At 31.7% G+C, this 69797-nt stretch overlaps 1 protein-coding gene across 2 annotated transcripts; it reads left to right on the top strand.

Annotated features, from left to right (window-relative positions):
* The first annotated feature begins 25377 nt into the window (after positions 1-25377).
* Positions 25378-69378, top strand: LOC143190105 (uncharacterized). Of its 2 annotated transcripts, XM_076394201.1 has the most exons (7): positions 25378-25683; positions 57258-57492; positions 57545-57710; positions 62817-64305; positions 64693-65277; positions 65372-65536; positions 67939-69378. In XM_076394201.1, the coding sequence occupies exons 4-7, from the start codon at positions 62827-62829 to the stop codon at positions 68779-68781; spliced, it is 3072 nt and encodes a 1023-aa protein (XP_076250316.1). In that variant the 5' UTR covers positions 25378-25683; positions 57258-57492; positions 57545-57710; positions 62817-62826; the 3' UTR covers positions 68782-69378. The 2 variants fall into 2 exon arrangements, with proteins under 2 accessions (XP_076250316.1, XP_076250315.1); XM_076394200.1 differs by lacking the exons at positions 57258-57492; positions 57545-57710 and having other exon boundaries at positions 25421-25683.
* The last annotated feature ends 419 nt before the right edge of the window (positions 69379-69797 follow it).

Raw genomic sequence — 69797 nt, 5'->3', positions numbered from 1 at the left:
AGGGGGGGCACAACGAGCGTTCCGTCAACCTGGAAGGTCCACAATGAGCTGCCCACCAACCTAAAAGGTCCACAAAGAGCTGCCCATCAACCTGTAGTGGGGGGTCCACAATGAGCTGCCCAACAACATGGCGGATCCACAATGAGCTGGCCGTCAACCTGAAGGATCCACAACGAGCTGGCCGTCAACCTGAGGGGGCCACAACGAGCGTTCCATCAACCAGGAAGGTCCATTAAATTAAGTCCATTAAACAGGGGCCACGCAGCCATGGCCGACAGCAGCAGTTAGAACAATCATATTGAGGTCTACAATCAGACCACCATCACAGAGGCATCCGCACCAATACAGATAGTTTATCAAGCCACAACTACAATGAGTATTAACATCTAGGTTAACAAGACGAACATCTACAGAACCGCCAAGCAGACCCTCCAGCGCGAACACGCACAGCCAAGCAAACCAGTTGAATATCTGCAGTCAGGCCACCAACATGGAGGGAGCATCATTCATTACAACCAGATGAATGTCTGCAGTCAGGCTACCAACACGGGGCCAACAGCACGCACGGCAATCAGATAGACATTTGAAATCAGGGCATTATTAGAGCATTATTAGCTTCCAGGCCGACAAGATAGTTGTCTGCAATTAGACCACTAACATCGAGAACAGCCATGCTAACCTAATGGGCGTTTGCAATCAGACTGCCATCATTAGGAGGAAACCAGTAGCTGTCGCCTACTAGACAACTGGCCACAAACAGGTTGCCATGTTGACAAATAAGCGTCTAAAAGGGGTACACCAAAATGTATGTTAACAATCAGGTGGTAATAAGGTTAAGGTAACCAAACCAAACCAAACCAGCTATCAAGATTATGAAGAATAGTAGATAAGCCGCTGCAAGGTGACTGTCAACAAAGGAGCCATCAAGAGAAAGAACGATTAACAAAATTTCAGCAATAAGCAAATATACAGCCAATAAGGTTTATATCAAAGTAGTGATGAAAGTAATAATTAATCAGTATCAAAATTAGTAAACAAAACCTCACCAAATACACATGCTGCCAATATGGTGGATGTCGTCAAACAGTCAAGTACAATAAAAGTAGTAATCATAGAAAATAAAGTAGTGTAGCGAATTGAGGCATGTCGAATTTTACATCGTGGAATAACGGTCTACAAAATACCCAGAAATATAATCCCAGATGTTGAACACGGGCGGGGTGCCAATTGGAACCCGACACCGAATAGCTGGCGGCAACCCCGAGACGTTTATCTGGGATATTACTGAAGGGTATTTCGGTCATTCAGTGCTCAACCCTCGTTCGGTTAAGACGTGCCACCATCGACTGCCCAAGCCTCGTCAACAGGTAACTCCGCTGCCATCCTTTTTATCTTTGTATTTTTCTCATTTTTTATATTGTCAATAAATAACGGTCACATCATGTAAACACCACTGTTTCATTTCGATTTACCTCCATTCACCGAGCCACATCATTTACCCTAAAGTGGTGACCCCGACGTGATCTTTCGGAAAATTGGGTTTGGACTCGTGAATGGAGGGTACGTAGAAAATGGTGTATTTTACGTGACCGTTATATTTTTTTTGTTTCAAAATTTTAAACATTTTTAATTCGATTCCTTTTCAATTTTACCTTCAAGATTCATTTTCATTTTATTCCGATTAATTTCATTATTTCCAATTAACGTTTTAAAATTTTTTTTTGTCAAAATTTTTATTTCACAATCTTTTGGAATATTTTTACATCACTGCTTAATCATCACCGTCTCGGCTAAACATTTCTTTCGGCGCTATGTTTAAATCATAATGTCTTCCTTCGCTCGCCGTCTCCGTCATAATGGCAGATATTTTGATTTAAAAGGCTTTGGGCAGCTTCGGTCGGATACCGTCGTTATTTGTTTTTTTTTTCTGAATTAACCTAACGTATGTGACTACGGATTAGTCACAGAGCAGCTCCAGAAGCTAGGTACCGATTGCAGTCACCGTAGACTCGTTATGTCTTCGCCGAAGTACCAGAATTGCTAACGTCTCGTCGTCGAAGAAAATAAGCTACCACGTCGTCGAACAGTCGATCCTCCCACAGCGTCGATTACGGGAGCCTTGTCTGAAGAATAGCTTGTTTTCAACGTCGTCGATGGACCACATTCAAGTGCCAAAGCGACGATGATGCAACGGTATCTGTAGGACCGGAAGATATCAACAGCCGTACCAGATCACAACCGTACCAACCACCACCGTTTCTAACTATCATATTTTTTCAAAGCCCATTTTACACAGCACATTTTGTTTGGTATATGTTTTTTTTTTGTATTTGATATTTTTTGCAAACATTTTTGTATTTTTGTTGAAGTAATTTTATGTAAAATTCTGGCAGGGGAGTATTGTAGCGAATTGAGGCATGTCGAATTTTACATCGTGGAATAACGGTCTACAAAATACCCAGAAATATAATCCCAGATGTTGAACACGGGCGGGGTGCCAATTGGAACCCGACACCGAATAGCTGGCGGCAACCCCGAGACGTTTATCTGGGATATTACTGAAGGGTATTTCGGTCATTCAGTGCTCAACCCTCGTTCGGTTAAGACGTGCCACCATCGACTGCCCAAGCCTCGTCAACAGGTAACTCCGCTGCCATCCTTTTTATCTTTGTATTTTTCTCATTTTTTATATTGTCAATAAATAACGGTCACATCATGTAAACACCACTGTTTCATTTCGATTTACCTCCATTCACCGAGCCACATCATTTACCCTAAAGTAGTAATCAAACAATAACATAAATAGTAAACCAAACCCCTAAAATTACACATGCGGCCAATATGGCGAATGTCAACACACAGTCTATCAATAAGCAAAAATTCAACAAACGGACCACCACAATATGGACATAAGCAAACAGGCTGTTCAGAAACAAAATCAATCAGTAGTTACAAAGTCAACCATGTAGTCAGTAAAAGACGTCAACAATGGCCAGGTTTTAGAAGCAAGTCAGTAGCAATCACAATCATTAAGTACTACCAGTACATAAAATTGATGTAAGTAAGATAGACATCCAATTAATGTACACAAAATTAGTAAGGTGAGAGAATACTAGAAAACATTGGTTTGGTAGTATAAGTAGTAAATCCACATAAGTTTGGATTAAAGCTAATTAATATTTTGTTTCGAGTACATTATTATAGAAAAGCAGATAGAGATTAGGAAATAACACATCGGCTGATATGCAAAAGTTACATGAACACACGAAAAGAACGAACCAACAGCATTCACACAGAAGCAGACCTATTGGAATAATATTTTTGAGGATCTTCTCACGGAAAACAGCAAATTATTCCACAGTAAACTTTGTAAGGTGCACATAGGGGTAAACTAACCATTGTTATTAAATCAGCCAAAATTAGTATACAATAACGCAAAAATTAGGAATCCAGATATCTTTAACATCCAAGATTACTATTTTAAATTCCATATCAAAATTAGAAAGAATAGACTTTATTAATTTCAAACAAGATTTAAATAATTTGCATTCAACAAACATACCAATTATGACGATTCAACTTAAAAACAAACGTAATTCATTAAAATACATAATTAATAGGATAATCTGATTGGTCGCTAAATAATTTAAGCAAAATTATGTAATAAAGTTATAGGATAAATTATGTTAAATAATAATGTTGCTATATTTCAAATTAAATGTAAATTTCATTTTTGTTTAAATTTAATTAATAGAAGCTCAATTGTAGCATATTGATAATATTTCCTATAAACACTATGTATTTTTGGGTAATATCAATACATTTTAATTAGTATAATACATTCTGAGAATTTTTAACCCTCAGACAAAAGAAATGTTATAAAGTGCAAGATTATAAAATTTTCAGACAAAAGAAATGTTATAAAGTGCAAGATTATAAAATTTTCAGACAACATTGTACTGTTGTAATAACATTCTACACAAAATTTTAAAGTTGACTAATTTTAATTCAAAGTTAGGATTGACAACAGATCATATCAATGTGTGAATAGTTTGAAAAGGCTTCTAATGGATACTTTAGTTCAGAAAATTTAAAATGCTTTGGGAATAAAATCAATATGGTAGTCTAACTTAATAATAATCTTGAATAGGACTATTGATATTGAAAATATAGCAATTGTGTAGTTTATATTTTGTTACAAATATATAAAATAGCAAATGATTAAAATAACATATTTTCTTTAATGGAATATACTCACATTTCATTTGTCAAATTATCTATAAATTAATTAAATAAGTTGAATAATTGAGAATTACCCAAAACAAAAAGTTTTATAACTTGAATTTATTTAATGTAAGCTAATCCAGATTCTTTTAATTTTGGTGATTTCTTGAAATGTAATATTATATAGTTAACATAAAAAAGATAGCAGAACAACCTTCTTAAATCTAATGAATGTGCCAATTGTAGTTGCATGAATTTTGTATTTAGATATGGTTTGAGATTATTATCAATTTAGAGCCTGTATATTTGAAAGATCTGATGCATTATTTTAACCTGAATTAACAACTTTCTGTTCGAGAAATCACCTACTTCATAGGTAAACACTTACACTAGGGACATAAGGTAAAATTGCAATTATAAATTTAAAAATTGTTGTATATACATACATTCAATATATTTCTGATTGACATGAAGGCACCATAACATTAACTTATAAAACTTTTGTTAAAAGTCAGCAACTAATCACAGAGTAAATTAACTTTTAAACCCAAATACAAGAATGTATGTATTTTAATGAATACAAAGAATATAAAATAAATCTATTAAATTTAGTTAGAATTGAAAAATGATCAAAATATAAATGAAGTAATGAAATACATGAACAAGAATAGTATGAAAGTAAAATTCAACAAAAGTTTGCAGAAAAACAATAAGGATATACAGTTTATAGTTGGGCAAAGTAAATAATTAGTATACAAGGCAAACATGTTATAAAATATGGCAGTAAATGTAATTGAAATAATATTTAGTTGGAAAGCAAAAAACAAAACAAGAAATATAGTTTTGGAGATGGAAGTAGAAGTTGAGAATATAAAGGTGCAAAGTTATTAAACAATGTGAAAATTGGCAAAGTAATTATTTCAACTAAATAGTTTAGACTATTGTTGGGCGTAAAGTTCTAAATATCAAATTCAAAAGGATATAAATTTATAAGGTTCGTTAGAAAAATAGCAGAAGAAGCACATAACAGAAGCACCAGGCCATTCAGAGAAGTTAATATGGAGTCTAGCAGTTGAACCTCACCGAAAGCATTGACTGCAGTTCAGCCAAAAAGTATAAAATAGAGTTCACAGAAGGTATAAAACAAACTGCATGGAAGGTATAAAATGAAACAATGAAGAAAGAAATCATCAAGATAAAACATTTTAATAGATCATATAGTAAAGACTATGTTTGCATTATAGAAAGACCAAAACCACCAACTACAATGTTCCAAGAGCAGCCGGAGTGAAGTCTTGCGAGGACGCTGCAAAGTCAGGATGGCCGAATGTTGGATATATAAATAATTGGGTGGGTGCACCTACATCTGACGTCATCATGTATATATGGTTGCATAGTCGATATTAAAGTAGTTTCCTGTAAATTATAATAAACGCTACGGCGCATGCTCGTACTAATGCCATCCCGGACACGACGAATATCCCGCCATCTTGATTCATTCTGTGTTGGGGCTTTTACCGAGATGTTTGTCGAAATAAATAGAGAGTGACTCAGTTCAATCCAGTGTTTTAATTGCCCAAACACCTTCACCAAATCGATTTTACAAAATCGGTTCTAACAATATATTCATCGCACCTTAATGTTATAACTTTAATCAAACATCTCAGCCAAGACACTTGCCTATAGTCAATGTCAAATTATTTTCATTCTTATATCAAATCAGTTAAACACATAAACCCGTTTTTAACCTTTGAAAAATCTTCTTTCACAAATATTTAACCAAATTCAGAAAACAAATCAATTAGAGGAAATGATTTACATTCTATTTCGTTTTTACTCCAACAAATCCAGGTCAGAAACATTTCATTTGTTCTTTCTTTAGCAACGGCAAATAACATATAGTTTCTTCTTCATTCTGAGGACAACAGCTTATCAGTTATTCCCTCTATATATTATTTTTCGATCACAAGTAATCGATATTACTTTTATATACAATCGACCCGTTCGAATTAGGCTGATTTTCATTTTCGTAGCTTCATGTTAAACTTGGTCCACAGAGCACGTTGGTATCTCAGAACACACAGAGAAGTCTTTCACAGCGATGCTTCTCAAAATCGATATTTGCAATGTTTATTTCAACGATATCGTGTTCTCTAATTTCAAAACATTCAAAATCTTAAACACGTACTATATCAATTTTAAATTGTAACGTGTTGGATATATAAATAATTGGGTGGTTGCGCCTACATCTGACGTCCTCTGACGATGTATATATGGTTGCTTAGTCGTTATTAAAGTAGTTTCCTGTAGATTATAATAAACGTTACGGCGCATGCTCGTACAAATGCCATCCGGACAAGATGAAGATCCCGCCATCTTGATTCATTCTGTGTTGGGGCTTTCTGTGAGATGTTTGTCGAAATAAATAGTGAGTGACTCAGTTGAATCCAGTGTTTTAATTGCACAAACACCTTCACCAAATCAATTCTACAAAATCGGTTCTAACAAATCAGAAGTGGGATAAAGAACAACGCGTGCACAATGATTTATAGTGATTGTTTAAAGTAGTGTTTAGTATGTAAACGACACAAACTAGAATCTATGAGGCGAACAAGGTAATACCAAGGAATATTATAAAAATATTATTGTTTTAGATCAATCACCACAAGGGCAGTTTGATTATTAATTAGTAATTAGCCATAAATACGAAAATAACATAATGTAAACAAACATCGGCGCATACCCAAGCCGCAAAATGGCGCCGAAATGGATGAAACGTAAACAAAGGGATGCAGGTATGAATTTAAAACATTTTAATTACACTGCAGCATGAAAAGGGAATTTCATTACATTCTGAAAAAGAAATGTTGAATAAAAATTCGGTGTGGCGAATTAGTTCTAGGTAATAGGTGACACAAATTGATTGTCCGCCCCTGAATACAATGGCACAGGACCGGATCTGGTAAAATAATTTTTTTATTTATTTTTTTTTACAAGCGACAACGTTTTCAAATGCAACAGACGCACTTTCTATTTATTACAGGGAGTAAATAAATTTGAAAATTATATTTTTTCTGATTCATCTGTTTTTTTTTGCCACAAGGGTTCTAGAGCAAATCGATAGACATGACAATGAGGTACACTAGCAAGTCGGCAAGATGTAGAACAGCGAATTAGCTGTCTACATAGGGAGCAATAACCTGTGATACAACAACTCGCAACTAGAAGGCCACAGACATGGTGAATTACACTAGTTCGCTATAGTGAAAAACAACACCAGGTATATCAACAAGATTGACTACACCTAGCAGTCCTGCACGATGAGAGACAGCAAGGGGTATATCAACAGGACGGGCGCCAACTAGGCCTGCCTCATGAGAGACAGTACGAGGTACACCAACGAGAGGAGTGCCACTGGGAGTTCACCACGAGTTCGCAGACTTAGTATCAGGTATGTAAACAAGATCGACGTCAATCTGGAGAGCCACGATAAACGACCCACCAAACTGGGTGTTCCACGACATGAGCCTCGCCAACTTAGCGGCCGCAACAGCGAGCCGCCTGTTTCAAGGTTCCCGTCCCGCCAGCCTGGGGGACCACAACAAGTTTGCCGCCCACTTGGGGAAGCCATGAAAGAGTCCAAACAATTTGGGTAGTTCGCTATATGCGTACCACCAATCCAAGGGTCCATGACATGCATGCCGCCTACCTGACGGGGGTGCAACCAGCGTGCTGCCTACCTGGGGTCCACAATCACCGTGCAGGCTATACAAGGACCCTGCAACCTGCTTGCCGCCTACCTGACACAATGAGCGTCCCGCCAACCTGGGGACCACAACGGGCAGTCCATTAAACAGGGGCCACGCAGCAGAAGTGCAGCCAACCAAGAGGGCCACACGTACGAAGCACCAACCTTGTGGAGCCATCGCAGACCAGCGGCCCATCCAAGTGACTCAGCGAGAAAGCTTGCAGCAGGTACATACCTATGTGGGGTACGGCAACGAGATGAACAACAACTAGAGTCACCAATGTAAGAGACAACAAATTAACCGCCATTATGAAGGGTACTAACCAAACAGGGACAGCCAATCGTCCACCATCATCAGAGACGTTTCTATGAAGGTCTACAAAAAGGCTGCCTGCAAGAGGGGGGTCAACCAACTTGTTGCCACCACGAGTGACGTTCCATGAACATCTACAACCAGGCTGCTAGCAAGAGGGGCCAACTAACGAGTGACCATCACGAGCGACGTTTCTATGAACGTCTACAACCAGACTGCCAGCGCAAGAAGGGCCAACCAACCGGTGGCCATCGCAAACGACGTTTCTATGAGCGTCTACAATCATACTGCTAGCAAATTGGGGCCAACCAACCGGTGGTCACCACGAGAGACGTTGAACTTCTACAGCCAGGTCTCCACTACGGACGACAATAGCAGTCACGACATTGACATGAATGTCGGCAGCCAGTCCTCCATCACAGGGGATGCATGCAGTCAGACGAGCAAGAAGTTTGTCCGCCATCAGTCCAGCGAACACGCACAACCAAGCGAACTAGTTGAATATCTGCACTCAGGCTAGCGACATGGGGGCAGCATCATTCATTACAAACAGATGAATATCTGCAGTCAGGCTAACAACACGGGGCCAACAGCACGCACGGCAATCAGATAGGCATTTGAAATCAGGGCATTATTAGAGTGAGTATTAGCTTCCAGGCCGACAAGATAGTTGTCTGCAATTAGACCTCTAACATCGAGAACAGCAGCAACAGCCATGCCAATCTAATGGGCGTTTGCAATCAGACTGCAACTAGGGGGAAACCAGTAGCTGTCCCCAACTAGACACCTGGCCATAACCAGGTTGCCATGTTGACAAATAAGCGTCAACCAAGTGGTAATATAGTCAAGGTCAACAAACCAGCTATCAAGTTTATGAGGAATAGTAGACAAACAGCTAGCAAAGTCGTTTTCAACAAACGAGCTATCAAGATGAAGAACTATTAACAACATTTCAGTAAATATACAGCCAATAAGGTTTATATCAAAGTAGTGATGAAAGTATTAATTAAGTACAATATCAAAATTAGTAAACAAAACCTCATTAAATACACATGCTACCAATATGGTGGACGTCATCAAACAGCCAAGCACAATAAAAGTCGCAATCATAGAAAATCAAGTAGTAATGAAACAGTAACAAAAATAGTAAATAAAACCTCTAGAATTACACATGTGCCAATATGGGGAACATCAATACACAGGCTGTTAATAAGCAAAAATTCAACAAACGGACCACCACAAGGTGGACATAAACAAACAGGCTGTTCAGAAACAAAATCAAGTAGTTACAAAGTAAATCATGTAGTCAGTAAAAGACGTCAACAATAGCTAGGTTTTAGAAGCAAGTCAGTAGCAAGCACAAGCATTAAGTATTACCAGTACACAAAATTGACGCAAGTAAGATAGACATCCTATTAATGTACACAAAATTAGTTCGGTAAGAGAATACTAGAAAACATTGGTTTGGTAGTATAAGTAGTAAATCCACACGGATTTAAGCTAATTAATATTCTGTTTCGAGTACATTATTATACAAAAGCAGATAGAGGTTATGAAATAACACATCGGCTGTTATGTAAAAGTTGGACATGGACACAAGAAAAGAAGGAACAAACAGCATTCACACAGAAGCAGACCTATGGGAAGAATATTTTTGAAGATCTTCTAACGGAAAACAGCAAATTATTCCACAGTCAGTAAACTTTGTAAGATGCACAAGGGGTAAAATAACTATTGTTATTAAATCAGCCAAAATTAGTATACAATAATGCAAAAATTAGGAATCGAGATATCTTTAACATCCAAGATTACTATTTTAAATTAATTAATAAACTTTATTAATGTCAAACAAGATTTAAATAATTTGGAAACAACAAACATTAAAATTAAAATACATAATTAAAAGGATGATTAGTCGCTAAATAATTTCAGCAAATTAGGTAATCCAGTTATAGGATAAATTATGTTAAATAATAATGTTGCTATATATCAAGTTAAATCTAAATTTAATTTTTGTTTAAATTTAATTAACAGAAGCTCAATTGTAGCATAATGTTAGAACCGATTGTGTAGAATAGATTTGGTGAAGGTGCTGGGCAATTAAAACACTGGATTCAACTTAGTCACTCTCTATTTATTTCGACAAGCATCTCGGTCAAAGCCCCAACACAGAATGAATCAAGATGGCGGGATCTTCATCCTGCAGGGATGGTATTAGTACGAGCATGCGCCGCAGCGTTTATTATAATTTAGAGGAAACTACTTTAATATCGACTATGCAACCATATATACATCATCAGAGTACTTCAGATGTAGGCGCATCGACCATCCTGACTTCCCAGCGTCCTCTCAAGGCTTCACTCCGGCTGCTCTTGAAACATTGTAGTTTGTGGTTTTCGTCTTTCTATAATGGAAACATAGTCTTCCTTCATCGTTTCATTTTGTACCTTCCATGCGGTTTGTTTTATAGCCTCTGTGAAGTTAATTTTACACTTTTTGGCTGAACTGCAGTCAATGCCTTCGGTGAGGTTCAAGTGCTAGACTTTATTTTAACTTCTCTGAATGCCCAGGTGCATTATGTGGTTCTTCTTCTGCGATTTTTCTAACGAACCCTATCATTTATATCCTTTTGCATTTGATATTAAGAATTTTACATCCAACAATAGTCTAAACTATTTACTTGAAATAATTACTTTGCGAATTTTCACATTGTTTAATAACTTTGCACCTTTATATTCTCAAGTTCTACTTCCCCAAAACTGTATTTCTTGTTTCGATTTTTGTTTTCCAACTAAATATTATTTTAATTACATTTACTGCAGTATTTTATAACATTTTGAAACTTTATAACCAATGAAACTATCCAAAAACTACAATATTTTCCTTTTCAATGTTCACCTCAACTGAACAATCAAACTCATGTTTGCTGTATACTTATTATTTACTTTACCCAACGATAAACTGCTTATACTTATTGTTGTTCTGCAAACCTTTGTTGTATTTTACTTTCACACTATTCTTATTCATGTATTTCATTACTTAATTTCTATTTTGATCATTTATTGCCTTTTAACTAAATGTATATATCTGCCTATTTACTGGTCTGATTTCATATGGCTATTGTTCTTCATCACTATGTTCTTAATAGATTTATTTTATATTCCATGTATTCATTAAAACATATACATTCTTGTATTTGCGTTTATATTTAATTTATTCTCTAATTAGTTGCTGACTTTTAACAAAAGTTCTATATGTTATTGATATGCTGCCTTCATTTCGATCATTATATTGAATGTATGTATATACACCAATTTTTAAATTTATAATTCCAATTTTATCTTATGTCCTTAGTGTAAGCGTTTACCTATGATTATATCCATGTCTAGAGAATTATTGACGAAAATAAGTGATTTCTCGAACAGAAAGTTGTTAATTCAGGTTAAAATCATGCATCAGATCTTTCAAAGATTCAACCTATAAATTGATAATAATCTCAAGCCATATCTAAATACAAAATTCATGCAACTACAATTGGCACATTCATTAGATTTAAGAAGGTTGTTCTGCTATCTTTTTTATGTTAATTATATAATATTCCATTTCAGGAAATCACCAAAATTAAAAGAATTCGTATTAGCTTACATTAAATAAATTCAAGTTATAAATCTTTTTGTTCTGTTTATTTCTCAATTATTTAACTTATTTAATTAATTTATAGATAATTTGACAAATGAAATGTGAGTATATTACTTTAAAGAAAATATTTTATTTTAATCATTTGCTATTTTATATATTTGTAACAAACTATACAATTGCTGTAGTTTCAATATCTATCTATAATATCTAGTCCTATTCAAGATTATTATTAAATTAGACTATCATTTTATTCTCAAAATATTTTAAATTTTCAATTTTATGTAGAATGTTATTACAGCAGTACAACGTAGTCTGAAAATTATATAATCTTGCACTTTATAACATTTCTTTCGTCTGAGAGTTAAAAATCTGTTTATTAACGTTTATTTTAAAATTCTCAGAATGTATTATACTAATTAAAATGTATTGATATTACCCAAAAATACATAGTGTTTATAGGAAATATTATCATTATGCTACAACTGAGCTTCTATTAATTAAATTTAAACAAAAATGAAATTTACATTTAATTTGAAATATAGCAATATTATTATTTAACATAATTTATCCTATAACTTTATTACCTAATTTTGCTTAAATTATTTAGCGACCAATCAGATTATCCTATTAATTATGTATTTTAATGAATTATGTTTGTTTTTAAATTGAATCGTCATAATTGGTATGTTTTTTTGATTGCAAATTATTTAAATCTTGTTTGAAATTAATAAAGTCTATTCTTTCTAATTTTGACATGGAATTTAAAATAGTAATCTTGGATGTTAAAGATGTCTCGATTTCTAATTTTTTGTTATTATATACTAATTTTGGCTGAATTATTAACTACAGTTACTTTACCCCTATGTTCATCTTACAAACTTTACTGAATGTGGAATAATTTGCTATTTTCCGATAAAAGATCTTCAAAAATATTTTCCCATAGGTCTGCTTCTGTGTAATGTAAATTGTTAGTTCCTTCTTTTCTTGTGTCCATGTAACTTTTGCATAACAGCCGATGTGTTATTTCCTAACCTCTATGTGCTTTTCTATAATAATGTACTCGAAACAAAATACTAATTAGCTTTAATCCATGTGGATTTACAACTTATACTACCAAACAAATGTTTTCTAGTATTCTCTCACCTTACTAATTTTGTGTACTGTGTACATTAATAGGATGTCTATCTTACTTGCATCAATTTTGTGTACTGGTAATACTTAATGCTTGTGCTTGCTACTGACTTGCTTTTAAAACCTGGCCATGGTTGACGTCTTTTACTGACTACATGATTGACTTTGTAACTACTTGATTTTGTTTCTGAACAGCCTGTTTGTTTATGTCTATATTGTGGTGGCCTGTTTGTTGAATTTTTGCTTATTGATAGCCTGTGAATTTACATTCGCCATATTGGCAATATGTATAATTCTAGAGGTTTTGTTTACTATTTTTGTTACTGTTTGATTACTACTTGATTTTCTATGATTGCGACTTTTATTGTGCTTGACTGTTTGATGACATCCACCATATTGGCAGCATGTATTGAGGTTTTGTTTACTAATTTTGATACTGCTTAATTACTACTTTCATCACTACTTTGATATAAACATTATTGGCTGTATATTTACTTGTTAATAGTTCTTCATCTTGATGGCCCGTTTGTTAACAACCATCTTGCTAGCGGCTTGCCTAGTATTCTTCATAATCTTGATAGTTGGTTTGTTGACCTTTGCCTTATTACCACCTGGTTGTTAACATACATTTTGCTGTACCCCTTTTAGATGCTTATTTGTCAACATGGCAACCTGTTTGTAGCCAGTTCTCTAGTTGGCGACAACTACTGGTTTTCCCCTAATGATTGCAGTCTAATTGCAAACGCCCATTAGGTTGGCATGGCTGTTGCTGCTCTTCTCGATGTTAGTGGTCTAATTGCAAACAACTATTTTGTCGGCCTGGAATCTAATACTCACTCTAATAATGCCCTGATTTCAAGTGTCTATCTGATTGCCGTGCGTGCTGTTAGCCCTGTGTTGGTAGCCTGACTGCAGACATTCATCTGGTTGTAATGAATGATGCTGCCCCCATGTTGGTGGACTGACTGCAGATATTCAACTAGCTCGCTTGGCTGTGCGTGTTCGCGCTGGAGTGTCTGCTTGGCGGTTCTGTAGATGTTCGTTTTGTCAACCTAGATGTTAATACTCATTGTGATTGTGGCTTGATTGACGAAGTTGGTTGACCCCCCTATTGCAGGCAGCCTTGTAGACGTTCATGGAAACTCTGATGATGGTGGCCGATTGGCTGGCCTCTGTTTGGTCAGTACGCTTCATATTGGCGGCTAATTTGTTGTCGCTTACATTGGTGACTCTAGTTGTTATTCTTCTCGTTGGCGTACCCCACATAGATATGCACCTGCTGCAGCATTTCCCGCTGTGTCACCGTGCCTGCTAATTCTGTAGTGGTCTCTTGGATGGGAAGCTCATCTGCCTTGGCTACATAAGGTTGGTGGCTCGTACGTGTGGCCCCCTTGGTTGGCTGCACCTCTGCTGCGTGGCCCCTGTTTAATGGACTGCCCGTTGTGGCCCCCAGGTTGGCGGGACGCTCATTGTGGTCCTTCCTGGTTGATGGAACGCTCGTTGTGGCCCCCGCAGGTTGACTGCCAGCTCGTTGTGGACACCCCAGATTGGTGGGCAGCTCGTTGTGTACCTTCTCGTTAAGAGAAACGCTCGTTGTGGACCTCAGATTGATGGGCGGCTCGTTGTGGACCCCCAGGTTGGGGGGCTGCTCGTTGTGTATTTGTAGGGTTGACGTCACACCTGCTGTGCGACTGTCACGTAGGCGGCAAGCAAGTTACAGAGCCGTTGAATAGCTTGCACGGTGATTGCAGAGCCCAGGTGGACGGCACGCTGGTTGCACGACCGTCAGGCAGGCGGCATGCTTATTGTGGGCCCCTCGAAGAGGCTGTACGCTGATTGTAGACTCCTAAGTAGGCGGCACTCTCCTCTGGTAGGCGTGATGCATGTCGTGGACCCTTGAATTGGCGGTACGCATATAGCGAACTCCCCAAATTGGTTGGACTCTTTCATGGATTTCCCAAGTGGGCGGCAGGCTTGTTGTGGTCCACCAGATTGGCTGGACGGGATCCCTCAAATAGGCGGTTCGCTGTTGCGGCCGTTAAGTTGACGAGGCTCATGCCGTGGAACATCCAGTTTGACGAATCGTTTGTCATGGCTCCCCAGATTGACGTCAATCTTGTTTACATACCTGATACTAAGTCTGCGAACTCGTGGTGAACTTCCAGTGGCATCCCTCTCGTTGGTGTACCCCGTACTGTCTCTCATGATGCAGGCCTAGTTGGCGCCCGTCCTGTTGATGTACCCCTTCCTGTCTCTCATCGTGCAGGACTGCTAGGTGGCGTCAATCTTGTTGATATACCCAGTGCTGTCTTTCACTATAGCGAACTTTTGTAGTTCACCATGTCTGTGGTCTTCCACTTGCGAGTTGTTGTAGACAGCTAATTCGCTGTTCCACATCATACCGACTTGCTGGTGTTTTGTGTGTGTGACATTGTCATGTCTATCGATTTGCATCAGAATCCTTGTGGAAAAAAACAGATGAATCAGAAAAAATATAATTTTCTAATTTATCTACTCCCTGTAATAAATAGAAAGTAATGCTGTTGCATTTAAAACGTTGTCTCTTGAAAAAAAAATAAATAAGAAAAAATATTTTACCAAATCCGATCCTGTGCCATTGTGCTCAGGGGCGGACAATCAATTTGCGTCGCCTATTACCTAGAACTAATTCGCCACGCCGAATTTTTATTCAACATTTCTTCTTCAGAATTTAAGGAAAGTTCCCTTTTCATGCTGCAGTGTAACTAAATATTTTAAATTCATAACTGCATCCTTTGTTTACGTTTCATCTATTTCTGCGCCATTTTGTGGCTTGGATATGCGCCGATGTTTATTTACATTATTTTATTTGTTTCGCGTTTATGGCTAATTACTAATTAATAATCAAACTGTCCTTGTGGCGATTGATCTAAAACAATAGTGTTTTAATAATATTCCTTTGTATTACCTTGTTCGCCTCATGGATTCTAGTTTACGCCCTTTACACACTAAACACTGCTTTAAACAATCACTATAAATCACTGTGCAGGCGTTGTTCCTTACCCCACTTCTGATTTGTTAGAACCGATTGTGTAGAATCGGTATGGTGAAGGTGTTTGGGCAATTAAAACACTGGATTCAACTGAGTCACTCTCTATTTATTTCGACAAACATCTCGGTCAAAGCCCCGAAACAGAATGAATCAAGATGGCGGGATCTTCATCCTGTCCGGATGGCATTAGTACGAGCATGTGCCCTAACGTTTATTATAATTTGTAAGAAACTACTTTAATATCGACTATGCAACCATATATACATGTAGGCGTATCCACCCAATTATTTATATATCCAACGTTAATGATAATATTTCCTATAAAAACTATGTATTTTTGGGTAATATCAATACATTTTAATTAGTATAACACATTCTGAGAATTTTAAATAAACGTTCAAAGAACAGATTTTTAACACTCATACGAAAGAAATGTTATATATTGCAAGATTATAAAATTTTCAGACAACATTGTACTGTTATAATAACATTCTACACAAAATTTTGAAGTTGATTAATTTTAATTCAAAGTTAGGGTTGACAACAGATCACATCAACGTGTGAATAATTTGAATAAATGAATACAAATAAAGGCTTCAAATGGATAGTTTAGTTAAGAAAATTTAAAATATTTTGGGAATAAAATCAAAATGGTAGTCTAATTTAATAATAGTCTTGAATAGGACTATTGATATTAAAAATACAGCAATTGTATAATTTATATTTTGTTACAAATGTATAAAATAGCAAATGATTAAAATAAAATATTTTCTTTAAAGGAATATACTAACATTTCATTTGTCAAATTATCTATAAATTAATTAAATAAGTTAAATAATTGAGAATTAAACAAAACAAAAACTTTTATAACTTGAATTTATCTAATGTAAGCTAATCCGATTTCTTTTAATTTTGGTGATTTCCTGAAATGAAATATTATATAATTAGCATAAAAAAAAGATAGCATAACAACCTTCTTAAATCTAGTGAATGTGCCAATTGTAGTTGCATGAATTTTGTATTTAGATATGACTTGAAATTATTATCAGTTTGTATCTTTGAAAGAATTCATGCAAGATTTTAACCCGGAACAACTTTTCTTTTCGAGAAATTACCTACTTTCGTCAAAAATTCTTTAGACATGATTATGATAGAGATAATTACAGGTAATCGCTTACACTAGAGACATAAGTTAAAATTTTGGAATTGTAAATTCAATATATATACAATTTAGTCAAAAGGCAATAAAGGATCAAAATGGAAATAAAGTAATGAACTACATGAATAAGAATAGTATGAGAGTAAAATACAACAAAGGTTGGGTAAAGTAAATAATAAGTATAGAGCAAACATGAGTTTGATTGTTCAGTTAAGGTGAACATTGAAAAGGATAATATTGTAGTTGTTGGATAGTATTATTGGTTATAAATTTTCAAAATGTTTTAAAATATTGCAGTAAATGTAATTAATATAATATTTAGTTGGAAAACAAAAAACGAAACAAGAAATACAGTTTTGGGGATCGAAGAACTTGAGAATATAAAGATGCAAAGTTATTAAACAATGTGAAAATTGGCAAAGTAATTATTTCAAGTAAATAGTTTAGACTATTGTTGGATGTAAAATTCTAAATATCAAATGCAAAAGGATATAAATTATAAGATTCGTTAGAAAAATAGCAGAATAAGAACCACATAATGCACCAGGCCATTCAGAGAAGTTAAAATGAAGTCTAGCAGTTGAACATCACCGAAGGCATTGACTGCAGTTCAGCCAAAAAATACAAAATTGACATCACAGAAGTTATATAACAAACCGCATGGAAGGTATAAAATGAAACGATGAAGGAAGAAATCACCAAGGTAAGATATTTTAAAAGATCATGTAGTAAAGACTGTGTTTCCATTATAGAAAGACCAAAACCACCAACTACACTGTTCCAAGAGCAGCCGGAGTGAAGCCTTGCGAGGACGCTGCGAAGTCAGGATGGCCGAATGTTGGACATATAAATAATTGGGAGGATGCGCCTACATCTGACGTCCTTTGACGATGTATATATCGTTGTATAGTCGTTATTAAAGTAGTTTCCTGTAAATTATAATAAACGCTACGGCGCATGCTCGTACTAATGCCATCCGGACAGGATGAAGATCCCGCCATCTTGATTCATTCTGTGTTGGGGCTTTGTGTGAGATGTTTGTCGAAATAAACAGTGAGTGACTCAGTTGAATCCAGTGTTTTAATTGCCCAAACACCTTCACCAAATCGATTCTACAAAATCGGTTCTAACAAACGACATAATTAGTTCTTTATTTTTCAGTAACATCACATTTTACAGCCTCATTCGATGACACGATCATCTAGCACGTTGTTGGGTTGACCCAAGTCTTTTTTTTAAACGCAATATGTAAAGAATCACTTAATTTTTCTGTAGAATCCACGTAATGCTGCGATTTTTTTCAACACCATCGTCGTTAATAATTCATTTCGTTTCTCTTCGTAAATATTTACATCGTCTATCGTCAAATCGTTTGCACTGTCACTTCAGTCTGAGTATGAAACTGCCTCTGACATACGACGGAGATTGTCAATTAAAGCATCGAACTTGTACTTTATCGTCTTCATCCAGCTTAATAACTTGTAACAATGGTTCTCTATACATTCTCTTCTTATTTAACCTTCTCCAAGTGCTTCATAAATACCTTACATTACTCTTCATATACATTCAACTTCTCAAAAATGTCTTTTCACCATATGCCAATTCGATCTTCTTGGTATTCACAATTTAACAAACAATCGATCTTCTTTAACATAATTTTCCCTTAGGATAGCATGTAGATCAACCGCAATACAACAAATCTCAATATCATTACATATTTCTCTTGAAATATCAACTCGAACAATGATCGCAAACTCCACAAATATAAAATATTTCGCTCCTTCTCCAGCTTTTCGTAAAACATCAAACTAGTAGGTCAGCGCAGGGTTGGAATCGATATATATCTTAACATCTTTCTTTAGAAACTCAATCCAGACAATCACAAATTAAACGAACAAGAATATCACATGTTGTTCCATTTCCAAATTTTCATTCTTCTTAATTCCTTCATTCTCGAACCCCATCACCAACATCACCACGTCTTGGCTGTTATTCTCCACGCCCAATGTATCGTGCTTTTCCAGCAGACATTATGGATACTAAAAATAAGACAGTATCGGTCTCAATCATTGCCCTCCAAGTTTTCATATGCAAAACCTCAGTAACCAAAATCACACGTCTCGGCTCAAACAACAAGGATACACTGTCGGTTTCGGTTGTTATTTTTCCTAGCTTAAACGCCTTGAAACCCTAGTCAACATCTCCATGACTTCGGGATATCCAACATCTTCGACCTTGATTCTAATTCAATTTTGGTTTGTGCACTATCATACGTTCATATTAACTATAACATATTTCATCTTGATTTTCCAGTTCATCTCCGTCACTAAACCTTACTTTCATTCAGCTTTCTGAATTCTCCTTCAGATTTCTGCATTAATTTTCACTTGCCTCTGTAGCTTCTTCATTTTTTTCATATTTTTGTCATTTCATATAATTTTATATTGAAATTCCGTTTGAAGTCGTGCATCGTTTCAGTGCAAAATATTCACTATTTTGTCATCATCGAACACTAACATAATTAAATAATTCTGGTTTCACTGCTTGCAAAATTCACTGTATTCGCTGCTTTACGAAGGTAAAGCTTTGCGGTAAAGGCAGTTCCATAATCGTCAGTTATTAACTAAAACTATCAGCACCATCTTTCTTGAACAGCTTCTTCTTTCAGCGCTTAATGTAAAATCGCACAACCATCCTGACCGTATTTTGAATATAATCCCACTTGACAGATTTGTAAGAAATACTGTAATATTCAACAAAATATTATAATGGTGACAATCTTCATCATATTATCAACTACATCAACAAGTACTCTTTGAGAAACTCCAACAAACTATATTCCATAGAAAAAATAGAAATTTTACGATCTAGGCGACCTTGGGGAAATGTTTTGTTTAGTTCAATCAACGGTAGCGCTGCGATCGCAAATTTTGATTGGCGTGGTTAAATTTTAAAATTTAAACTAATTCCTGGAGCCGCCACTAACATGGAACGTGATTGGTCGATCAAATTGTGTGGAGTCAGCATTTTCTATGGGTGTCCATTTTTAAGTTATTATTATAGGTCCATTATTATAGAGTAATAATATAAAAATTGATGACAATGTATCCGTGTAGTAAAAGATGTAGTGTACCTAGGTGAAAATCTACTACCAAAATTAGACACCGTTTCCCAAAGAATGATCTCGCTTTTTTCTAAAAATGGGTTGATCAAGTAAACAGTATAAGTTACCTGGATAAACCACAATGCAAATATATCAACGTCATCGTGTCTGCCACGGACATTTCAGTGAAGAATTTATTACGAATCACTGACAATTCGGGACGGGACGGAATTAATACACCACTTATGGCCTTGGAACAAAAAAGAAACTTTATCCCTGGTAATTTATACCCACTCGATACAAGTCATAGCGCCCTCTACTAACTTTTCTTCCTCCTTTCTATATTGGCTCTTGTATCGAGACAAACCATATATTTAACACTCCCCTTCAATTTAAATGTACTATATAACTTAACCTAATTAAGACTGTAAACAAAGATTACAAAAGTACATTTAAATTGCCAGAACAAAACTATTACATTGTACATACAAATTTTCGAACTTAGAACTACTCTATTTCTACATTGGGAGAATTTTAACTTTAATTAATAATTTAATCAGATGAATCTACACAATTATGTGATAAACAAACGTAACAGTCAGTTTTCTAGTTAAAAACAATTCTCTCTTTGAACAATCATTGAACTAGTCGCCACAATACTGTCCAATTTAATATCGATTTTATAGTTTGTTCTTGGAATGCCCAACATACACATGTATTTCTCTTCGGTTGAATTTCTTCCATGCCTCCGGGATGCTTTTATCAAATAGTATAAATCCATTAAAACTTCCTAGTTGATTACCATACCAGTCCTCATAACTTGCTCCTTCAAGTCCACTTCCGCCTTACATTAGTCCATGACCTTCTGGTATCACTGAGGTATCATGACTAAACGGTCACCACTGCAGTTTTCTTAACTTGTTCCTTCAAGTCCACTTCTGCCTTACATTAGCCCATGGTTTTCTGGTATCACTGAGGTATCATAACTAATTGGTCACCACTATCTCCATATTCTGCTTCTAATATTGTACTCAATTTCGTTTTCTCCAATTTTCTAACTTTATCACTTTCACTTATTACTTTCAACTCAAATCATTCACTATCATTATTCTACTTTATGAGCTTTCTTCTGTTCTTTACCTCTATATTCCAAATTAATTATTAATGGGTGGTCACTTTTGTTTTTTCTTTTAACATTTTTCACAGTTCCTTTTGTTTTATTGTTATTTTCATCTAGACCATATTCATCAGAATCAAATCCTAATATATTTGTTATTTCCATTACTATCAGAATCATTATTACTCCATTTCCAACTCGAAATCAGAATATTTTTAATATAACCCAGAACTGTCTAAGTGCTGTTCGTCTTTATCATGTCTTAAATAATTTTGCTTAGGGCTTTCTTCTTCATCTTCGGATAAAGCTTGAGCTATTGGTGTCTTTTCTGTTGAAATAAGGAGACAATAGGCGACATATATCTCATGGTTGTCTAATTTCCTTTCTCTTGCAAAATTATCTGTATCGGTTTACTCACAGATTCTTCTTTGGAATTTTATCTGCTCACCTTATATTGGTCTCTCTATATATTTTCTAAACTGTATATCTTCAATTATTTCTTCTATTCTATTCTATTATCTATTCTTCTTTCTATTCTATTCTTTCTATTATCCATATTGAAGTTTACTTCCATTGGCTTACCAAATTGGTCTGCTTAGATGTGATTTTGTAACTAACGACACTTATATGCCTTTTAATCTTCTATATAATCCCTAGAATTTTTCAAGCAGTTGAATTATATGTTTTTTATGAATCGTTAATTTCTATTATCTTCGCTCTTTCCATTCCAATAAACTGTTTATCTTAATAAAGACTTTCCATTAAATCCACTATTTATTCTTACTGTCCTTTTAATAATGAGCCATCAATGAATATAACGAGTTGAACATTACCTCATTTCGTGTTCCAACCTTTAGGTGAATTTCTCAATCCATACTCAATTTAATGCTCAATTTAATTTATAGTTTATTGTTTCAGAATTAAATCCTCCGATTTCCTGTTATAAATATCTATATCTATTTTTCCATTTATAATATGATCGATCGTCAATTTGATTTTTCTTTCACTTTGGATCCAGTTGTGTTGAATTGATATTTATATCAAATTCTAATGTTTTCTAAACGCTTCTTCATTTGGGTTCAATAGGTTTTCATTCTACCTGTAATTCTGTTCAACCCCTTTTTCTAGTTTCCAATACTTCTCTGGTACTTGCAACTTACACATGGTTGATTTTCTAAACTCTTCTCCATTAATAATTGGTACATTGATTACAATGTTTTCTTTATCCTACCGATAATTATGTTGGACCCCATGTTACTCGTTTACTAGTGTTTCCCTGACCGTTGTAAATTATACACGTGGTTGATTCTCTAAACGTGGATTACTTCATTACTAATTTCTACATTGACTACAATGTTTCTTTCTATCCTACTGATAATTCTGTTGGATCCTACGTTACTAGTTTACTAGTGCTTCACTGATCCTTGTATATTATACAGGTGGTTGACCTTCCAAACTCTTAACCACTGCACCACTATTTACTACATTGACTACAATGTTTTCTTCTGTCCTACTTATAACTCAAGATCACATTTTTCTAGTTTTCTGGTGTTCCTTCTGATGGTCATTGATCTTTGAGTGCTCTAGTGCTCCGAAATTAATTTCCGTCTGTTGCATACAGCCATCTTGTTAGTTCCTCTTTCCTTCGTGTATATATAACTATATATATACTATACCGAACCAAACACTTTTTTTTCTAATCTCCATTCCCCTGCACTCTCCGTCGTCACCCTACTACTTCTCATTTACACCGAGAATTCTGGGCCTATAACCTATTATGAATCACTGACGATTCGGGACGGGACGGAATTAATACACCATTTATGGCCTTGGAACAAAAAAGAAATTTTATTTTGATCCCTGGTAATTTATACCCACTCGATACAAGACACAGCGCCCTCTACTAACTTTTCTTCCTCCTTTCTATATTGGCTCTTGTATCGAGACAAACCATATATTTAACAGAATTTAGAATTACCCTTCCTTCACGAACAGTTATTAGGATAAATGCATATCCAACATTATTTTTATCAGGTACGTACAAAATTATCTGTCTACTACATGTCTGTTTATATATTATTTATTTAAAGAAAATCAAAACCTACTTATGAAGATGTTAGTGGTAATAAAATTCAGTTAATCTACCAAGTTGTTCGTATGATATCAATGTGATGTCTCCATATAAAGAGGTCTTACAAGAAGATAATAATGAAGATAACTGGATAATTTTAATTGTAAAATATCGTTAAAATATTTGTAATACTTTAACTTTTTGTTGTTCTAAAAATTCACTGTTCAATAATTTTATAGTAGAGCTATTGTATATTTAATAGTGTCAAATATGATTGCCTTGTTAAGAAAATATTTGTTACGGTGCCATCAATTAAACATTTAATTGCTATTTTTAGGGTATTTATTACCTTAAAGAGATCTATTTTGTCTAAATTTACAAATAACTGCATTTGTTTAAGAAATCTTAACCAAGACTGCTTAGAGAATTTTCTTGGATCTATTAGAGGTCATTGAGATAGAAAAATCATCATTCACCTAGTATGTTCGAGAAATCTGTAAAAGGGCTCATTACCACTTCAATTTTTTCACATCATTCTCCCGGAGCAAATTGTGAAGAAGATGAACATGTTATATAACTTTTATTCTTTTTTAACGGGAGATCTAGTACCACCAGAGGTTGTTAAATCACCAGTTGAGTCTATATTTTCAGTTCCAGAGAACTTTGCTCTGATGGAAACAAGAGTCTAATATTGTATTTTAGTCTTATTTCAAACTATTTAACAAAACTTCTGAAAAAAGAGACAACATGCAATATTTGTCTACATTCTATACTAAGTAGTTCCACAGATTAAATATTCTAAAATCTAAATATCTTTAAAAAACACATACATTTTTAGTGTTTCAACTGTCCGATCCATAATGATTTTCAAGGCCAAATTTTAAAAGCTATTATGAGGTGTGATTGTATTTTTGGATTAATGAAGTTAATGCAACATTAACAGGGAGGATTCAAAGTTTACCTTTAATATATCAAGATAAGTTAGAACTCTAATAGATCCCATAAAATTGATGGCACTAAACAAATATGAGAAGGCGTTATAGAAGAATATTTTGTTTATATTGTTTTCACGAAGTGATGTGAATATGATTTATTTTGAATATTGTTTTTTATTTGCAATTATATAGTTTTTTTTTGCTGTTTGTTTATATATATATATATATATATATATATATATATATATATATATAATTATATATATAAATTAATTTTAAAAATTAAATTTGATTTTCATTTAAATGCTACTGGCCAATAAATGTGACGTCATATTTTAAACTAAACAAACAAATTCACGTTGTCAGCGTCACCAATGATTGGACTAAACGAAACATTGCCCCACTACTTACCATTGGAGTTGTACACCCTTGCTATATTCTTTCCAGCCAAAGCGCCGGCCTTTATATCCAAAAAGTGTACATCTCAGCATTCCCATCACTCGGTCCAGATACCATGTCCGCCTCGATTAGCGAATGAGTCATCAGGTGCCCTCTACGTAATTCGTCAACAATGCCGTTCTCTATTTTCATGTATTCATTTTAATTTAGACGTTTTTAAAAATTAAAATATATATATATAATTTACAAAGATTATGATAATAAAATTTCGCAGATTTGACACTAATCATATAAGATTTTTATTCATAAGATCGATAAATCTAGTTCATATCCGTCAAAACTGACAAAATATTATCCCGTGAACTCTTCAAATAACATTTTTACAGATAACAAGCTGTTCTGCACGGTAATTATTACAATATAATCATAAGTATGACGTCAGTTCTAGAAATCCGATCGCGACTAGACGAGAGAGAAAGGTAACTTTTAAGCCTCACATTGAAAGGAGAAGCAAACAATTTGGCTGAACGTAGAGGCGCGAGTAAACCGTCGCAGTAGGTTACAATTTTGTTAGGTTGATTCGTTCGTACCAGGTAGTGTGTCGTGTTAAAGCCGTTTTTAGCTGAAAACTGCGCGCGTTTTGCCCCACAATTGTGTTTTTGCATACTGCAAGTGTTTTGAATAGCGACACGAAGGAATCTTGATTCGAATTAGAACAAGTGCACATGGAGATCATATAGAAAATCCAATAGAAAACAATATGGTGGTTTTGTAAACAATTGTTCATATTTTGGAAGTAGCTGAATTGATTCGGTATGTATGTTGGTTCTAGGAAGTTGAACGTAAATGATTACTCAAACCGTTTAATTTTTAATAATGAAATTCAGTGAATTTGTTAAGATCTTGTACAAATTAACCTTCTACGTTTCTTTTGAAGCATACTAAGTCGATTGGAAGATAAGTATTAGAATATTTTGAAGGTGCGAAGAATAACGCGAGTTGACCTTCGCGTAAATGTATTGCATCAATCAAAATTTCACGAAGTTATTTTACTACAATGGATAGGAATATTAGACAATTACTATGTAATTCATATAGTTACTTATGTGCTGCATATATCGAGCATAGAATATATTAAAACCTGATAAAATATTAGAGTTATAAGAACAACATACAGAAATATATTTTTGTATATTTTTTAACTCCTTATTTACCAATAAGTTATGTAAAGATAAAAATAAATATAGTTAAAAGGCCGATCTGAAAAAACCATATATGATAGGCGTAAAAATATCCTGGAGATGCCGAAAATATTGATATTTTTCGCCAATATTTTTTTAATCAATATATTGATATATTTTATGCGATATTTTTCGATATTTAAACTAAATCAACAGCTCTAAAAGAGAATATCGAACTTTAAGCTTAAAATTAATATCACTTATATACTTTTTGTTTTGAGATTACCATTAGGTCATCAAAAGAATTTTGCGTGAAAAACTAGAGATGGTCTCATCAGTAGAATATTGATATTGTTAAGAAGAAGTATAGATATGTTTTATTCTCCGATATATCGATATTTTTTAAAAATATTAAAACTGATATATCTATATTTGTCTCCTCCGGCATTTAGGTATGCCTAAACATCCTATTAGACACACAATTATTTATGGCTAATTTATCATGGAGCAAATATTGTTTCCTTCCAATTTATTTAATAAACTTTCGATAGATATCAATTTCCATACAATATATAATTAACAATTATGAATGAATACTGTCTTTCTGTAAATAAATCACCCATATTATTATCCGAGTTAGAAGGCCTCTTATCCCATATTTTGTATATTTAAAGCAATTTATTATACATTGGGAAAACAGATGGCTTACCTGACTCATCACAATTTTTTTTTGGCACAAAATTGAATTAAAATATTTGATTTCCTCAAGTACACCAACCTTTATTTTGAATTTTAACTTGACTTTGTATATAACTCTATTTTATATTCCATTAGTCTCTCCTTTACGGCGCTTAACATTTTAGGAGTGTTTCAGGTTTTTTTCAAAGTTTTAAAAATAAGTTTTTAATTTTACAAATCAAATAACAATTTTTAGCTTATTGAAAACATTTATTAAAACTTTATGTGGAGTATACCAATTTATTTTTCTGTTATCGTAATGAATATTGTTGCTTTAATTCACTTTCTACCTATAATCGTATTCTTAGTGTTTTATTACTTAGATTTTAATTCTAAAATATCTATTGAAAACATAAAGCAAACAAGTATTAAACAACCGAAACTAAATATTAAAATCGATGCTTCTGATATTTCTCTACATGAAATAACAGTTTTCTATTTAGCAATATTGACTTGTTCGGTAAACATAAGCGCTAATCTTGGAACGGTCAAACTTGCATTTTCGATATTCATTATATTTCTAGTTTGATTTGAATAAATATGGTTGAAAATGTTAAACAAGTGCAAACATAGATCGATGATTGAATTGTTGCCAAATCCCACCATTCTTTCGACTTGATATGTCAGATATGGTATGTCGCCGTGTTACCTGAAAGATTGGAAAAAGTTGTAGAAAGTAGTGGAGAATATTTTGGTCAATATGTGTTATGCGAATTGTTGTCAAGAAATATTTTTTTAAAACGAAAAAGTTAACAGAATACATATGGACTCCTAATAGTTGACGATGAACAGAGAAGGCAAGATAAGAGCATCTGCCCGGGCAGATCGTATAAAACGCTACGAATTAATTCTAACAGCTAAGTTAATATATAGCAATGATCGCTTATTATCAATCAATTAATTCCTATTCCACTTGATTAATAATACCATAAAAATAGTTGCTAGTTAACAACATAATATCTTAAAGTTGTTAGTTAATTCGTTTTTTTTTTCAATTCATAGTTAAGCTTTAATATCTTCGAAATTTTGGAAATAATATTAATACAATTATCGAGATGACACAATGCGTAATACGCTATCTAAATTTGTTGATATAATTCTAACCACATGATAAATTAATAAAATATTATATATCTTCTTTTATATATTTTAGTGATATCAAAATATTGTTTTTATCATTTTAATTTTTATCTCATAGCAATTTACCGACCAACAATATGGTCAACAAGTTTGTATAATAAAAGAAAAACCACAAGAAAACCCCATTGCTTTATTGAGAGACATATATTGATATTACTTAATAATTAATACACGATTATCAATATACATCCTATCAAGGATACATCCTAACTGCAACGCCTATAGATTTAGCAAAGGATTTGCAACAGATAGTGTTACTGTGTATTAAATCGTAATCGGATACGTTTGTAAACATCTGCATGTTAAAGCACCACTGATATTATCAGTTATCAACTACAATTGGAGCGCTTGAGTCGAGTGCTGCGCGAAAAATGACCGGAATACGAAAAAAGACACAACAATGTTATTCTTCAGCATCACACCGCTCAACTATATGTTGGAAAACCGGTGAAGCCGTACTTGGCAATATTGAATTGGGAAGCGCTACCCCTCCCAAGAGCTACTCTAGACTTTAATCCTTCTCTTTACTACTTCTTCCAACATATAAGTAGCGACCTGTTTAAGCAACGCTTTATTTCTTAAGAAGATACCCAAAAAATGCCGCCTATGTATGGACAATACTTTGAATAAAATATATTATACCGATTTTTCACATAAGGTTTTAAATTAAAACAAAACTTTTAAAACCAATTTATAAGCTTGATATATTCATCTGCAATTGGTCACATTTATTTTTATAAATTTTTCTATTATGAAGAATAATAACTTGTAAATAAATAAATAATAACCCTTAGAAACCCCATTATATATCAATATAAATATATAACATGTAATATAATAATCTATCTTCTATCGACCCTTGAAATGTTGACAAATGTTAACTAGTAATTCGTAATTGGCAGAAAAACCAGAGGTTCAGTATTATTACTTTCGCAAATGTAAAGATTGCCAGGTGCCAGCTTAAATATTTGATTGATTGATGACAAACGTTATTTCTATTACTTAGATTCAAATTCTGATATATCTTTGTTACGAGAATATAATTATTAATACGATACGATTATAAGATGATACGATGTGGTACAACAATAAAATTTTCATCACAACAGATTAGAATACTTGGGTGTGGAGATTCGTAAAAATAAAGGATAAAATATGAGTTTATAGAAGAAAAATACATATCAAATACCCAATTTATTCGCCAAATTTAGAACCTCTCACTTTTGGTTGATCTCAAAATGCAAAAAAGTATTTGGTGTATAACTATTTTCATTAAACGAATAGGTAATAGCTGGGGCATTAGTGGTGTATTTGGCAGGCCTTCCGGAACACTTAAAACAAACACAACAATAAAAAGTTTTAATTTTCTCCAACAATTACAATAGCCAATGCGTCGATTGTCGGTGAATTAAACCTCTTTGCTTGATCACAGCAAGGGTTTGTCAAATCTGATGACGTGTCGTGACATGCTATTTTGAACTTTGCCTTTGAAATAATGCAATTTTGACCAAATCGTTGTTCTGGCGAAGAAACGTTTGTAATACTTGAACAATTGGGTTGCCAGGAGAACGCCGATCAATATTTGCATCAGGATTGCCCATAAAATAAAAGTATAAGAATTGCCGATCTGCATTTAGTAGTAGTCCTATAAATAATGAATATGTCCTTGCATCTTCAATTGTTTTAAGATTTTGTTTATTTATTTTTAGTACAAATTTGAATATTGCCAAAAATTTTATGGTATAATACCTTGAAAATGGTCTTGAAATTATTACTATACAATATCATTTAGAAATAACTGTAATATTTGTAAATAGTTCGGTCCCGACCTTCATAGAGTCAAGACGTGTTTTTTCATTCCCAAAAACGAGTCTCCGTAAATATCAAATAAAAATACATCTATATATTTTTTACGGTCAACTTCGGTTGACAGATTCAAAGAACTCCCAGGTACGGGATACGGTGAAACGGCCAACTCAAAGTGAAGTAAATACATGCTCTCAAACAAAAGACATTCCACGTTTTCCAAAAAAGGAAAAAAGTGAAAGTTAGTGAAAAACATTTAATTAAAACAGTACAACATGATGGACAACAACATGGATTTGAATATATCATTGAAAGAAAACAAAGAATTAAGAATGAATAATGAGCGTCTGAACCAACAACTGTTGCAATTATCTAAGGATATGGCTGCTATCCGTTTGCAACTGCAAGGTCACACGCAAGATACACCAAAAAGGCATTATTAAGGCAAGGCTAATTATGCAGCAGACTACTACACTGATGAAGACGAACTAGCATTAGAGGTAGGGGAACAGTCTGACTGGACCGAAGTAACAAACAAGAAGGATAAAAAGAGGAAGAAGTCTGAGATGACGCCTTCGCCAATCGCAAAAGGTGCTATAAATATTAAAAAAAGAAGCAAGAAGACAAAATCCCTCTGCCCCCTCTGATCAAGGTAAGCAATGTTGGCAATTTTAATTTATTTAGATCACAAATAAAGGGAGTAGCCTCTGACCGAGTGCAGTTTAAAGCTTTGTCTAACGATGATATTAAAGTAACCCTTAGCAATGAAACGGACTACAGTAATGTAAAAAGCATCTCATTGAGATGAATAAAAAGAATTCATTCAATAAACTCGAATACCACACTTATCAGTTAAAAAGTGATAAGTGGTATAGAGTAGTCATTAGAGGATTACCGTCCACAACAAATCGATACGCTATTAAATCGGAATTACGGGCTTGCGGGCACGAAGTAGTGACTGTCACGCCTATAACGAAAAAAACAACTAATGTAAATGGCGAAGAACAAATTAAAACGTTTCCGTTGTTCTACGTAGACATGATACAAAACGAAAATAATAAAAATATATACGACATAATTTATTTACTAGATTGTAGCATAAAAGTGGAACCACCGAAGAAAAATAATAATATACCACAATGCACAAACTGTCAAAATCTTGGACACACTAAAAATTTTTGCAGTAGGGAACCAAGATGTGTGAAATGTGCCGGTAAACATCACACAACTCAGTGACCCTCAAAGGTCACCCTGCCAATTATAAAGGATGTGCAGTATATCAAAAAAAAATAAAAGAACCCTATCCAAAGAAAATTACAGCAGAACAACGCTTAAGACAAATTGACAAAGCCAAAAACTCTGAAACAACATCTACCGTTGAAAATAAAAAAACCCATGAAACCGTAAGATCATCGGTCAAAAATATAAACGCCAAAATATAAAATAATAAACAAATTGATACGAAACCGCAGAAAGCTGTAGCCAACAAGTCAACTATCATCGACATGATAAAATTGCTCAAAGAATTCCAGACTGAAATGAGACAGAAATTCAGTCAGTTAGCGGACAGGGTGGAAAAATTGGAGAATCCGAATTGGGGAAAACTACCTAAAACAAGCTAAAGAGAAACAAAAATGAGTAATTCGTTTTTAAGAATTATAACTTGGAACGCAAACGGACTAAATCAAAGAGTCCGGGAACTAGAATTATTCTTAAAAACAAATAACATAGATATAGCTTTCATATCGGAAACACATTTTTCTAAAAAAAATATTAAAATAAGGGGTTATGATGCTTACTAGACATTACACCCCAGTGAACGGGCTCGAGACGGAACAGCTTTAATAATTAAACAAAATATACAACATTTCGAACAAGAAGAGATTAAAAATGAAGAAATACAAGCTACGATAATTAGTATCGAAAAAAACAGGGCTGAAATACATATTGGCGCTATATATTGTCCACCAAGACATAAAATGACACAACAACAATATAAAGATATCTTTTCAAAATTAGGCCCACGGTCTATTATTGGTGGAGACTTTAATGTTAAACATACAGCTTGGGGTTCACGAATAATAACACACAACAAAAGGAAACGAATTACTCAAAGCCATTAACCTTACAAATTGTAATTTTCATTCAGGGCGCGAACCCACTTACTGGCCCACAGACAGGAATAAAGTCCCAGACCTGTTGGATTTCTACATTACAAAAGGCATCTCATTAAATCAAATTAGTACAGAAAGCTTGTGCGATCTAACATCTGATCACACTCCAGTATTGTCAACACTGGGCGCGACAATCCTAAGAAAAGCAAAAAAGCCTAATCTTACCAACAAATATACTGACTGGGACAAATTCAGATTAATACTGCAGGAACAAATCAGTTTAAAAGTAAGACTTAAAACTATAGATGATCTTGAGCAACAAACCAAACATATAACTGAACAAATTCGGTCAACTACAAAAAATGCTACCCCAATAGCAAGATAGAAATCAGAACATGAAGTTCTTTACCCCCTCGAAATTAGAGAAATGATAAAAGAAAGGCGAAAGGCTAGAAGAGTACGGCAGAGAACCAGAAATGCTGCTGACAGAACTACGTTTAATAGAATTAATAATCAGACGAATCAAAAGATCAAAGAATATAAGCAGAATTGCTTTAAAAATATTTAAGTGAATTAAGCCCACAAGCAGACAAAGATTATTCGTTATGGAAAGCAACTCGAAGATTTAAAAGACCAATTATTCGAGTACCGCCAATTAAAAGTGATCGAAATGAATGGGTTCGACGCGACGATGAAAAAGCTGAATTGTTCGCACAATACTTAGCTAACATTTTTCGACCTAATGATATAGAATCTACCATGGATACATCTCCTGTTTATCAATCCGATGTAGATCTAAATCGAATTTCTCCACTGGAAGTTGCCACTGAAATTGATAACCTCAATCCTAAAAAGGCACCTGGTATAGATGACATTTCACCTGGATTATTGGAAGAATTGCCACGAAAACAATCATCATGTTGGCATATATATTTAATGCCTGTTTAAGGCTGAAGCATGTCCCGGAATGCTTTAAAGTTGCACAAATAATTATGCTCAAACAACCTGACAAACCTGCAGAACAAGTCGAATCTTACAGGCCTATTTCGTTACTACCTGCAATATTAAAGCTATTTGAGAAACTGATATTTAAACGTATTAAACATTTGGTACCAATACCAGATTTCCAGTTTGGTTTTCGAAATCACCATTCAACAATCGATCAAGTGCACAGAGTAACTGCGGCTATTGAAAGAGCGTTTGAAGAAAAGAAATACTGCCCTGCAACATTCCTGGATGTCTCACAAGCTTTTGATCGGGTTTAGCATTTGGGATTAATCTGTAAGATGAGCAAATTGTTACCGCGTAACTATTGTCAATTGCTGGAGTCATATTTATTCGGAAGAAAATTTAGAGTATCGCACGAAATGGCGTTCTCGACATTTAAAAATATCTCGGCTGGAGTTCCACAAGGTAGCGTCTTAGGACCTCTCGTGTATCTGCTTTATACTGCTGACATTCCAGCAACAAAAGAAACACAAATATACGACTACAATAACTACAAATGGACGAAAGATTGGAAAATTCAACTTAGTAGCTCCAAATCTGTCCACGTTAATTTTGCATTAAGGCGAAATAATAAAAACTTTTATCAATTATATCACTCAATGGATGCCCAATTCCTCAAGCAGAATCAGCAAAATACCTTGGAATCCATCTTGGCTGTAAATTAAATTGGAAGCATCACGTTAGACAAAAAGCAAAACACATTAGAACCAAAATAAAACAACTATACTGGTTAGTCGGAAGATACTCTCAGCTTGATTTAAAATCAAAGAGGTTGATCTATAATACAATTATAAAGCCAATTTAGACCTATGGGGTGCAAATATGGGGTTGCACTAAAAATTCAAATCAGTTAGTCATACAGCGCTGTCAAAACAAGGTTCTTCGATTGATTACCAATACCTATCGCTATGTAACCAATGAAGAACTGCACGATGACCTGGAAATGGATTTGCGAAGTTGTCCAGGATTTCGCATTGAAAAACGAAAGAAGATTACTAAATCATACTAACGTGGAAGCAATACAACTACTGGACAGCGCGCAGGATGTCAGGAGGTTGAAACGAACAAAACCTTATAATTTTATAATTGAGGAATACATACTGATGTATTTTCTCGGACTCGTCTTGCTTGTTAATTAATCCAAGTACATAGGAAAAGTAGTAATAAATTAATTGTAAATTAAAATTGTACTCAGCGTATCTAATAAAGATGTTATAATAAAAATATATTTGTAAATGTTAGCCTAGAACAGATTACAATAATTTCGTATCCAAGAAATTATAGTAAAGCGTAATGGATCTGGTGGGTGGCATCAATTGTGGCAATTTTATTTTTCCTTTGGCATAACACAACTCAGTAGATTCACCGGTGTGTTTTAATACCTTACGATATTGACGTACAATTATCATTTCCCCAATTGTAACTGGCTTGTTAATACTATACTTTTTTTCTGGAATATAGTGGGATGCTGCTCGTTCTTGTATCATAGGACGAGGCAGCACCGCGTCTTCGGAATCATTTTTCTCATTTTCATTGTGTCATGCTTGCCATTGTTTTGTTTGATGTGTAGGAGCTCATTGCATTATAAGCCTATCCACCACATGGTAATACAGCTATTATTGCTCATTACCACTCATTATGTTTCATGTAATTGATGTGATTATCACGTGAGTTAGCTCGGCGCACATTTAATTGACTTCGAGGACCTAAGTCAATATACGAACAAATGTAGAATTCCTTTACAAAGTATACATATTTCAAATCTATTATTGCTAAATCTTTGTTGGGCTGTAATCAAAATACAATTAAAAATTCCGTTAACACATAACACTGAAAGGTCCCCGGCCTAATACTTAGATGGCGATAGGTTTATTGCATTCACGACTTGTTCAGTCAGTACTAATCTTCGAAAGAAAGCTGTTAAAATTTCATGATATTCAACTCATAAGTTTGCAGGTTATTGTGACGCAATCCAAGTGACACTATTTTTGTTATTTTCAAAATAATACTACAAAAACAACTTTCTGTTTTAATTTTACACCCCTTCGTAAGAAATGGTTTGAAAAGTGTTATAAGGATCTCCATCAGAGAAAAACAATAAAATGTTGGTTTGGGTTATTGGCTTCAAACATGGTCGTAGACACACCGGTGATGCAGAATATAGTGGGCGTCCAAATGAGCTGATAATACCAGAAAACATTTTAAAAAATTCACAAAATCATTTTGAAAGATCGAAAATTGAAGTTGCGTGAGTTAACTAACATCGTAAAGATATCAAAATAACGTGATGGTTTTATATTGCATGAACTCTGTTCGAAGTGGGTGCCGCATTTGCTCACTGTTGATCAAAGACAAGAACGTGTTGATAATTCTGAGAAGTTCTTGGCCAAGTTCAAACGTATTTTTGCGACTGTATGTGATAACGAATGAAACATGTATCCATCACTTCACAACCGAATCAAAACGATCGTCATCTGAGTGGATAGCAACTGGTGACAAACCTATTTTGAGTCAAAAGATAAATCATTATACAAAAGTGGTATTAAAATTTTAGAGCGGCACTGAAATGGTTGTGTGACTCTTGATGGAGACTACGTTGGTGAATAAAGCCAATTTTTAACACAAAAAAACGCGTTTTCTTTGTTATGCCCGGAACTTTTCAGCCCATGTGTTAGCTACATCATATTTGGCATTTATTGTTTTTATTTTTCATTTGATTTTTACATTATCTTATCGAAGTCACAAAATACCTACATTTGTTTGAAATATACTAATTTCTAATGACAATTTGATATTTACTGGTAGTTTCTCATTCAGTATTCCACATTTTTAGTCACAAATTAAATTTTCAAACGCACCCATACCATAGCGATGCCATAAAAACAATGCCAATGCTTAATAATAATGAGACTTTGTATGGGACAACTAAATAATTGTTAATTTTCCTTGCAATTATTTCATAAATTTTCACTATAAAAACCATCTCTGGACTTCCATCAATATTTATAACGAACAGCAATTGTGTTTTAAATAAACACTCAAAAAAAAATGTATCACCAACAAATACGACTTCGGATATACGACATCTCTTAAAATAACCTTAAACTCATAGAACACATGTGTTTAATGAAATTCCAGAAAAAATATTGGCAAGTATATAAAGTTGCAAAAAAGTTACCATTGATTAAATAAAACTTTTGAAAAATATATTATTTAATAAAAAGTAAAAATATGTTATAAATATTTACATATCATCAACTTATCGAGATAACTAATTCACTTTTGAACACGTTTTATTAATATTAAAAAGAGGATTCCCTACTAACAAAAATCCGCAAGGTACTCCCTATGATACCCAGGTAAGATATATTATTTTATGCAAATGCTCGGAAGAATTGGGGATTTTTAATTTTAAATATATGATCTTAATTGGCTCTTTATAAATTAACATAAAATATAACTTGAAGTTACTATATTGTCATCATAAAAACAATATTTTAACTTACTTCCGTTTAGCCTCTTTTAATCGTTTAGCATTTCAATTAAAGCATAACAATCATGGTACTTTAAATTTGCAAATTAATTACAGACGTCATGTGATGCATGAAAACATTTTAAATTCGGTTTTTTCAACGATTTTAAACTATTTTAATTTCGATGTTTCTTAAAACGTGTTGAGACTTTTACCATCACAGATATTTTTACATTCTTATACACTGTTTTAATATTTAATATTTAAGGTGAAAAACATTTTTACACAGATTTTTCAGTTGATTGTTAACGATAATAACGCAAAAGAGATTAATTATTCAAGTTTGTATATAGAAAACGGCTCATGTTACATATATATGTGGAATGTTAATAATGACTATCGCCCTGACTTATATTAGGATTAAGTCATGCTTGATAATTAGTCCAAATGACATGTTGCATCATCATCATTTTCAAGGAGTAAAAGTATTGATTTTGAAATATGGTTTTTGAATGAATAGATTATTAAGATTAGAAGTTGTAAGTCGCGGTTTTATTATATTATTAACATAACCCAGCCAGTCCATGCTGCAAGTCGAATGAAAATTGGATTCGGATTCGTGCTGCCTTGAGAAACCTTTCAAATAAGATTTTATTAATATGTGACCCAAAATTTGTTTCAATTTGATTATTTTTCTACTAGCTTTTAAGTTATTATACTCAGTCTTTAAGATTGCATATTATTGCTTTAAGATTAAAGATAAAGTAAAGAAGAGATTGGTCTCAACGATGGTAACGCTTTCTCAATATAATGCAAACCTTAAGTAAGATTTATAATTTTAACTAAAAAATTAATCCAAATATATATTTAATAAAGTACTATACGTAATAATAAAATATTATACTAAGTACTTATACCTAAGTTAATTCCAACTGAATATGTTTGAACATATTTATTTTTGTTATATAATAAAAAGTTTATATCATTTAAAGTTAAATATGTATTTATTTGAAATTTTGTAAAAGTGCTCAACTCATTTACCAATAATTTATAACTAATATTTTAGTTAGTTATAACATTTACACTCGACCTACCGAAAACTTTTTTTTTAGTTTGTAATATTTAGTATAAACTATGAAAGGTGTAGGTTCAAACTAAAACTTTTAATCTAAATTTTAGTATCTTAATATTAATATTTAGTATTTAATGAAAATAAATAGCGACTTACATACTTTACATAAATAACATATCCCTCGACATATGACGTCACCACACCTGCAATATCTACTATCGTATTATTTGTGAAATATATAAGCTACGAAATTTGAAGGATTTAAAATAACAAAAACGTTTAGCCTACTTAGTGACGCAATGGTTAAGGCAACACAACAGTTTGTTCCTCCTTTTGTTGCGATAGTCACGGGTTAAACTGGGCTATGGATGTATTTTATGTTTGTGATTTATAATTGTAAATACTTTTATAGGCAACAGTGGAAAATCCGACAGTATCATCCCATTCATGCCAGTTCGGTAAGACCGGATGGCTTCTGGCATGGTGTCAGTGGCCAGTCGGAGAACTTAATACCGAGGACCGTGGTTTGGAGTCCATTTTAAATAATAGGTCCAGATAAACCCTCGTTGGTACAATCTTTAAAATAAATAAAAGAAACAAAAAAATGTTACTTAAAAAATTGTTTTATATTATGCAACAGTGGACCTAAAGTGCATTGAATACACGTTTATGTGACTCGATACAAACACCGCCGCATCTTTTTCTAAAATTGCTTGTCTGCCTTCTATTGACAATCCTAAAAAGCAATCTATTTTCATTTTATTTTTTAACAGTATATTGATCAAAAATCAGTGTAAATAGTGCACTTTAGTAAAAACAGAAGGGCGTGGGATGTACATTTTTCTTTTGGAAATGGCCAAATAGACAAACAAACAAATTAAAGATGGCGATACATGCTGTATCAACCCAATCACCTATACATTGTAGTACAAGTAAGCAGTCGTCCATAATACATACTCCATAAACATAATGGACTGCCGTAATAAACAAAAAGCAATTGAGATGCCCGGAGGAACAGATCGCCCGAAAACAAACCAGGATTAGTGACTATTGCTACAAAAACCAATAGAAATAAGGAACAACTTTAGCGGCCTCTCGGAAGAAATAACCAGTATACAACCAATCCCAGAAAAGTCGTCCCGAAGCCACTACCAATAACGGTTTATCAGGTAGGAGTTAAAAACCAAATCTACGACCTACTGAAAACTATCACCAATAATTATACAATAAGAACAGCAACCTGACGCGGAATACTATAAAATACTAGTGAAAGAACAAGACAGAAGAAACATGCAACATCACATATTCAGGTCAATATACGAAAAAAACGTTTAAATTCGTTTTGAAAAGGTTGTACCAAGCGACGGTCTTTAAAAGTATTTAAAGAGCTGAACAAGGCCACCAGGTGATAAATGTACATAATATTAAAGATCGCGCCAGAAAAAGAACCCTGCCAATATTCTATGTCGACAAACATAATATACAAAATCGCCATCTGGAATGCCAATGGCATCCAACAACATGCTAGGGAACTGAAATTTCGAGACGCATTTCACGTATAAAAACTATCTGAAAATTTATAAATATAAGGTTTAGAATTCAAAATACCCAGATGAAAAATCACATAGAGGTACAGCCATAATCATTCAAGAGGATATAAAACATTTTGAACGAGAAAAATTCATTAAAGATTACCAGCAAGCAAACAGCATAACTTTAGAAGTCCATGGACCAATAACAATGTCTGCTATTTATTGCCCACCTAAACATAATAACAAAACAGAACATATCCGAGCCTTTTTTAGTATGCTAGGTAATGAATAGCAACCTCAAAAGGTAGGGAGCTGCTGAAAGCGATGAAAACAGATAATTTACAACATATCTCTACTGGAAAATCAACATATTGGCAATCAAAAATAAAAAACCGATACTATAGACTTCTGTATCACAAAAAATATTAATACAAAAACTGTGTCATATTTGGATCTGTCTTCTGATCATCACCAATAAAAGTAAAAGTTTCTTGAAACACTTTATTCATAGATTAACCATCTTCTCCTTCCTATGTAATAATAGAATTAACTGGTCGTTATTTAGAGAAAAATTAAACCGAATCATCTCTTTAAACTTACAATTAAAAACGCACAAATCGAAATTGATATATAAGCAGCAGCAATGGATATTACAAAAATAGACAGGAGCAGCATGTTTCGCGACTCCTAACAGTGAAGCAGTTAAAGCACACACACACTGGATGTACAATTTTGGAAAGAAATTGCAGAAAAAAAGAAAATTGCGAAAGAAATGGGAATTGCTAAGGACTGAAGCAAATAAGACAATTTAATTAAATATAATGCTGAAAGAGTTATTCCAAAATGAACAAAACTTATAAAATCAGGAATACTTAGGAAATCTAACACCAACTGATACTATAGATTATTCACTGTGAAAGGCAATACAAAAACTCAAAAGGCCTCACTAGCATAACCCTCCTATTAAATTAAATGAAAATAGTTGCGCTAGAAGCAATAAAGAAAGGACCGATCTTCTCAAAGTATTTAAAATGTTCCCTTCACGTTTGGGCTATCTAAAAGTTACCATAATAAAATTACTAACTTCCTAAATTCGCGATTTTTACATAAAAATTCACTGTTAAAGAAATTAAGAGAGATTAATTGTAAAAAGTTCCTGGATTTGATCTAATAATCGGAAAAATATTACAGGAACTACCAGAGAAAGAGGTAAAATTAAATTCATATTGAATTTTCATTACGAATTAATTATTTTCCTAGCATATGGAAAGTAGCTAATAATGATTCTGAAACCAGGGAAAACACCAGAAGATGTCACCTCCTAACGGCCTATAGATTTATTAGCGATAATCTCGAAAGTTTTTGGGAAACTGTACATAAAGAGCCTCAATTGTATAATAGAAAAAAAGAAAAATCATTCCATATTTGAGTTTCGCAATAAGCATGGACCAATAGAACAAGTGCATAAACTTGCAAAAAAAAAATAAATATGGACTTAAAAGCCAAAAGATATTGTTCAGCAGCATTTCTAGACATATCTCAGGCTTTTAATAAAATATGGCATAATCTGGCATAATATAAATGTGGGTAAAAATATGGCGTATTAAAGCAGACGGAGCAAAATCTACTCATATAATTTTAACGCTCCGTAGAAAAACATGTTCACCAGCATATATGAATAATTATCAAGTTCCGCAAGGAGAGGATGCTAAATTCCTTGGTATGCACATAGATCAACGCCTAACTTGCAAGAAGCATACACTCGCCAAACGAAAACAACTTGGACTTAAGCTCTACCAAATGTGTTATCAGGCGCAAATCCAAGTTATCATTAGTTAACAAAATATTACTGTATAAATCAATACTCAAGCCTATTTGGTCATATGAAATCCAACTATGGGAACTGTTAGCAAGTCTAATATATCCATCATACAACGGTTCCAAAATAAAGTGTTTCTTACCATTGTCCATGGTCCCTACTATGTTTCAGATGAAGTGATACGAAGAACCAAGACTAAAACGTCTATATATATCAAATTGCCATCTGTATCCCAAAAATAGGTAAAGAACTGACAATTTTTGAAGGGCAAACACAAGATGAAAATGAGAGTTTAAATATGTTTTAACATAAACATGTCTCGCTACTTCGAATAGGGTCATATCATCACTACACTGGCTATGGACTGCACTTTTAGATGTCTAAATAGACGTCGAGAGGGGTTTTCATCGATATAATCCTTCAGTGTCGCTTTGTATCGCCGTTCAACAAGTCTCCTCTTCTTTTCATAAAATAAAGTTATTTTTAAAGTTTTGTTGTTTTTTATGTGTTTAAACCCTTACCATTTCATAACTTACATACTGATGATAATATAAAATGACTTTGTTCTTTAAATTAAGAAGAATTATTTTACAGTTGCTTTTTCCTACTATGACTTGCATAGTTGATCATTTTCAATATTGTTATCTGCGGTTTCTCGTTTTTATAATAGACGTAGTAAATAAAAGGGATTTTACCGCTTAATTAACGCTTTTTTAATAATTAGATTTATTTAAGATTCTTTCAGGTTTCAAATCATTAAATTAAAATGTACTATGTTTATTGCCATAAATTGAATAAATGGTATAGATTACCAACTTAGTTTTGATACATTTTACATGTCTGGAACTTTTGTATCGCATATTTTAATTTTATACCTATAGACTTCGTTCATAGTAGAATATTCGTATTCTTCCGTATAATTATTATTAGTGACACGGATGAAAATAAATAGTTAGATTTCATTTATCTGAAATGCAATAAGGCTTCAAGGTTATTTCACTTTATTATGCGCTTGCTTTCTTTCAATAATTCCCAGAAACTCATATTTATTACTCATAAAAACTTATTTTATTCGAAAAATATAAGCAGAAAGATTTTTTAAAATATAATTCTGGTAGTATAAAATTAATATGTGTGCTAATATATACAGGTTGCTATTTCTATTTTGAGCATAATAATGAAAAGAAGTATTCTCCATGGCGTTAACATGAATCACTTCGTTATTTCCTTAAATCTTCATAATGATATTTCTATTGTGTGGTAGCTCCAAAACATGATTTTTGAAAGCATCAACGACTTTTTCATGCACCGAAAAAAGTTGGCTACGAATTTTATGCTTTATATTCAAGAAAAAAAAAATGGTGTCAAATCAGAGCTATACGGAATGTGATTATTCCAAAAAAAAAACAGCGATCATTTAAGAGACTTCGTGCACGAATCACCTTTTTCGGATTTGACTCGTCTTGGAAGACCTATGTAGTAGATTGTTATTTTATTTGGGGCTCGTATGTGAGTCCAAGATTTTTCTTTTCTTTTTTAACTTCTTTGCGCCAATTAATATGAGCATCTTATTGAGTTTTGTCAAATTATGCGGGATTCGACGTAAATAAATCTTTTTCACTGCTAAATATTCATACAATATCTTATTGATGCTCGTCATAGCTGACTACTACATTCTTCCATAAGCGAAATACGACCACGATTAAATTCATTATATCAACGTTTCGTTGTTGGCAAAGACGGGGCTGCATTGCAAAGTCGAAATAAGTTGATTGATGATCCACGTCGTAAAAAATCATTGCACGAAAATATTCACTCGTTAACTCGCGTTATTTTTTCACAACATTTTGAAGTCACAGCAAAAAAGTTGTGCTTGAATGACAAAACACTTTGAAGAAGGTTATGGTTGTAAAAGTCAAAATTCCCAGGAATACTTAGTATTACCAAGTCTCAAAATATAAAAAGCAACTCTCGTATACACATTTCTATGATCCAATACATCTATGAAAAGATGTTGCTCTTGCCATATATGTTCTTAATTTGTGACATTCATCATATGAAATAATATTTTATAATTAAGAGTTTTCCTTTAAGAATTACCTAATGTATACCGATTCTAATCATGGAACATTACAGATATTTACTATTTTCTGTTGTTTGATTTGAAGGAATCTGCTACCAAATCTCAAACACTTTTAGATACTTATGAACGTATTAGTGATTTTGATTTTAATGAGGAACGGCCTGTAGGACTAAAAAGACAAGGAATTGCAAGACTTATTAGTTTATTTATTAGAACGAAACCCCAGCTCAAATTCTCAAATAACTTCGAGATAGCTTAGCAGTTGATGAATGGACTGTTTCGCAGACATTTACATGTAATGATATAGGTCCAAAAGGAAGAAAAATTACTAAAACACGAATTGACTCGAAATGTAATCATTTTGGACCGTGTTAGTATTTAATTTTTACTAAACGTAAGTCACAGATAGGGAAAAAGCGCCATTTACCTCGACACCGAAGCGGAAAGTTCAGTTGCAGATGTCTATCAACACACATTGAAGAAGGTATTGTTGTAAAGCAAACCAGTAATAGCGAGTAACAGGCACAAAGCCATTCTCTTGCCGACTATCCTGTCTCTTGTTCGACACTGTAACAGCAGTTGTAGAAGATAATGGTACATATTAAAGATATATTGCACTGATTTTTCTCAACAAATTCCTTTTTAAAACAAGAAAATTATTAAAAACATGCAAGTACCAAATACTATAGCTTTATTTAATTAAATCTATTAATTAAATTACTTTATTATCAAAGTACTCTATCTTAAAATATAAAGGCGATGAAATGGCATGGTAATATTTGCCTCTCATTTCCATCTAGCCTTTGATTTGCAAGTCGAAATTGTGTATTATTTTTATAATGCGAAACATGTAATTTCAGTGCCATAAACTATTTTTTCTTGATTATAGTAAGTTAAGTTAAATATTAAGTAACCTAGGCCAAACATATAATGCTTTATTCTCACTAGATTACACTTAAATTAAGATACTTCATTTAATATCAAGACATTTGTTGTGTTTCAAACATGATCATTTAAAAAAATTTGTAAAATTTGTTTACCTCGTTTTATCTTAGGATTTGTATACGCCCACATTTTACACGTCGTTTATCAAGTAGTGATAGTATTAAACTATACTAAACAAAACAACTATACTAAACAATTCGAAATTAATAATCTTTGGACAGTTTTAGTTTCTTGTATTTCTGAGTTGAAGTCAATTTTACCAACTAAGGAGTTGCCTTAACATGGGCTCCGAACCCCGGTTCTCACCAGCCTGATTACTGACATAACTGGAATGGTATTCCTTATCGGATGTTAGACTCTTGCCATTTGGACACGCCACAAACTTAAAATTACACCATGTTCCTGTGGGATTATAGACCCACGACTATCGCAGCAGTAGTAGGACCATCTTGTCGCCTTAAACATTACGACTAACAAGCCGAAATTACCTTAATTGAAAACATTAGATATTGTATAATCGGTAGCGATCTCCACTTGTTTAGCAAATCATACTTTTCGGATTCCACTAAACATACATATTTAGTCTGTAATCGATGTTAATAATTCGTCATGCTTAACCCACCAAATTTTACGACTGTTAATGATGTAGTACTTTCAACTACAATGATAACGTTAGTTTATAAATTCGAGACCACTTCTGGACCCGAGTTAAACTATATTTGATGGCCTGAACTCAGATCTCCAATCCGTGTGTCAAGATTGGTTCTAGTTTTCGAATTCGCGCATTATGGCAGAACTATGCTCTTATAACGGCTGTCAGTTGACGACATTGCATTGAACATTAGACACACATTTAGAATTTGTTTTTATGCTATTATTGTGCTTCGGAATCTGTAAAAATGCAGAAATAAAGGCGATTCAAAGTGTTTTTGTTACGATGTGAATTTAATATGTTTGATATACATGGAAATGTCACGACAAATGTACTCAAAGATGCGTATTGGCAGTACTTTGAGTTTGTTGTAGTTAACATTGATAAGCCATGGGTACCGAAATTGTTATGTAACGCCTACAGAACAAAGCTGTACAAATGGTCTTTGTGAAAATGTATAATTTTCATTTTCTGGGCCAACGTTGTGGAGGGAACAGAACAACCATATAAATGATTGTTACTTTTGCTCGATGAATGTAATCGACATAAATGTACAAAAAGTATACAATGACAAATCACCAGTGTCGGAGCCTGTTCCACATACAGACAGTAACCCATTGGCAATTTGTCCAGGTATAACCACTCAAAACGATCATCTCAAAGTGTTGTTCACAACTTAATCGACAACTTGCAAAATTACCGCAAGATTGGAGGTCAACATTAAATCATTTAAATAATTCTGATTCTAATATTTCAAAACTTGTAGTTTTAAATTTAAAAACTAACAGACCAAAGAAAGTTTTTAAAAGCCAGACCAATGTCAATGTTCTTGGTTTTTGGTTTTGATATTTTCTCTTGATGTTTGGTTTAGGTTTTAAAAGGAGATTTACATTACATTAAAACTATTTTATTTTGCGGAAAGAAATGTCAACTTATTGGACCGACATTCCAAGCGGTGCAAACAGCTCAATTCTATTTTAGGATAATCTAGAAGCGCATCTCAAGCGCGGCAACCAGAGCCGTTTCAGTCGCGTGATATAACACATATTTTTACATCAATAATAAAGTTAAAATATATTAAGCTGAAATAATTCTATAAAAATTTAATAGAATCTTCATCCATTCCATTCATCAAACCTTTTCAACAAAATGAGAATTTCAATATTAAAATACTTTCTTTTTTTATTTTGGTTCCTACTGTTGACATCATCTTGTAACAATAAAGAAGAATTATAAATATTATCTCAAAAACATTGAATAAATTTATCATCAAATGCAGTGTCTGAAAAAAACCCAAAACTAAATATTTTATCGTAATATTTTATATAAACAATATTTCAAAATTTTTGAAGGCGTTATCTTGTAACAACCTTGAACAGAGCCGGTTGAGCTAATACGGAGAATTTGTTAATTAATGTACTAGACTGGCAACCTGAAAAACATACATAAAATTCGCAGAATAAATAAATGTTTTTGAATTCACATACAACTAGAGATGTTGAATTGGATTCTTCTCGATCGATATTTTAAATTGATCGATACTTTAAATATTCGATACTAGATATAGTGAGTCCATTGGGACAGTTCGACTTTTTTATTAAATAGCCTCCATATCTATCTTTACACACATCTCTAATAAAAACTTAAAGTATATCAAACAATTACCCTTGGGCGGTATAATCCAATTTTTGGGATTGTTGTCTCTTTTGTTGCTTGTTCGCATAATCTATAATAATAAGTAAATAGACATATTCACTAAGATCTATATAAGATACAAAATGACGCGTCGATCTTAATGTTAATGTTAATTATCTATATTTTCTCCGACAATAATAATAGCCACTTCATGTCCTCGTATATTCATAATGTAATCATCGCCAGTTGTTACAGTTGCAGTTGTCAGGTCTGATGCCGATCTTAGGGATGTCATATAGTATCCAGTCACATGCTATTTGAGCATTTTCACTAAATGGTTATTCTAATGAAGAAACGTATGTTTGTTCTTGGACAATAGTTCTTCATGTTCATGTTGTTGGATTGCAAGCAAAGCGCATATTAGTTTCATCTCATAAAATAAGTTTGTGTGGTAACAGTGTTCAGGATGTCAGGATGTGGATTTATTTCCAAAATACCGTTTTTATAACATCCGAACTTTTATAGCTTTATGGCGGTACTTTGGATCTCTCTGGCAAATTGTCGGTCAGTGTTTGATAATTATGATTGGTCATTGTTATATTTTGTGGCCACTACCTGGCCCCTGGCTTATTTGGGACAAGGAAAACTTTTATAATTAACTATTGGTGAGAAAGAAAGGGGACTGGTTGATACAGTATGCTGTCAGAATAGGCGTGATACATACGCCACCTTAAATAGGGCGAATCAAGAGATTCTCATTCTATTAACGAAGTTTCTAATTCACGTGTAATATTAATTACATCCATCCATATGATCGTAGATAGTTTGGGTATTACATTGTAACTGTAAGAATAATTTTAATACACCTAGCTAAGATACACTTACGTTTATTTCAAATAAAATAATGAATACCCAAGGAACTAATTGATGTCAGTTTCGTGAATCACTGATATCCTTAAGGACCACTTATTAATTAACACTACTAAGCGTGTGTTTGATTATCATTTTATAAATTACTTAAAGTAATTCAACTTGGTCCTTCAAGTTGAATAGAATTGACAAATAAAAGAATTGGTCATGGTCCTTCGAACTGGATACGCGGGTTATGATTTATTAACTCTATTGAATCAGCGTTTCGATTATTATTTAATTAATTACACCAAATTACTCAACAAACAATGGTCCTGTAGTTGTACCTTGTTTGTCCTAGTACCTATAATTCTTTAACATTTTGTTAATTCTTATTTCTGAAACAAATTTGAATATTAAAAAAAATATGGCATGATATTTTTGTGTTTAATTTGTACCATACATCATACATCATTTGAAAACATTTATTATTTTTTGAATGTTGGCGAAGAAATGGTTAGAATAATTTCCTATCCTAAAAACTAATGAGTGTAATGGATCTCGTGGTGGGACTAATTGTGGCAATTTGAGTTTTCCACCGGCATAACATAACGCAATAGATTCACCACTCTATTTTAATGCCTTACACTATTGACAAACAATTGTCATTTTACCAAGTGTAACTGATTTCTTGTTACTATAATATATTTTCAGATCGTAATGCAATACTGCTCGTTCCTAGATAACTTAATTTTATTGTGTTGTTTCATTGTGCTCGTTGCTATTCACAAGTGCGGTTAACACGTAAGGTAGCCTGTCGCAAATTTTATTGACTTCGACGACCCAGGTCAACTTTGGTTTTCTCTTTGGCATATTTAATAATAACATTAAAAAAGTCCTCGCGCACAATAATATATATATATATATATATATATATATATATATATATATATATATATATATCATATATATAACACAAAAAGTATCGAATCGATGTGCCTACATTTGTATGAAATATAATTATCTTCATTGTTTAATACATTAACGTTTAGACGTGGTTTGATGGTAATGGCTGGTAGTTTTAATCAATATTCAACATTTTTAGTCACAAAATAACTTTCCGAGCGAACCCATAAATATTTGATAACCAACAAATATGTCTCTGCATGACAAGCATGTCAATCTTTTGTAACTACTCGTGACAGTGACAATGACACTTTGTATGAGAAATCAAAATTGTTGTTTTTACTATTTTCCTATTTCTTATTAGCAATTATTCCATATTTTCTTACCATATAAACCAAATACAACTTTACAAATATTTCAAAACCAAAATTATATCGAGCCGTTAACCGATTTATTGATTTACTCTAAGTTGAGTATGAAAAACTTCCAACATTCACTCAGCGGAAATTTCATTATGATGTAAATGCATTTTTTTTTCCTTAGGAGTAACTAAAATTGCTAAATGTTTACTTGAGGATCTTGAACAATGTAGATCTGCAACAAATAACTTCATGTACTGGCAGTCCGTTTCCTTACATTAATCTATTGAGTAAAGAATTGAAAAAACGCCCAACCGACCTCAACGTTTGTATCGCCACTCTTAAATATTTCAATTTTACAGAGGGGCCCCCCTCTACTCCTCATCCATTGCCGCGTAATCCTAGTATAAAATATGAAATTCCCCCATAGACACCTATATATTATGTTATTAGCTCATGTTTCTCGTTATTTACAGGTGCCATATATTACATAATATGAGTCAAGTCATACAGCACTGACTTTCCTATAACATGTCATAAATTAAGGAAATATTGTATGTACTATATTATCGTCAATAAATGACGTAGAAACTGGATCAATACAAGTATTTAAGCAATTAAAACTAAAATATTTTATAAATTCTATTACAACAAAATGACTATATTTATATTGATTATTATTGGAAGATGACTAAAAACTGAAAAAATTCTCTTAATGTAAGTAAATATGTAAAAATTATTAGCCTACCAGGATGGACCTGTGCTTTATTCTATCTTTTCGGAAGTAAAAAAGCAAAATATAACCAAAATGTATATCCGAAATCTCGATTTACAAAAGTCACATTACACTATCTCAATATGTAAGGTATATTATTACAGTATATGGAACTACTCTTACTATTTCAAAAGCGTTGATATATGACTTCACTATAACATTTTAAAGCAATTTATTGCGAATAACTGAAATAAAGTTTTTAACATTACATATGTTAAAAGAATACGTATTGCAAACACATGTGAATCATTTCCAAAAAATTAAAGCAAAGTGAAACTACTGCTCGCATAGGTCAAGAATAATGCAAAAATTAGTGAATTAAAGTATGAATTGCTCTCTGACTTCAGGTTCTTCCCTCATCTCAAACAAGTATTTCGTCAAAAACGATCTACATCAACTAAAGAAGTTAAAGGAAGTAACATTAAAATTGGCCTTTCTATATGTATATAATTTATACATGAGAACAATTGATAAATTACTATATTACTGGCTATCGATATTACAGCACTATATACGAGACAATTTACGTGTCAAATAGAAGTATAACTAATACAAAATAGAATGTAAAATTAATTATTATATCTTTATTAAAAGATCAATCAAGTAGAAGGTTCTCAGTAAAAATTAACAAATGTTTAGAAACCGTTTCAATGCGGTTTTCAAATGCTTTAATCTTCGTGGTATTTATTAATTGAAACAAAACATGTAAAAGGTAAATTACCTTTCTGTATGTTCATTTAATTGTTATCAGTTATTTCAGTTATATTTTTTTAAATTTAAATTGAATAGTTGTTTTAAAAATACAATGTTAATCATTCAAGACAGGAATATTTCGACGATATTGAATAGATGCAAAGTACCATTTTCTAAAGGTTTTAAATGCTAAAAGTAATTTTAAAATAAGATCGAAATGGTACTATGTACCATCCAAACTTTGGGTGAACATATTATATCAATAAAATATTGATTTCGATATTTCAAAAATAACTATTTTGATATTTCCCAAAAATACGTAAAATATGTCAAAAATCGCTATAAAAGTGGAAAAAATAGGAGCTAGTTAGAAATTAAACCTAAAATATTTCCAACAAAGTACTAGAAAACATAACTTAAAATGGTCGCATTTAAATTTTTCCTTAATTTATTTTTATAATATGGTAGCTATAATATAAAGCTGATATTTCTTCAAAAATATTCCATTAGAAGATCGTTTCTCTCTATCTATATCGCAGTAATTAAAAACTTATTTAATTTATAAATATAACATATAAGTATATAATATATAGATAGTATGCTAGGAATTTGACATGCATCAAGACAAGAGACAACCAAATTTAGAATGAAATGAATTTCCAAATGTTTCTATTGTAGTACTCAAGATGTAAACCAAAATTTCGAAAAAGCATCACTTCAACACATATTGGGTCCATATGACAATATGAGTAAATTAAAACCACAAAACAAATATGACGGTTTGCTATTATTGTTGTTGCCAGCATGTTTATTTTCGTGAAATGTCATTACTGCTAAAACTATTAGCGAAAAGTTTACATTTCTTGTGTGATTATTAATTTAGTTAAAGTTATTTTCAAGAAAGTTATGGGGAACCTGAGAACAAACAGCTTAATTAATAATTTTAGACAATTTCTTAATGATAACTTGAAGGTGTAAGTAAATTAAGGTAAAAATGATATATTTTATATATCGCAATATCACATTTTACCTTACGTCTTAAATGCTTAATTCCAGCTTCTTTAGTTATCTACTTAACAGCAAATAAGTAAGTATATAATTTAATAATTATTTAATATATTGATATTAAATATTAAATATTTTATCGTCTCATTATAGGTGAAAGGACATGTATTAAGATATTCTTCATTGTATATTCAAATTGATCGATCCTAAATTAACTTCGTTTACACCTGATGATGTCACTCATATGTGGCCATTGTAATTAAATTCATATTTAATCTTATTTTATAAGATATTTTAAGTTCATGAAACAAAATATAAGTGTAGGTCAATGTTGAAATGGACTAACATATGTATGTTATGGATATCATTATAATATAATAATTGTCCATTTTGGTATCAATTATTTAAATAATCAAAATTCATGTAAACATCTGATGAAAAGAGTTAATGCAAATAAAATACATTTTGTTAATATCAAGAAGAAATATATCTACTGTGAGATATAATAAAATTTAATTAAATACATTTTAATCCCCTTAAAATAAGAATAAATCTTTTTGATTAAATAGCAAACATTGTTATATAATATATATATTTACCGGTGATTTTAATGGTCTGAAATCCAAAATTGGCTTAAAATAGGACAAATTTTTATTGATCGGATTCAAAGTATTTTATATCAATGATTTATTTTTAAATATGTGACACTTAACGATATTTTTTTTAAACTAGGTTTTTATTAAAACAATACATTGTCGCATCATACTTATTTAAAATAAATTAAAACGTATTAATTATTGGTCATTTTGATTAGTTTTATAAATATGTAATAAATATAAATCATATATAAACATAAAAAATATAAATTATATATAAACATATATATAAACAGTTATGTAGTAAAAGAATTAAAATTAATAAATATTTAAAATGAGGTTGACGATATACTCATGGATTACAACGCTTCTCTAATAGTATACTTTTATAAAAAGTGTTTCTCTATATTTTTTGCTAACAAATAGTTGGAATTTACGCTTTTGTCATAAAAACAAACGATTTATGATGGTTTAAGATATTATATCAAAACTTTCAATGAACATGTTATTATACACATTTCAAAATATAGGGGTTATCACATTTTTGATCCGCTAACGTATTTTGAATTGTTTTGGACTTGATTATATTTTACTTTGCTTTTATTTTTATTACTAGACTTTTATTATCATAACTTTTTATTTATGTGTGCACAATTGTTACGCCAAATAGTTTATAACTATTTGCAAAACTCGCAAGTTTCTTTCAACATTTAATCAAATTTGGTGAATATTGGCACATATACTAATATAACCGCGCTATAGGTTTTTTCGTCTTAATCTTGAATAACATTAGATTTTTTTTCCAAAGTAAATGCATCTATTTTAGTTGAAAATAAATTTTTTTCGGGAAAACCTATTTTATTCCTAAACAATACAGAAAATATTGTGCCTTTTCAACGTACATATTGTGATTGAAATTTATATAAAAATTTGTATATGGTTTGAACCAGCGAGTACATGTATGTTAAAATGTATTAGAGCATGATGATGGGGGCGCTTAAGGGGCTACCAAAAATATCAGTATCATCCCGTGAAAAATAGTAGATTTTTTCACAGTATTTTCTTAATATTTGGTATGGAATTGATCAGCAATAATAGACCTATACTATATATATATGCTTATACTTACCTTATACTATAATAATATTGAATAATACTTATGTAATAATATGAAATATATTTTTCAACCATAAGATTTTATTTTATTTGTTTTTTGACCCGTGTAAGTTCTGTATAATCGTAAATCGAAATAATAACAAAAATACTGTTAGTCCAAAAATAAAACATATATATTAACATTACAACCACATAACTGGTGTTAAATATTTATGGTCGAGTATGGTAATGTGATTTGCTAAATTAGGAATGCCATCTTTCCCTACTAAGATCCGGGTAATAAAATTCTCGACTAAATATCGCCATACAGTCTTCGATCTGATGTTTAATTTTGAACGCCCACTAGGCAGATCCTTGCCAAGGAATTTGTTATTTCAATCATGCCTTTATGTGTGCCGAAATTTTTGCATACTATTGCATTGATTTGTCTTTTTTGAATGTTTGATTATTTGGAAAGTTGTTGACATCACTTTTTTCGTCCATATTAAGCATTTTCGAAAATACCAGTGATCTGAATAAATTTTCAGAAAACATAAAGTTCAAATCAATAATCTCTACTGCTAGCTTGGTTGGCGCAGTGGTAAACGGGACAGGACGGTCCTTCTACTGTTGCAATAATCGCGGGTGCGAATACTGCTGAGGCATGGTCGCAAATTTATGTTTGTTATTGTTTAACATTTGTGATTGTCCTTAGGCAAGAGTGCAAAATCCGACAAGAAAAATGATCCCAGTCACACCAGTAACCAGGCTGTGTAAAACCGGATGTCTTCTGAGATGATTTCTAAGTTGGTCGCTCGTCCAGGTCCAGTCCAGATAAACCCTTGTTGATAAAAAGGAGACGTTAAAATATGTTTTTTTAATCTTTACTGATTTATTGTATTCATCTCTTTTCGCATAAACTAGAATCACATAGTTCTATATAAAGAACTCCTTAATTTACTACTGAAATTTGAATTATCTCAATTCTTATAATTATCAATTTTCTTGAATTTTTTAGTAGAAAATAGTGCCATTATCGGGCCACATTTGCTTTGGGGCAAACTTATTTGTCTGTGTCCGATAGATCGAAATTTTTTTAATATTATATTATTTACATATTAATAAGTTATTTATATTGCATATTAATATAATAGTTTTTGCTCGTGTTCTACTCATTTTTTCACTTTAAAAAGGTAATTGTTGAGAAAAATAGGTACAATATATGTTAGTCAACAAATTTTTCATAATTATCTTTCTTTCACAACTTTTTTCATTATACTGGTTTCGGTTAGAAACCAGTATAATAAAAAACACTAGATAGAAACACTAAATAAAAAACTATTACTTCATGTAGGGCACTGTCAAAACCATAGAATTTAATAGTAAAGTTGCGTTGCTGTAAAACTTTTGTTGTTTTTCATCCATAGATATTTCTGGCATTAAAGATAATTATCTCAAGCTCTATAAACAAATCTAATCGAAAACACAACAATACCCAGAATCTTAATTTAAAATTGAGTTTAAACTAGTTCCATGGACAAGTTTGCCAAAGGCTTCATAAAATCAAATATAATAATGTGCATGCGTCTGGCGAATATGTTACATTAATGAACCTAATATTATTTCGCGGATATATTTCAATTAATAATAATAATTAGTAAATTAGTATAATTCATTAATTGATATATCATGTTATATATTTAATCAGTTTTAATTCCTATATATAGATCTATAGATCTTGTCTGAAATGGTTTATAATTGTTAATTTTAATAAGATGACAAAAATGTATATGGAATAGTACTATCCTAATTTATATTATTATTGATCTTTGATGATTGTTTCTTTTTAAAGTAGAAAACCTCAACAATATAAAAAAATACCAATACATTTGTTCAGTCCTATGTTTATAATTATAACTGAAATTATTTTGTATAGATTTGTGAAAAATAAACATTTATGGCAACTAATTAAAGTGGAAATACCCATGGTTATTTAATAGGCCTAATTTATTTCGGTAATATTAATTTTCAACGCCCTACTTTGCAATTGCGGAATTTGAAATTTAATATATTGAACAATTAACGACCATCTCTCTAGGTATTTTATTACTTCAGCTTAACTCGTTAATAACTTTTTTATTATTATTTACATCTTACATTAGATATGCTTAGTATAATCCTAATTTACAAATTAATTTTTTACTAATGTTCTATTGTACTTGCATTAATACACAAACAGCATGACTACGGGATTAATACATCAGTATGTATTTCCCAAATTAAAATAAAACTAAACTGCTTAAACTAAAGTCAAGAATACACTTATACACTAAACAAGTTCGTGTGGTTTGGTTCGGTTCAATCTTTTGATATCCGGCGTGTTGTCCAGTAGCTGCATTACTTCCACGTTGCTGTGATTTAGCAACCGTATTTCATGTTTTAAGACGAAATCTTGGATCACTTCGTATATCCATTTGATTTCAAGGTCATCGTATAGCTCTTTATTGGTTTCGTAGCGATAAGCATTGATAATTATTCGCAGTACTTTGTTTTGGGTGCGCTAGATTACTAGTTGATTTGATGTTTTAGTACAACCCCATATTTGCACAGTATAGATTCAAATTGACTTTATGATTGACGGATAATCTCTTTGATTTTAGCTTAAGTTGGGAGTATTTTCCCACTAACCAGTACAGTTGCTTGACTTTGAGTCTAATCTGCTCTGCTTTTTATCTAACATGATGTTTCCAATTTAATCTACCATCGAGATGTATTCGGAGGCATTTAGCTGATTCTGCTTGAGGAATCGTATATTCGTCAAGTGATATAATTAGGTTATTATCAAATAGTCGCGACACAAAATTAACATGGATAGATTTCGTGCTATTAAGCTGTATTTTCAATTCTTTAGTCCATTTGTATATCCCGTTGACTGCTAATTCAACTTTTTCTATAGCCTTTGACAGAGGTACATCTTTTACCATGATAACTGTATCGTCGTCAAATGTTCCAAGTACTATTTCCTTTATTGTTGGGATATCAGTAGTATATAGCAGATACAGGAGTGGTCCCAAGACACTACCCTGTGGAGCTCCAGCCTAAAGAGGTTTAAATGTTGAGAATGCCCCTTCATGCGAAACTGTAATTTTTTTTCAAATAATCAACATGATTATTGTTTTTGGTAGCAGTTCTTAACCAAGGTGAAATATCATCAATTTCAGGAGCCTTTAAGATTAAGGTTATTGTTAATTTCTGTGGCAACTTCCATTGGAGAAATCAGATTTACAGCTACATTTTGAATAAATATATGACAGTTTTTATGGCAGTTGCAGTTACCTCTATGGTTTTGCAATGATTTTACTAGAAGGGTTACTCGTTAACTTTAAACTTCAACACGACAAGCATAAAACGACATAAATAAAAATTATATTTTAAAATATATTTCTGAGATACTCAAATCATTACAAAGCATTGTACTATAAAAGATAACAAAACTTGGTTGTTACTAAAAGTAAAAAAGGTAAAAGGAAAATGTTACCTTTGGGAATTTTGGAGAATAATATAGCTATAACAGATTAACTTAATGTGGAAATACCCATGTTTTACGAGTCTATTATATCAGCAATGCCTTTATATTTTATTTATATATATTTTAAATTTTATTGGATGCTATTAGGATACAAAATTTGTTTTATAATGTTGAGTTTGATGAACCCTTCGGATTTCAGCTCAAATTTCAAAAATATTTTATTAATACATGCTGTACCTGAACATATTCAGAATATATTAAATGGAAATTGGTATTTCCAATGTTTATCAAGCGCCGGCCGTGATGAACTTAATGTATCAGAATCACGTACATCACATTTAAGTTGAATGAACAATGCGAGAATATTAACTTTTGAACGCGATATGAAATACCGATAATTTAACAGTAGAAACTTACAATTTATTTAGTCTCTAAAAGTTATAGTAACAAGATATCTTTAATGTTCAGTATCCAAATCAACATTGTATTTCAATTAAATTGATATTATTGTATAAACTAAATTAGTGATCTGTATTGGCAGCAATTTGTTTTTGGAGTATCAATACTTTACATTTGCTTATAAATAACTAATCATAAACATCAACATCTTAAAATAGGGTTTAATTTTCTTCCATTAATTTTTCGTATTCATATTTAGTTGATATTTTAAAAAATTACACAAAAATAGTTTTAAAAAATAACATCTATTTTCGCTGTTAGAAGAGTCGCGAGTTTGGTAGCATAGTAGGTAGGGCGGACGGATTGTACCCTATCGGTGTGGTACTTGCGAATACTGATCCCTCATCTAAACAACCTAAATCTCTAGAGAATCTAATCTAAACTATAACACTTAATAAGCTAGTATTAATAGAAAAATAATATATTTGTAATTATAGTTCTAACAATTTACTATCGATTCTACATCACACAAATATACCATCCACTGTGAAAAACCAAACAATTATGGTTGTTTTTATATATTTTTAATTCACGTGATTGTGTTAAATGTTAAGTCAAACCTGTTTAAGAAATTACTTGTAATCATTTTATTCTACGGTGTTAAGAGTACGTTATAGGTTTTAAAATTTCCATTGTTCTTAAGTAAACTTTATCACAAATAAAACTTAATAATATTTATTTTACTTGAATAATAGGCTGTTGCATCACTTTCTAAATTAATTGCAGTGAAAACCTCCAATAAAAGTAGATAAAACCCTGATAGCTAGCAAAGAATTAATGTTTTAAAACAATTTTTTAACAGTATTAACAAATTAATAAATAATGTAAAACCAAATTTATGTTGTAGTATTATTAAAAGTACTATATAATTAAATTTAAAATTGATAATAGATCCGTGTAATTAAATAATATAAATTATTTTAGACCACTTTTTTGAGTTCATGACACCAATAGGATAGGAGCCGATTAGAGATATAAAGAGACATTATGGAGGGGGTATATAATACGACACCAGTTTAGCAGTTCTAATTATATGATAGTACTTAAAAGGTTAGGCACGTTATTATGTTGTTATAGCATGACAAGTAAAGCAGTGACTGGGACCAAAAAATTAGTGTATAATGGATTAACATGGTTGATATATATAATGATGTTATCAGTAAGTTCCATTATTTAATAGCATTACCTGTGTTAACATGGACCTTTGTTAGAAGACGCTATGAGGAAGGGGCACAGATATAATTTCAGTTAGGAGATATAGACAGTAGTGCGGAAGTAATCAAGTGGTTAAGTTCGTTATATTATATTTTTGTCATGACAGGTGTCAATTTATAGTCACATATATATGATTAATAGTGTTTTTATCAAAGGTTAACAGTAAGTATAATAATTACAATTTGTTTTTATTACTTAATTATATGACTATTTTATATAAATATATTAGCATATATATAGTAATTTGTATAATTTATATATTATTATATGATATTATTTGATATTGATGATATTATATCATTATTATTTATTATATTACAATATATATTATTTACATATTACAATATATATTATTTACATATTATATTATATAATATAATATATGTATATTATATTACATTATATAATAATTTATATATCGTAATTTCCCATGAGGGTTTAAGCTAGATTAACAGCACCTTTCTAATTAAGCAAAATAATACTTTCCGTAAGTTGTATTTTATCGACTGTCCGAAAGAAATAATATACATTTTAGTAAATTCACTATTCGTTGTAAATCTCCTATTTCTTATTTACAGTTCTAGAAGAACTTAGAACTCTATATCATTATTTACAAACACACTAAATTCAAATACCTTATTAACATATATATATATATATATATATATATATATATATATATATATATATATATATATATATATTCCCCATTTTTATTTTCATTGACCTTTTCCTGATCACGTATCACAATTCTCCATTTACTCAGTAAATGGATTTAGTTCGTATCTAATGATGATCGATAATTAAACTCGTTTTAGCAGCCTATAATTTATTTGGTGTCGTCATATTTGATATTTTGGAAACCTCCTATTAAAAATCATTTAATTTTGTTTTAGTAACCTGTTGTTTAACGTAGAAAATATTAGGAAATATTGATTTAAAAAGAAGATAATGAGTTTAGAAAAAGAAAACCAGCTATAAAACTTATTTTACAGAAAAAATGTTATTTGTGCTTTCAATGTGGCATTTTATTATTTCTATAAAAATCTATTAGCTGAAAAGTTTTAAAAATGAAGTTATTTCGAATAACAAATGCCAGGCTTTTTTATTCTTTAGGAGACTTTTATTACGGATTTAATTAAATAAGTAAAAATAATTTGAAAATATTTGTCATTTGTATTAACAGTAATTAAAGAGCTTGTTATACTAATAATAAAGAACTTAATATGCTTATAAATATAGCTTTCATTTATTTCGTGATAGGTAAAGAACTTCTTAAGACTTTTAATTTGAGCATTATTTAAAATATTTCAAATAAATTCAGCAACAAATTAAACAATAAATTAATATTTCCCTTTTAAAACCCTAAAATTTAAATAATTAAGCCTAAATCAAATAAAAAGTTGTGGTTATTTTAATATCAAGCCACTAGAGGAATCACACATGATATAAAGAATAAACTATTTATGAAAGTGAAAAGATGCATCTAAATAATAATCTACACATTTTGTAGAACCTAGCTACAGTAAAGAATGTTTTTATAGTTGATTCCAGTTGATCATCATGATTTTACTAATATTTTTGAAGCTTGAAGACCCATTTACATTATATACGTGTTACAATGATAACACAAGCCGCAGAAGTTGATTCACAGTTTATTGAGATTTATTGGTCTAGTACGCTAGAGCCCAGATATCCTTGACGATCAGCTTTATTCCTGCAAGTTATTGTGCGGGAATGTTTGCGACATTGACATTAAAAATATAACTTGTTAAACGATGAGTTCATGAACGCCAAACTCAAAATTAAGAGCACATTAATCCAATTTAGAAAAATTATCGAAATTGTATTTTTAAAAACGAAGATATTCTGGAATCAGAAGCCTCTTGAAAATATAATAAACAAGTTTTTCCTTGCATTGTAAAGTACTTCAATTCTAAATATTTTAGAAAGTATCCTTTTTTCCAACCAGAATGTATCTGCAGATATTTTAGAAAACAACAAAAACATAACATTTTCATCTCTTGAGTATTTCAGTTTAAGTATTGTAATGTTTATATTATATAAATTTGCATATCAACTTTTATGTATTCATAGATTGAAATACAATAGACAATCATTCGTGAAATAATCCAATCTACAAAATTAATACTACAATATATATATATATATATATATATATATATATATATATATATATATATAAACAAATAAATAACTTATATGACGTTATTTCAATCGCTACGTTTTTAGTATTTCCAGAACAATGGAAGGGTATGAATTCACCATTAAACACATCTCACTCAATCAATATAACTGATATATTAATTCGAGAAAAGTGATCTTAAATTAATTAAAAAATTAATGATTTCGATTTTTCTGAATACTTGATATTTTCGATTTGAAAATATATATTGATATATCGCTGTTAAATAATTTACATAATCCATCAAGCCCTTTTTTAAATCAATTATTAAGGGGACGAGAAGGGTGCATCAGTAGTGGAGAAATAGTGAACAAAGCTCGTAAAATATTTACAAACGGTTACAAAACCTGCATTAACCCCAAGAAATGTGATTCTGGGTAATTGATAATATTAGAAAAGAACTGATCATCATGAGTTACTCATACTTAATCTTTAGGAAATGTATCTGTCCTTTTTCATGACAATGTTAGACCATTCACATCTTCAGTAATTCGGCAAAGAATGGAAGTGATTGGATAAAAAATTTGATACATCCACCGCATAGCCCGGACGTTGCCCCGTCCGACTACCATTTATTATAGTTATAGAGTAATAGAGAGAACTCAATAGGAGAAAAAGTTTCACAATATTCAGATGATACAGTAATCGCCATTCTAATAATTTGATTGGTTAGTTTAAATATCATAATTAATATACTACATTACTAGATTGGTATTCCCAGAAATTAGATATGTGTATCATTCAAACTAGATAACATATGTGTTGCGAATTTATATGAATACATCTGGTCCATATTTACATAAAACAGTAGGAACTATCTATTGAACAAATAAACTAATTATTTATGTTAAAATTGAATGGTACGATTAATGGGACATCTAGAGATGGGGTTTGGTTTTGTTAAAATAGACCTCAGTGTCTTTTTGTATCGACGTTTTAAGTCGTCAGCTAAGTTTTTGTTTTTTAATAATTATTTCACTTTAGTAACATATTTATTGAGAAAATTGGTACAATATATACCAATGAAAATATTTTCTAGCATTTCCTACAACTTTTTCCATAATGTATCGAAAGAACTCCACATAGAATGCTTCTTTTTTGTATGTCAAACAATGAAACTTCGATGTTGAAACGCTTCGAAATGGCATAATAATTCGAAATGTGATAGCCATTCTCCCTCCATTTGGATCTTTCCCCTCATATGTAAATGTCCAGACTCGATTGACTCATCAACTGTTAAGCTGTCTGAATCTTCTTTGAGAGTCTGAGCTATATTTTCGTCCGATACATCTCACAATTCAACTCCAAACATGGTGCCGCCTTTTGTCAGTAGTGGTTAATGGGCTTCGGCAGCGGATTTCTTCAAATGAAATAAATAACAAAAGTTGTGAATGTCGGGTTATATTGAGATTTCCATCATGAGCACCTGTATACACTGTATACAACACCATATATCCTTGTCCACCATATATAACAATGTCAAAACCATCTAATTTAACAGTTGGGTTAGCCTGTTTAACAGTTCTTAATATCTCACATTTTCCCCACTAGATAGGGTTGATCAAACTACAAGCAAGTACCTAATAATACAATATATACCACTGAATTTAATTCAGTTTTAACAACTCACATGTTCACTCTCATTTAATACCTAATATAATCTGAAAAACATGCCAAAAATTTAATAGCGACGTTAGCGTAAAATATTACTTTGATCATAAACAAGAATTCTTTGAAGTTTCGGTATAAGAACATGAATGTAACATTTCAAAATTTGTTTTCGATTAGTAAACTTCAAAATATGTTTTGTATAATAAATAAAATAGTTTCGAACCCTAATTAAAACTTGTGAAAAGCTAATGGCATTTCGTAGTTAGATTTTTCAAAACTTTGCCAACACTCTATACAAATTCTAAGCGTATATATATTTTTTGATTTTAACAAATTATTATAATAATCTCTAAATAAGCTTTTATAATATGTGCATATTTTTCTTCAGAATAATAATTATTTTTAAAAATATAAACAACAATTGCGTTACCGTCAAAATGAAAAGGCCTTTAATAGGAAAAAGATAAATTGCGATCAATATCTACAAAAGCGCTAAAGATTAGCGCAGTGGTCAGGCGACAAGATGGTCCTCCGACTGTTGCGATAGTCGTGGGTTCGAATCCTACTGGGGCATGGGTGTACTTTACGTTTGTAACTGTAATTTTAAATGTATTTGTAGGCAACAGTGGAAAATCTAAAAAGGAATAGCCAACCCAGTCACGACAGTATCAAGAATTAAAGTAAAAGCATCATGGACTTACCTACTAGCTTGCATTTATTTGTCTCAAGAATCTAAATTATGAGCCGATAACTGTTTCTTTAAATTGATTTTTCGCCATTTTTCATCAAAAATTCAACTCACACTTATCCTTACAACTTATTTAGCTCGAGACTCAAAAAGAATTATTTCGTCTTTCTTAACTGTTGAGAAAATAATTAAAATAATAAAATAAAATAATAATATTTTATTTAAAAAGCCATTTTTTTATCCACAAATATTTTTCATGTATTGATATATTATAACAGAAATTATGTTATAAAATTAATTTTATTATTAAGTTTCTAATGACATAACATTATGTGGAAAAATAATGTTGAAATGAAAAATGCATATTTTATTTAGAAAGCCATTTTTTATCCACAAGTGTATTTCATATATTAATATTTGTAAATATTAATGAATTTTGAACTTAATTATTAATTTTAATGTTATTATTTAACAGGTCGGAATTGATTGTAGTTATCCACAAGTGTATTTCATATATTAATATTTGTAAATATTAATGAATTTTGAACTTAATTATTAATTTTAATGTTATTATTTAACAGGTCGGAATTGATTGTAGTTTCTTCAAATATGTCATGAAAAGAAAATAGAATAGACATAATAAGATTTTGATGCATCCAATCATCAAAACAAAAATCAGAAAAAGAAAATTATTGTAACAGAAATTATGTTATAAAATTAATTATATTATTAAGTTTCTAATGGCATAACATTTTTGTTTCAGAAATCCCACGATGAAGATCAGAATATCAACGCGATGGACGACCGTGATAGTCACCATATTAGTTACAGCTCTTCTGAACAAGATTAATGCTTTAACGTGCCCTAGAAATTCTGGTTGCGATTGTTTCGAAGACTATTTTACGCTGGAATTCCATTGCCCATCCCATGTCTCAGACATCACCGTCAAACTGACTGAAGATGAAAGTGTTGATATTGAATGTAACAACACTTATTTTGATTTGAATATGTTACCACTACTAGATGCGAAACAAGTGAAAAAATTTACCATGAAATACTGTAACTTCGATAAAAATTTTCAAGATATATTGAACAGGTTCGGAATGAAGCATGTGGAGAAATTTTACTTTGAACAGTTAGAACAAGAAACAAACCAATCTCTAAACGTCTCATCTGATATGCTACGTGGTCTAGAACACGTTAAATTGTTATCGATAACATTCAGCAAGCCTATATTTCAACCTAATTTTCTCGAAAATTTGAATGAATTACGCGCAATTCATCTGAATTTGAATCAAATACAATCACTGAACTGGTCATTTAACTCTACCCCACATGTACAACAGCTAGATCTATCTAGAAACCAGATTGAAAATTTATCTGATGGTGTATTCAACAATTTGACTGACCTAGAGGTACTATACTTGTGGGCTAACAGTATCAACAACATCACCAATGAAACCTTCAAAGGTTTAATCAAGCTCAAACTACTTGAGTTATCGGACAATCAAATTAGAGATTTGCCCGAAGGAGCGTTCATTGACTTAGTGGATCTAGTTAATATCAGTCTTCGGGCTAATAACCTTCAATATATCCATAGTAATACATTCAGGAATTGTAATTCCTTAGAAAATGTCAGACTGGGAATGAATGATCTGATCACGTTAGAAAATAATGTTTTCTCCAATTTAAAATCATTAAAAACTATTGAGCTAAACAATAATAAACTTGAAACCCTCCCTGAAGAATTATTTATTAACTCCACGAACTTGGAAGAAATTAAATTACATAATAATGAACTAGATAATTTACCAAGCAAATTATTCGCTGGTTTAAAAAGATTAAAAAGATTAAATCTCTCTAATAACAGTATATCAGTCTTGAATGATCATATTTTCTTTGATTTGGAGGGCTTAAAAGAACTCTCTTTAAAGAGCAATAATATAAAAGAAATTTCGGGTATCTTGTTCGCTAAAGTTGGGAAGTTGCAAGTTCTGAACTTAAGTTTCAACAAAATCACGGATATAAATATATCTGCTTTTGAAGGGTTCAAACGATCATTGACTGATTTGGATTTGTCTCACAATAAGTGGAATAACACGTATGAAGCAGATATGAGTCCAATAAATAGCTGTATCCGATTAGAAAAACTTGTGCTTTCATATAATCAATTATTAGATGTGCCCGAATTAGTGACCTTGGTTTACATCAAAGAGTTGGACCTCAGTTATAATGAAATTACTGATATACAGGTAAGTGCCAAAAATCACTAAAATACAATTATCAAAACGTTGAAATGGGAAATTGATAAGATACAATGTAAACATGATATCATACTCTTTACCTTATCATTACTATAAATAGGATTATTCAATAAATAACTAAAACTTAAAATATTATTGTCTAAATGTAAGCTTGAAGACTTGTAACAAACAAACCCTTTGTATTAACGTAGTCAGTCTAACAAATATTCTCTGTTAGGACATCTTTTATAAAAAAGATAATAAAATATGATATACATTAATATTCCCCGAATCAATAAATAAAAACATAACATTTTATAAATTGGAAATGTGTATATATAGAAAAACATAAAACAAATATATCACAATTTTAACAAAAAATTATTTTATTTTTAGGTTAATCGATACCTTGTTGATAAAGAGTTGAACATCAATTTGACACACAACAAAATTAGCCTGATGGACTTTTATCTAGCTCAAACAACAGCCCAGTACAATGCTAATGAAACTACTGATCCCAAGGTCACGATTATGGATATTAGTGACAATCCAATTTCCTGCGATTGTTCAAGTTACCATCTGATTGCCTATAACAATTTGGAGTACCCCGAAATTAACGAATTCCTTAACATTAAACAGGATAATTTGTATTGTACTAACAAACCTGGGGTCTTAACCACACAATTGAAAACATCTGATATTTACTGTCCATCAAAAACTAACTGTTCAAGTCAATGCACTTGCTCTTACCGACCCTACGATAAAGCTGCTGTTGTGGATTGCTCCTATCGTAATATAACCTCATACCCTGATTTGGTATTGGATGGTTTTCTGAACCGATACAATCAAACAGTGCTGAACCTGACTGGAAATAACCTGAAGTTAGGACCATCGGAAAAGAAACATTATCAAAACATAACCTTTTTAGACTTATCCAATAATCAAATAACTAAATTAAGTTGGATACCTCCAAATATTGTGGTAAGTAGATTCGGATTTTAAATGATATAGAAAAATGTTAAGAATACAAAAGGTATTAAAAGAACGGAGAGTGTAAATATATTTTGTTTTGTAGCAAATAAATTTGCAAAAGAACAAACTGAATACTTTGAGTACATCAGTGACTGAGTTGTTAACCAAATCTCGCAAGCTGGAACGACTCGTTTTAAAAGATAATCCGTGGATATGTGATTGCAAAGCCGTGGATTTCCAGAACTATGTAGTATTAAATCCTCATAAGGTAAGATTTTTTAATATTTAATAGTTGTATTCAACTAAATAATGTAACTTATTTTTTTATCACCAACAAGCTATTATACCTTAACACCTTAATATAATAATTTGTGCTATAATATCTTAAATAATTAACTCATAGTATTTTCACATAATTTTTTTTTTAATAAAATTGGAAAATTAATATTCAAAACATTGAAAGAAATCTAGAAAGTCTAGAAAGTCTTTCTGTCTAGAAATATATATATATATATATATATATATATATATATATATATATATATATATATATATATATATATATGTACTTCATCTAAATTTGTGACGTCGCAATGTTGCCGTATCAACTTTGAGTCTGACATACAACAAAGTTCTAATCTAAATAAAATAATTGAACAAAATCGTTAACACATGTAATTTATTTTAACATTATAGTACATCTAAAAACTACAGTTAATTATACCACCACATTAGTTTATAGGTTAGAGTTATAACCCCTTATCACTATTGTTTTCAAGAATTTTGCATACGTCTGAGAACTGGATGACTTTGATAGGCTCCTACGTTTAAGTTAGCATTGTGTCACTTTTTAACTAGAATAGAATGAGAAAGAAAACATTGTCTGCTTCCGAAACGAATTTACAAATTGCGGCAAGCAATACATTAAACACCTTGATGACGTATGTACAAAAAAACCTTGAATAGACTATAGATATATCCTGAAGTATTTTTCCGACAAGAGATGAATTCCGCATCAAAAACCCTGCTCGTCTAAATAAATACATTTCCGCTGCGATAGGTCATACGTCATTGATCGAAAAAATTATTAGTCGAACTGAACGAGATCTGCAAGATACTGCAGGTGGGGTAGTTTCAAAAATCTACCCATTTTGGCGTTTCCAAATGTTTTCAAACAATTTTAAGACGTATGGACGAGCATGATGCATGGTGCTAAAAATTATCCTTCAGCAATTGACCGCAAAATAAAAAATTTTTAACCAAACAATTGAACCGGATTCAAAAAATAAAAAATAACTCACTAAAAATTAAAAAATAATCAAACTTAGATCTTTAACACAAAAAACACGTTTTAAAATAAAATATGTACATAATAGTCCTTCTAATAACTAAATAAAAATAAACAAAAAACTTATTTAACCTATCTACACTAATGTAAAATCTACCTAAATGTATTGATTTATTTAGAATATTATTTTAATTACTAACTGATCACTTTGAAGTCGGTGCCGAGCCCAAATAATACAAAAATAATAATAGAATTTTGTAACATATACACAAAATTAAATTACGAAGAAGACAAGTATAATTTTTTGCTTGTACCAATTTTAAAGTTGGTAGTAGTTAAAATAATATTGTAAATAAATGAATAGGTTTAGGTAGATATTAAGCTAAAGTGTGTATATATAGCAGAATATAGAATACGTGTAGTAGATAGATTAAATAAGGTTTTGATTATTTTTATTTACTTATTACAACGATTATTATGCACATATCTTATTTTAAAATGTTTTTTTTTGTATTAAGTTTGATTATTTTTTAAAATTTAGTGAGTTCCTAATTTATTTTTTGAAGTCTGTTCAATTTTTTTGATAAAAACATTTCATCGTCATATTAGTATTGCAATAACATTATACACCAATATCTGATTATTTTAGATAACAAATATGTGAAAACATTGTACGTGCCTTTGAAATTTGAGGTTTTCCGTCGATTTCCCCCTTCCCTCAACAGATCCTAACTTGTTTCCAATGGGACCACCTCGGAAGTGCACTCTTTCGAACAAAAAAAAGAATTTTGAATATCGGTCCATAACTGACGGAGAAAAGGCGAACATACATTACAAAAATATATATGCAGCCGAACATAGAACCTCTTTCTTTTTTGTTAAAAATTAGAAAATGTTTGTAAAACGCTTTTGGAAAGCTCATTTTTAGGCATAGACATTTGAGCTATGTTAATTGTATTTAAAACCTCGTACTCTGCGCTGTATTTAGAATTTATGCTTGTCTAAAAAGTGGATTCTGCTGCATTTTATTTAAAAATATCCGAAAATGTTGAATGTTCTTTTTGTCTGTGGCGAAACAGGGCGTACCTGTTGGAAAACAGGGTTCATTAATAAATAAAATATAGATAAATAAAAATACAGAGTTGAGTGTTGCAGTTTGAAATTTCATACCTACTTGAGAAATAAAACTGGTAGAATAGATTTAAATTGAAATTAATTTCTACCTCAACAAGTATAAAATTAAAAATTGTTAGATGTCATTAAGACTAGGCATCAAAATATGAGTTATTTTTTCAATTCCGTCTAGATTTTACAATAAAAATATATTTTTGTATATAAATACATTAAAAGATTCTGTAATAATACTTTGTTTTTTATTTTAGGTCCATACTAGTGAAATTATGTGTACCAACACCAAAACTTTACTGGTGAAAACTCGAGACCTTTGTAAGACTTCTCCATACCTTACCGTTATGCTACCAGTAGTGCTGACAGTACTGCTTTGTTTCGCTGTTCTATTTGCTCTTTATTACCGCTATCAAAAGGAAATTAAAATTTATCTTTATGCCAAGAACATGTGTTTATGGTTTGTCACAGAAGAAGAACTAGACAAGGACAAGATATATGACGTGTTTATTAGCTACTCCAACGAAGATGAAAGATTCATCGTCCAGCACCTGCTTCCTGAACTAGAACATGGAGACCATCCCTTTAAAGTTTGCATTCATATTCGCGATTGGATGCCAGGTGATCTAATCTCCGAACAAGTGGTACGATCCGTGAAAGACTCCAAACGAACACTAGTGGTGTTATCCAATAATTTTTTGAACAGTGTTTGGGGTAAATTAGAGTTTAGAACCGCTCACACTGAAGCAATGTCCGAAGGTAGAACTCGAGTTATTGTAGTTCTATTGGGTGATATAGATGAGGATAAACTAGACGACGAACTGAAAAGTTATTTAAAGACAAATACTTATGTTAAGTGGGGTGATCGTTATTTCTGGAACAAACTCAGATATGCATTACCCCACTCTAAACATGGATTCTACGAGAAAAACAAACGAATGATGTTGAAAATTGATGACAAATTTAATTTAGTCCCTGGAAGTCCCGCGAAAACGAGTACACCTCCCATCACATTAGAGCCATCCTTTCTAATAGGTAATAATCAAGTGAAAGTGGACATTCCTGAGAAAACAGAAGGAGAAGAAATACTTCTTGCGTAATAAACAATGTGTGCAGTTAGTTTGTGTTACAAACGCGTTTAAACTACCACTGTATAAATGTCTGTGATTTATGCATTTGTTTTATATTGAAAGAAAAAAAATATTTTATTGGTCAGTTTTTTGTTATATTGTTGTTGTGTACATAAAAATAAAATTAAAATAAGAAACAAATCAAATTGTGTAACATCTGAGTGGCTCCAGAACAGTTGTTTAATACAATTATTTTGTACATACATAGAAGATATATGTTTGTTGCATATGTAGAAACATTTTAAATGTTACATAATATAAAAGAATAGTCCATAATTACATGTTACACACTTTGATAATTCACTTACAAAAAGTCCTGATTGATTGTGCCATATTGGTTTGCAATTAAAAAGCTAATATATATAAATTACAGCAAATTTACTTACACTGTAAATAGAAGTAGAAAAAATCTTAATGCTCAGGAAAATCCCGCCCACAACATTGAGATCTAAATAGTTTTTAATACATATTTTCATTTTACTTTATATATTTTGCATCTATTCTGTTACTTTATAATTAAGTACAAATTATTATTTTTAGTAAGAAATATAGTTTATTATTTTTTAATATGATTTTTATTTAACATTGTTGCAATAAATATAATATTTATAGAGTATTATATTTTATTACTATATTATTATTATATTAAAGCATAATTAACATAATTTCTATAGTATATTGCATAATGTTCCTATCACTTGACAGTAACTAATTATTGAATTAGGTATATGAGCTATATTGAAGAAATAAACTTTAAAGCATATTTTTATTCCATATTTGTGTTAGTTTAGTTTTGAACCTGAATAAAATAATTATGAAGGTATATTATGTTCATTAAATGTTTATTCTGACACGTGGTTGTTTTAGAAATATTGACGAAAATGGGAAAATACAGAGTAAATTATTTTCTCTGAACTGAACATCTTTTTACAATTGATTTACCGTTTCGCGTTTTCTGCGTATTAAAATATTAAATAAAATTAATT

The sequence above is a fragment of the Rhynchophorus ferrugineus genome, unplaced genomic scaffold (genome assembly GCF_030347505.1).
Source record: "Rhynchophorus ferrugineus isolate W39M unplaced genomic scaffold, kcgeb_rfMv2 rfM2, whole genome shotgun sequence".
In the NCBI taxonomy this organism is placed as follows: Eukaryota; Metazoa; Arthropoda; class Insecta; order Coleoptera; family Curculionidae; genus Rhynchophorus; species Rhynchophorus ferrugineus.
The sequence above is the reverse complement of the archived record's forward strand: the minus strand, read 5'-3'. Positions and strand labels throughout refer to the sequence as shown.

Bases quoted from the DNA above. Each gene is read 5' to 3' on its own strand.
- LOC143190105 (XM_076394201.1), top strand. From the start codon at position 62,827: ATGAAGATCAGAATATCAACGCGATGGACGACCGTGATAGTCACCATA. The intron at 64,306-64,692 runs GTAAGTGCCAAA...TTTTATTTTTAG, and splicing joins ATGAAATTACTGATATACAG to GTTAATCGATACCTTGTTGA. The intron at 65,537-67,938 runs GTAAGATTTTTT...TTTTTATTTTAG, and splicing joins TAGTATTAAATCCTCATAAG to GTCCATACTAGTGAAATTAT.